The 71,881-nt window shown below is 46.9% G+C and overlaps 2 long non-coding RNA genes and 2 pseudogenes across 5 annotated transcripts; 2 read left to right on the top strand and 2 right to left on the bottom strand.

The window, feature by feature from the left end:
- Window positions 1-36,450: 36,450 nt before the first annotated feature.
- Window positions 36,451-38,096, bottom strand: LOC308625913 (putative ATP-dependent RNA helicase DDX28; annotated as a pseudogene). Its single transcript has one exon. The product of its transcript is annotated as a putative ATP-dependent RNA helicase DDX28 (transcript).
- Window positions 38,097-39,690: 1,594 nt separating this feature from the next.
- LOC308626201 lies at window positions 39,691-43,700 on the top strand. 2 transcript variants are annotated; one of them, XR_014017216.1, is made up of 3 exons: window positions 39,691-40,196; window positions 40,610-40,852; window positions 43,605-43,700. It is a non-coding gene; the product is annotated as an uncharacterized lncRNA (long non-coding RNA). The 2 variants fall into 2 exon arrangements; XR_014017217.1 differs by lacking the exon at window positions 43,605-43,700 and adding an exon at window positions 41,575-42,323.
- A 402-nt stretch (window positions 43,701-44,102) lies between these two features.
- LOC308626200 lies at window positions 44,103-50,365 on the top strand. The gene is made up of 2 exons (XR_014017215.1): window positions 44,103-45,299; window positions 49,417-50,365. It is a non-coding gene; the product is annotated as an uncharacterized lncRNA (long non-coding RNA).
- Window positions 50,366-53,790: 3,425 nt separating this feature from the next.
- Window positions 53,791-54,839, bottom strand: LOC308625974 (phosphoethanolamine/phosphocholine phosphatase-like; annotated as a pseudogene). Its single transcript has one exon. The product of its transcript is annotated as a phosphoethanolamine/phosphocholine phosphatase-like (transcript).
- Window positions 54,840-71,881: the final 17,042 nt, after the last annotated feature.

Below are 71,881 nucleotides of genomic sequence, written 5' to 3'. Positions count from 1 at the left end.
AACCAGGGATGGCCACCTTGTCCCAGGTGAGTTAAGTTTACCTGGCAGGTAGACCACAGAGCTCCTGAGAAGCAAGGGTTGGAATTTTTCTGCTGGGTGCCCCTTAGGTTCTGTGACTTGACTGATTGTGAGTCATGTTTCGGGAAAGACCTGATCACAGGAAAAGGGTGGGGAAGAGTGATTTGGGGAGCAGCTAACAACATGCATCACGGCTCATGGCTTGAATGAATTTTAAAGAAACAGGAAAACAAATGCTTCTTATGGAATCAGAGAATGTCCAGCCGGACAATCCCAGAAAATGAGGAACACCCATCCCATTTTCCAGATGAGAAAACAGAGGCCCAGCAAGGTGAAATCCCTCACCCAAGTTGCACCCGTCTCTCCTCCCCACTACATGGTTCATGAAAGCACGACTTTTCCTGTCGTGATCACTGCTGAACCCCAAAAAGGACCAGGCATCTAGCCGCTGCTCAAAAAATTTTGGTTGACTGTAGGAACAATGCTATTTTTTTCTTTCTCACTCTTATTCAGGATTGTGCCAAGAACTCCCCAGGCTGCAATGTAATTCGATAAATGTAAATATTAATTGAGTTTTGTTGTGATGAGGACTTAGGCTTTGGAGGTAACAGACTTGGTTCAGATCTTGGTTCTGCCACTCAATAGCTGTTTGGCTTTGGGAACATTACTAAACCTCTCTGAGCTTATTTCCTCCTTTGTAAAGTGGGGATAAATGTATCTGAGACAGCAGAGCACCTGCATGAGAGATGTGCACTAAATATTGGTCTTTCTCACTCTCCCACGCCATCTCTGTTCTTCCCAGAGAAGTTGTATAGAAGGATATAGTACTTTTTAAAATTAATCAATTAATTAATTAATTTTTGGCTGTGTTGGGTCTTCGTTACTGTGCACGGGCTTTCTCCAGTTGCGGCGAGCGGGGGCTACTCTTTGTTGTGGTGTGCGGGCTTCTCATTGCAGTGGCTTCTCTTGCTGCGCTTGTTGTGGAACACCGGCTCTAGGCACACGGGCTTCAGTAGTTGTGGCCTGCAGGTTCACTAGTTGTGGCGCATGGGCCTAGCCGCTCCGCGGCATGTGGGATCCTCCCGTACTGGGGCATGAACCTGTGTCCCCCGCATTGCAGGCGGACTCTCAACCACTGCGCCACCAGAGAAGCCCTACCTGTCCATTTTTAAAGAAAGACTGAAAAAGTCACTGTAATAGGTCAGGAGTCTGAGCTCAGGGTTAGTGAAAGGTACTCACAGGGAGGAAGGTGGATAAACATAGGTGCGTAAAATAGGAGGGTTGGCAAGTACAGCCAGGACGACCGGGTTCACCGTGCGCACTAATAAAGGCCAGAATCTCCTCATTTATCTCTGGTGGGAAGTTCTGATGGTTTCTCAGGATCAAACTCAAATCATATTCAAACTAGGGGGCTTCCCAGAAGGTGCTGAAGCACCGGCAGAACCCACCTGCGCTCCCACCTTGGCACTCCAGGATCAGAGTTGGGTTTGGAGATGGGGTTGCTGTAACCCCAAGGAGGTGAGCAGAGAGGAGGAGTTGATTACCGGTCTCCTCTGACTCTCTGGCCCAAATTGCCTGGCTTCACGGGGGGTCAGAGTTTTGCTTTGAGCAACTTATGGGGCACTTCCAGACTGGTGGGGTTGCCCAGTGGCCCGACAGTCTGACAGGCTGGCTGCGGTGTGACCGCCCTTTGTTTCTTCAGAATCTGTTCATCAGGAGGTGCATGGTTGCAGAAGCCCATTCACCGCTCCCCCCAAAGGGTGATGGCACCTTCCCTGGCTTTACCCTATGATCACCAGGTACTTGAGATGAATGCAAGGTTTTTGACTTCAAGGAAGAGCTCACATAACCCCTTCTGCCTCATAATGTGTGGGATTTACTATAATGGAAGGACATTATAAAGAACAGGTAGAAAACCCACCTGTTGGTCTCCATGTAGGAGTTTATTTTGCATGAACCTCTCCTACTCGAGTAGATAGCAGAGGTTTATTTTTGTTCCCGTGTGTGTAGTTGTGGCAGAGGACGTAGGTATGGTGGTTTGAAGCCCTCAAAGAAATATTCTCAGAATTCTCAAGACTTCTCTTGATTGGAACCGAAAGAGACCTGGAAAAGGAGGAAAAGCAAAGGAAGAGGGAGAACGAATGGCTGTTTCTCAGTAAATTCACCTTCCTGGTTGATTTTTCTGTCTTCTCATTTCTTTTAACTTCTATGTATGTCTAATGGAATGATGTAGAAAGGCTGATTTTTATGCTTTAAAAGATTTTACATCACAAAGAAACTAGAAGTGGCTAACAGAACTTATTCACATCAATGTTACATAGAGACTTTGATATTAAATTTGTATACTAAAATGGGTTAATCCAAATTTTCTCTTTCTTTTTCAGTGAATATTTGTAACATATTTTTGTAGATAATAATTTATCCTAGATATACAAAATTGTGAGAATGGTACCATTTTTCGCCACTTAAATGATTTCTTTTAAATGAATAGATCGTACACTTTAAAGGCCAATGTTGTCTTACATGTTGTTTTTTAATTCCTTGATTTCCAAAACTTGTGTTTATTTAATTGATTTCTATCTAATAATCTGTCTCTCCTTTATTGTTTCTTACTTTATATTTTATTGCTCTATAGTTAATTTACATTATTATATTAGTTTCAGAGGTACAACATAGTGATTCATAAATGTTTAGGTTCTTCTCCATTTATACTTATTATAAAAGAGTGGCTCTATTCCCCATGCTATACAGAACGTCACTGTAGATTATTGATTTTATACATAGTGGATTCTTTCTCAGAATCTCCTACCACTATTTTGCTCCTCCACCCTGTCTCTCCCTGCTGGTAACCACTAGTCTGTTCTTTAATCTGTGAGTCTGTTTCATTGTTGTTGTTGTATTCAATGTTTTAGATGCCACGTGTAAGTGGTAACCTACCAGGCTTGTTTTCTCTGCGGCTTATTTTACTAAGCATAATACCCTCCAAGTCCATCCATGTTCTTGCAAATAGCAACATTTCATTTTTTGCTGAAGTCATCATAAATATCATTTTTTATCCCCTAACCTATTGATGAACACTTAGTTTGACTCTATATCTTGGCTATGGCAAATAACACTGTTATGAACATTGGTGTGCAGTTATTTTTTTTTAAATAGTGTTTTTGTTTTCTTCTGATATACCCAAGAGGGAAATTGCTGGATATTATGGTAGTTCTATTTTTAGTTTTTTGTGGAACCTCCATTCTTCTTTCCACAGTAGCTGCACTACTTCACATTCACATCAAGAGTTTACAAGAGTTTCCCTTTCTCCACATCCTCACTAACCTTTGTTATTTGTGACCTTTTTGATGACAGCCATTCTGACAAGACTGAGGTGATATATCTCATAGTTTTGATTTGCATTTTATTGCTGATTAGCTATGTTTAGCATCTTTGTGCATTCTGGCTGTCTATCTGTATGTTTTCCTTGGAAAAATGTCTATTTAGGTCTTCTCATTTTTAAAAAAAATATTTTGGGTGCAGTTCTGATATTGAGTTGTATGTGCTGTTTCTGTAGTTTAGATATGAACCCTTGCTTGGTCATCTTTTTGGTGTTAACCTCTTATCATGTGCAAATATTGTCTCTCCTTCAGCAGGTTGTCTTTTCATTTTGTCTTTGGTTTCCTTTGCTGTGCAAAATCTTTTAAGTTTAGTGAAGTCCCATTTGTTTATTTTTGCTTTTGTTTCATTTGCCTTAGTAGACTGAACGCAAAACTGTTGCTATCATTTATGTTGAAGAATGTTCTGTATTTTCCTCTCGGGGTTTTATGGTCCTACATTTAGGTCTTTATTCAGTTTTGCATTAATTTTATATACGGTGTGCTAAAATACTCTAATTTTATTCTTTTCCATGTAGCTGACCAGTTTTCCTAGTACCACTTATTGAAGAGACAGTTCTTTCTCCATATTGCCTGCTTTGTCACAAATCAATTAAATATACGTGTGTGGGCTTATTTCTGGAATCTCTATTCTATTCCAGTGATCTTTGTGTCTGTTTTTGCTCCAGTCCGATGCTCTTTGATTACTGTCGCTTTGCAGTATAATCTGAAGTAAAGGTGCCTGATGCCTCCAGCTCTGTTCTTTCTCAAGATTGTTTGGCTATTTGGGGTCTTTGTGTTTCTATACAAATTTTAAAATTACTTTTTCAAGTTCTATGAAAATGCTTTGGTATTCTGATAGGGATTGCATTAAATCTGTAGATTGTCTTTGGCAGTATGGTTATTTTAACAGTATTAATTCTTCCAGTCCATGCACCTGCTATATTTTCTCATCTTTTTCTGTTGCCTTCAACTTCTTTCACCAATGGCTGATACATTTCTGAGTACATGTCTTTTACCTGCTTAGGTGTGTTTGTTCTTAGGTATCTTATTATTTTTAGTGTGATTGCCTATGGTATTGTTTTCTTAATTTTTTTCTTTCTGACAGCTTTGAGTTTTGTTTTTTTCTTCTTTTTCTAATTCCTTCAGGTGTAATGTTAGGTTGTTTATTTGATATTTTTCTTGTTTCCTAAGAATAAGCTTGTATCACTATAACTTCCCCCTGTGAACTGCGTTGGCTGTGTCCCATCGATTTTGGATCACTGTGTGTTCATTTTCATTTCTCTTGGGTATTTTTAGAATCCCTCTTTAATTTCTTCACTGTTCCTTTCTTCCCCTTTTATTCATCTGTGATGTGAGGACTATCTTTAATATGATGTTTGGATTTCTTTCAGTTGTGTGTGTGTGTGTGTGATTATTTCAGTTGCTGAGCTCTTAGTTTCACATGGACACTAACAACCCTGCATTGTTACTCTGCTCCCCCACAGTTACTGAATTTGACCTTATATTTTACATCTACTTGTTCTGTGTGTCCCTTAACTTCTTATTGTGAATACAGATGATTTTATTACTGTTTTCTTTCATCCTTCCTATTAGCTGTGTACGTGGTTGATTTACTGCCTTTGTTGAATATTTGCCTTATCCAATGAGGTTTTTCCATTAGTAAGTTTCCTTTTCTAATTTTTATGTTTCAGTCATGGCCTTTTCTTTTTCACTGAGAAAAGCCCCTTTAAGATTTCTCATAAAGCTGGTTTGGCGATGCTGTGCTCTTTTAGTTTTGCTTCTCTGTAAAACTTTAGATCTCACCATCAAATCTGAAGGAGAGCCTTGCTGGGTAGAGTATTTTTGGTTATAGGCTTTTCCCTTTCATGACTTTAAATATACCATGCCACTCCCTTCTAGCATGCAGAGGTTATCCTGAAAAGTCAGCTGATAACTTAATGCAAGTTCGCATGTTTGTAACTTGTTGCTTTTCCTTTGCTCCTTTTAATAGTGTCTTTTTATCTTTATTTTTTTGCCATTTTAATTACAATGAGTCTTGGTGTGGTCCTCTTTGGGTTGATCCTGTTTTGGCCTTACTGTTTTTACTGGACTTGGATGTCTGTTTTCTTTCCCAGGTTATGGAAGTTTTCAGCTCTTATGTCTTCAGGTATGCTCTACACTGCTTTCTCTTTCCTTTTTGCTTCTGGGACCAGTATAATGCAAATATTAGTACACTTGATGTTTCACATGTCTGTTCAACTTTCTTCATTTCATTTTAATCTATTGTTTTACAGTTCATCTTCAGTGATTGCCAGTACTCTGTCCTTCAGTTTTCTGATTCATTCCTCTGTGTCATTTAGTCTACAGTAGTTTCCTTTTAGTGTATTTTTCATTTCAGTTATTGTATTCCTCATCTCTGTTTTGTTGTTCTTTAGTGCTCTAACTCTTTTTAAAAAAATTGTACCTTCTTGCTCTGGTCGTCCATTCTTCTCCTGAGTTCTTTGATCATCTTTATAGTCATTACCTTGAACTATTTTTTGAGGAGATTGGCTACCTCCACTTCACTTAGATCTTCTTCTGAGTTCTTATCTTGTTCCTTCATTTGGATCGTGTTTCAGTGTCACCTCATTTTTCTTAACTTGCTGTTTTTATTGCTATGTATGTAGTAGGTTCGTTACATTTCCTGACCTTCTAGAAGTGGCCTTTTGTAGGAGAGGTCCTATGTGTCCCAGAAGCCCACTGTCCCCTGGTCACTAGAACTATATGTTCTAGGTGTACCCCCTATGTTGGCTACTTGGGCTCTTCTATTGTGGTGGGCTGACTACTGTGGGTGGTCTGGTAGGCTTGGCTGCCCCCAGACTGTTTGTTTGACAGACTCTGCCTTGTATGGAGGCTGTCTGTGCTGCTTGGTGAGGCTAAATCATAAGGCAGTTGGCTGCACGACTCTGTGGGACGCCAAATCTAGTGCTGGTTCACTTATGGGTAGAATTGCAGTCCAGGTGATATCAGGGCTAGTGCCCAGTCACTGGGGTGATGCTGGCTACTGGGAGGAAGACACAGGTCCTGAGTTCTGGCTGCAGGGCCCAGGAGTCTCAGAGTTGGTGTTGGATCACTGTTCCTGACACAGCTGTCTGCAGGGTCTGGGGTATCCCTAATCTTGTGCTGTCATTCTGATGGGCAGGGTCAAGACCCAAGTGAGTGCATGGCTGCTTGTGGCCTGCAAGTGAGTGTTCTGGTCACACAGGCTGCTGGGCTGTGGTATTCCTGGAGCTGGTGTGTGCCTGTTGGTGTATGAGGCTGATCCCACTGCTAGAGCAGATTTGCTGTTGGGTAGGTCCAAGCTCCATCCAGTCCCTGTGCAGTAATCACCTGCCGACGGTGAGACTGATTCCAAGGCCAGAGAAGGCTCACTTGTCAGAGGGGCCAAGGACTCTGGGGCTGGTGCCTCTCCACTTAGGTGTGGAGGCTGGTCCTGGGGCTTTTGGTTGCTGGGCCCATGTCCAGCGGCAGCTGTGCATTGAGAGGGTCTGAAAGCAGCCTGTTTGCTGGTGGATGGGGCTATGCCCCTGCTCAGTTAGTTGCTTGGCCTGCAGCATCCTAGTACTTGTGTCTATAGTCTGGTGGAAATGGGTAGGGCTAGACCCTGAGGCTAAAAAGACAGAGGGAGGACTCTGAAATTATGCTTGCTGGTACCAGTGGCCACGAGGTAGAAGGAGCTCCCTCAAGTGGCTGCTGCCAGTGTCTATGTCCCTGAGGCTGTGCTGTAGTTGCCTCTGGACTCTCTGGGAGACTCACCAAGATCAGGAGGTAGGTGTGACCCAGGATCCATTCAAGTGACTGCTTCCGTTCTGATTCTCGGGTCATGTGGGATTTTGTGAGCATTTTTTTTTTTTTTTTTTTTTTTTTGCAGTACGCGGGCCTCTCACTGCTGTGGCCTCTCCCGTTGCGGAGCACAGGCTCCGGTCGTGCAGGCTCAGCGGCCATGGCTCACGGGCCCAGCCGCCCCGCGGCATGTGGGATCCTCCCGGAACGGGGCACGAACCCGTGTCCCCTGCATCAGCAGGTGGACTCTCAACCACTGAGCCACCAGGGAAGCCCTGTGAGCATCTTTTAAGTGTGGAATCTCTATTTCCCACAACCCTCTGGCTCTCTGGAAAATAAGCACCACTGGTCTTCAAAGCCCAACTTTCTAGGAACCCTTCTTTCCAGCACAGGGTCCCTGGGCTTGGGAGCCTGATGTTGGGTTCATACCCCTTGCCACCTGGGTGCACCTCAGAAATTGTAATTATTCTCCCATCTGTGGGCCACCCACCTGGGGGGATGGGTCTTGACTCTGTTGAGATTTTGCCCTTCCTTCCTGTCTTGCCGAGGTGCCTTCCTTATATCTTTAGCTCTAAAACATCTTTTATGGTAGGTCCCGGCCTTTTTCATCAATTGCTGTTCTGTAAACAGTTGTGACTTTGGTGTGCCCATGAGAGGCATCAAGCTCTGGGTCTTTGAATGCTACCATCTTAGACAATCTCTCCACTTCATTCTTAAATCATATGATTTAATTTTTCTTAGTATCTTATTTGACTAGCGACAGTTTAAAATTTATTATCACTCATGTTTACTTCTCCTGTTTTAAAAAAAATTGAATAGTGCATTCATTCATTTTGAAATGAAGGTAGTGACCTGTGAATTTCCATACCTCAAAAATCAAGGATAGAACAAAAGCATTTTCTACGGGTTTTACCCTCAAACTCTGCACCCCACACCAGACTGGGGATTAACCTCTTGCACCCATGCTCACCTTCTTTTTTTGGACCGTTAACCATCGCTGCATCTGTATGTGTGTTGACAAAGTGAACTCTAGTCTTTCCAGTTTTTGTGTTTTGTTTTTTGGATTAGGGAAGAGTCCTACTATGAATGTACATTTACTGGTCTGCTGAAGTTCATATTAAACCTGTCAAGCACATTACCAGAATTGGAATTGCTTGTATATACACTTTGATAAATTTTAGAGACAATGGTAGAACAGAAGTAAATTGTATTTCAAATCCCACAATATTCTCACACCATGAAAACCCTTCCCTTTTTAATATATTTGTGTGTAGTTTATCTTTTTGCCCATACTGTATTTCCCAGAGATGGGTAAGTATTACGTTTCTTGCTAGCACATTTACGGTATTGTTCAAAGTCAGGTGTTTAGTGATTTAACATGATCATATTTCCATGAACTTGAAAGTACAAGATCTTCTCTCACACTGTCTTTTACTCCCTGCTTTTTTATATTGCCCTCCTAATTCTCAGTCCTGGTCTTTCTTTATGTTCTTCATCAACCTGGATAGGTTATACTATTTTTTCCCCTTATTCAAGACAAATAGAATAGAATAGAACACCCAGAAATAAACCCTGATATATGGCTAAATGGGTTTTGACAAGTTGCCAAGTCTTTTCAAAGTAGAAAGATAGTATTTTCAACAAATGATGCTGAGAAGTCTTGTTGTCAACATGCAAAAGAAGGAAGATGGACCCTTACCTAACATCATATGCAAAAATTAATGAAAACATATCAAAAAACTAAATATAAGACCTAATAAAATAAAAAGTCTTAGAAGAAGACACAGGAGAAGAGCTTCATGACATTGTATTTGGCAGTGATTTCCTCAATATGAAACGAAGGAACAACAAAGGTACAGCTAACAAAAAAATAAACAATTTGCAGTACATATTTAAAAAAATGTGTATCAAAGGAATGTAATCAGAATAAAATGGCAACCCACAAGATGGGAGAAAATATTTGAAAGTCATCTGACAAGAGATTTCTATTCAGAATATACAGAGAACTCCTACAACTCAACAAGAAGCAAACACCCTGATTCAAAAATGGATAAAAGACTTGAAGAGATGGTTCTTCAAAAAGATGTTCAAATGACTAAGCACTTGAATAGATGCTCCATATCATTAAATGCATGTTTATATATTTGTGTGCATGCATACACACACAAGCACACACACACATACACAAGCAGAAAACAGGTATTGGTGAGGATGTGAGGGAGTTGGAAGCATTGTGCTCTGTCAGTGGGAATGTAGAATGATACAGCTGCTTTGTAAAAGAGTATGGCAATTTTTCAGATATTGAAAAATAGAATTACTACATGATCCAGGAAATTTTTACTATGAGGTATACCCAAAGGAATTGAAATCAGGGTCTTAAAGTAATATTTGTACTCCAGTGTATACAGCAGTAATAATCACAGTAGCTAAAATATGAAAGCAACCTAAATGTTCATCCACTAGTTTCTGGATAAGCAAAGTGTGGTATACCCATATAATACAATATTATTCAGTGTTAAGAAGGAAAACATCTAGGAATATGCTACAACATGGATGAATCCTGAGGAAATTTAGCTACCAAATATGCCATTTTTGTGACTTTTAGTGAGTCATAACAATGCAACTACTTATTTCAATTATATGGGGTACTTAGTGTAGTCAAAACCATAGAAATTGGGGGGGTAATGATGCTTTTCAGGTGGTTATGGAACAAAAAGGAAAGTTATGTTTAAAGGATATAGAGTTACAGTTTTAAAACATAGAAAAGAATTAGAAAGATAAATGGCGATGTTGATCGCCCAATAATATGAATGTATTTAATATCACTGAACGGTGCACTTTATAATAATGAACATGTTATACTTTATGTTATTTGATGTTACTAACATACAAAATTGGGAAAGAATGTAATATCAGGAAAGGGAGTGGACCTGGGATAGAGCAGAGAGTAATCAGAAGGGTGAGACACTGCATATGTTGAAGAAGAAGAGCTGAGAGTCTTCATTGGACAGAAGAGACTTTATAAAAGAGAAAAAAAATTCCTCTGAGGGTGTATTAAATAGATATCTGTGGGTGTACTGCTATCTCCCATGGGTTATCTTTAAGAGTCTTTAATAAAGTCCATAAGGCTTGCTGAGGCTTTTTTAAAAACTGGATTCCCTAGGAGATAATTAGAGGGTGGTACTTAAGTCTATGTCTAAGTTGACAGATTTTGCAGGGAGGACGAACCTGAGGACAGTGGAGGTCCTGAGAGTGTAAGTACATGGAAATTGGAAAAAATAATAATAAAGGGAATTAGGAAAACTTTTGACTTCGAAGGTCATGTATTACTGAGTCAGACCTGAGGTTTCTAAGGAGTTATATACACAGTTGCTATTTGGATTGCTTGTTGATGAAGATCAGTGGAAAAACTACAGTCGTTTCCAAGTGTAGGTAAGATATAATGAGAGGATGGAGGTGGGAAGTAGGGAGGCCCAGAGAAAAGTGGGAAGGTCATACTGGGCCAAGATGGTGGTAATATCCAGCAGAACGGATGGTAGGGCAGACTGTGGATTCATCTTTTTTATTTCGGCTCCCCACCTCATCCTTAATAATTCTTTGGGAATATTTCATTGCTCTGTGATGCAGGTACAGAATTCGAGTGAGGAGACTACACCCTCAGCGTCCAGCTGTCTGAGTCCTCAGTGTGCTTCAAATGATGGAGAACTATTGCTTCTTTATGAGAAGAGTTAGTACCTCGTAGCTAAGCTTTAGCTGGAGCTTATGCAGGATTGATTCCAATTTATATATACTGTTGGCATGGAGGTTCCTCCTCCTCTTTTCTTGACCATTATGAAATGAATCTATATTTCTCAATATTTGTGTATATCAGATAAATACATTAAGTAAAGGAATCTTATATATTGCTCCCTGCATAGTTTGCTCTTTCTTGTTTCTCTTTTACCTTTACTAAATTAGCACAGTGAGAGACCGTGCAATGTTCTGATCAGGAGAGATTAGAACATCATATTTCTAGAGAGGTTGGTGGGACAGAGCAGGGGTCCCAGTGAGAATCAAAGCTTCTGTTTCTACTTGGAAGTGTACCTGTATAGAGTAGAGGGCTCCAGGAAATATCCTAGAATATTGCAATGTCCCTGCGGGAGATCATTAAGAGAGGCAGGATCTGGTCCCAGATCAGTGTACTATGACATGTTTGTCAGTCATCTGGTGTGAGATTCTCAGAGCCAATCCCATATGGTAAGGCTGAGTGCAGAGTATGAAGCACCTGGGAAAGCCTTTGATTGAATGTTAAAGATGAAGCTCTGATTTTGGGGAGAATTTTCTTACCTGACTGAATGTCACCCTTCTGTGGGGATGAGATTCTGTGCTTTTCTTCTCTTGATGACCACTGACTGAAAGTCATTAGAGGATCATGTCTAGACAGCATTCTTTATTTAATTTCTTAAAGAAGAAAACATAGAAAACATTTTTATCCACTTTCAAATTGAGGGTCAAGGGGAATGACATCAGTGAAAATGTCAGAGTAGGGAGCTCTAGCTTGTGTCCATCACCAGAAACACTGACATACGTGGCAAAACCTGTCAGAATGATCTTATCAACACATGTAAGTTTTCTTTTCTTTTCACCCTGTAGATTTATCTTTCACTGAAACTTAACTTACTACAAGATGTGGAGAATAAACAGGGAAGTAGAAACTGCATTTCCTGATGAGAGAATCACTAAGTCACATTAGTTGTTCTGAGCTATGTCTTACTCACCGTGACTGTAATTAAAACAAACAAACAAACAAAACACTTTTTTTTGGTAAGTCAGTTCTGACATTTCCTCGTTAAAGACAAGGTAACAGATACAGATTTAGATCTACCAGAATTGAGCAAAATGTTGATTGTACCTGTGCTGCATATATGAGCATGACCTGCTACAAATCTTCATTATACTTATTGCCACAACTGACAAATTCAGTTTGGCCACTCCTGATATGTTGCATGTAAGGAATGCATAGGACACTAACCCCAGCTGGTCATAGGTAAACTCTGCCACGTGGATTACTGCATGTTTTCCTGCTGGAAGACCACACATTCTCGAGTATCATGACTGCAGAGTATGTGGGCTCTTCTTTTTTCTGGATAAAGGTTAGATAATCACCTAATTTTATGAGAAATATATAAATTGTATTTGCATATTCTTCAGGTTTTTATTTATCCATTCTCTTTCAAGTCCTAAGTGCAAATATTAAAGTGATTTCCAAGAGGGTGGTAAATAAGACAGCTACATTTATGCTCCAAAATTAGCCATAAAGCATAATACAATTGTAAATGCATTAATGTGTGATTAATATGTAGATACTATGTAAATGCAATTTTAGTAATGCTTTGTGGAGAGCTTCAGAATCTAGGTATTTAAAAAAAAAGAAGAAGGAGTTTTTGAAACTCTCAGGGAATTATATAGAAGTCTTTGTGTCTATAATTATCAATCTGGAATAATGCATTTTCTCAGAAATAAACTAGGCATAAAATTGTAGGAAAAAACTTCATGAAATGAAAGAGCATGTGAGATGGGCATACAAGAAAAAGAATATTCTCAGAGAATAATGAACAGTGTGAAGTTAATGAACAGTGTGAAGTTCAGCAGAAGTGTAATACAGAAGTGTAATACAGAGTAAATCTTTGGAGAGCCTAATTATGAGTGCCTCATATTGCATCTTTGGAGAGACGGTAGTCATTTGAAATATGATGTTATAAGATGACGTTAACATACTTAAATACTTTCGTTTAGAAATGAGCACTTAGAACCAGAATAAATGAAAGAGCACAAAATTATGTTTTTGTTGATTTTTGAAGATCTCAGGTGAGTGCTGATAATTTAAATATATATGATGTCAGGCTTCCCTGGTGGTGCAGTTGTTGAGAGTCCGCCTGCCGATGCAGGGGTCACGGGTTCGTGCCCCGGTCTGGGAAGATCCCACATGCCACGAAGCGGCTAGGCCCGTGAGCCATGGCCGCTGAGCCTGCACGTCCGGAGCCTATGCTCCACAATGGGAGAGCCCACAACACTGATAGGCCCGCGTACTGCCAAAAAAAAAAAAAAAAAAAACATGGTGTCTTTCACTGCAAAATAAAGGAGCTGTGGAGGATTCCTGGAATGAATGTCAATATTATGACAATAGTATGAGTGTGTTTCATGTTTGGTAATTACAGTCATTGTTGCTTTTGCTGTGGTCATCCATTTACAATGTTTGGTGTCAGTTGATTTTTCTCTTGTAAAAATAAAATGCAGTCTGTGTGTGTGGAAAAAAACATACATGATGTCGTGATAAAGTTGTATGTAATTTGAGATCTGGCAAAAAGCATTTCTTTTCTGTAATGCTAGGATGCTACTTGGACATTTTTGCAAGAAAGAGATTTCAGGATGCAAATCTCGTGTCTCTAACGTGGGAAGCCAGTTCATGGTGGAACATTCTATTAAACTTGTGTGAATGCAGAAATATTTCTTTGGAAGAAAGAGGTCATGAATCCCTTTTTAACAGTTAGTGGTTTATAGTATACTGAATGAGCAAAATGGGTATTTCTGAACTTTAGAAAAAAATAATATAGTTTTTCTGCATTTATATTATGCAGCTGATGTAGAATATCAAAAATTCTTTATTTTGAAAAACAATGTAATCAATTTGACATAATTCATATATATTGAACCTGTGGTACACACACAATAAAACATACATTCAAAAATTCTTTTTCACTTAAGAAATATTTTCTAATGTAGTTGATTTACAATGTTGTGGTATTTTAAAATACATGTTTATTAGAGTATAATTGCTTTATAACACTGTATTAGTTTCTGCTTTACAACAAAGTGAATCACCTTAATGTATACATATATCCCCATATCCCCCCGTCTTGAGGCTCCCCCCCAGACTCCCTATCCCACCCCTGTGGGGGACATAAAGCACCGAGCTGATCTTCCTGTGCTATGCGGCAGCTTACCACTAGCTCTTTTCCATTTGGTAGTGTATATATGTCAGTGCTACTCTCTCACTACGTCCCTGTGTCCCCTTCAGCCCTGTGTCCTGAAGTCCATTCTCTACATCTGTGTCTTTATTCCTGCCCTGTCACTAGGTTCGTCAGTACCATTTTTCTGAATTCCATATATATGTGTTCACATACAGTATTTGTTTTTCTCTTTCTGACGTCCTTCACTCTGTATGACAGACTCTAGGTCCAACCACCTCACTAGAAATAGCTCAATTTTATTCCTTTTTATGGCTGAGTAATACTCCATTATATATATAGGCCATATCTTCTTTCTATATTCATCTGTCGATGGACATTTAGGTTGGTTCTATGTCCTGGCTATTGTAAATAGTGCTACAGTGAATATTGTGATACATGTATCTTTTTGAATTATGGTTTTCTCCGGGTATATGCTCAGTAGTGGGATTGCTGGGTCATATGGTAGTTCTATTTTTAGCTTTTAAGGAACCTCCATATTCTCCATAGTGGCTGTATTAGTTTACATTCCCACCAACAGTGCAGGAGGGTTCCCTTTTCTCCACACCCTCTGCAGCCTTTATACATTATTGTATTAATTTCTGCTGTGCAGCAAAGTGATTCAGTCATATATATATATGTATATATATATATATATATATATATATATATATATATTCTTTTCCATTATGGTTTATCACAGGATACGGAATATAGTTTCCTCTGCTGTACAGTAGGTCTTTGTGGCTTGTCCATCCTATGTAGAATAGTTTGCTTCTGCTATTCCAAAACTCCCAATCTTTCCATCACTCTCTCCTTGGCAACCACAACTCTGTTTTCTATATCTGTGTGTTTGTTTCTGTTTTGCTGACATGTTCACTTGTGTCCTGTTTTCGATTCCACATGTAGGTGATATTATATGGTATTTGTCTTTCTCTTTATGACTTACCTCAGTTAGTATCATTATCTCTATGTCCATCCATGTTGCTGCAAATGGCATTATTTCATTCTCTTTTATGTCTGAGTAATATCTATTGTATACGTATACCACACTTTCTTTATACATTCTTTTTTTTTTTTTTTTTTTTTTTTTTTTGCGGTACGCAGGCCTCTCACTGTTGTGGCCTCTCCCGTTGCGGAGCACAGGCTCTGGAAGCGCAGGCCCAGCGGCCACGGCCCACGGGCCCACGGACCCAGCCGCTCCGCGGCATGTGGGATCTTCCTGGACCCAGGCACGAACCCCCGTCCCCTGCATCGGCAGGCGGACCCTCAACCACTGCGCCACCAGGGAAGCCCCTATACATTCATTTTTTAATGAACATTTAGGTTGTTTCCATGTTTTGGCTATTATAAATAGTGCTTCTATGAACATAGGGTTTTATATATTTTTTGAATTATAATTTTGTCTAGATATATGTCCAGAAGTGGGATTGCTAGATCATATGGGAACTCTCTTTATAGTTTTTTTGCGGAACCTCCATACTGTTTTCCATAGTGGCTGCACCAACTTACATGGCCACCAACAGTGCTGAAGGGTTCCCTTTTCTCCATACCCCATCCAGCATTTGTTAATTGTAGATTTTTTTTAATGATGGCCATTCTGATCAGTGTGAAGTGATACCTCATTGTAATTTGGACTTGCATTTCTCTAATAATTAGTGATGATGAGCATCTTTTCATGTGCCTATTGGCTACCTGTATGTCTTCTTTAGAGAAATGTTTATTTAGGTCTTCTACCCATTTTTCCATTGAGTTATTTGTTCTATTGTTATTGAGTTGTAGGAGCTGTTTGTATAGTTTGTAAATTAAGCCGTTGTCAGTCTCATCATTTGCTAATATTTTCTCCCAGCCCATAGGTTGTATTTTCATTTTGATTATGGTTTCCTTTGCTGTGCAAAAGCTTATAAGTTTGATTAGTCCCTGTTTCTTTTTTGCTTTTACTGTAAGTCCGCTACGTATGAACAGGTTCTGTTCCAAGAGTGCGTTTGTAAGTCCAATTTGTTTGTAAGTCCAACAAAGTTAGCCGAGGTACCCAGGTTACACAGTCGGCTATATGGTATTGTACCATAATAGGTTTATAATACTTTTCACACAAACAGTATATAAGAAACAAACACAAAAACAAAGAAGACATTTTTAGTCTTACAGTACAGTAACTTGAAAAGTACAGTAATACAGTACAACAGCTGGGATCCTGGGGCTGGCATCGAGGGAACAGGTGAGAAGAGTTACTGATTGGAGGAGGGAGAGGAGGTGGGAGATGGTAGAGGTGAAGGAGTATCAGCAGTGGGAGACGGGGCAAGCTCCAATTTCACTCATACCTGACATTGATGACACAGGTTCTGGTTCCTTGCTGGATTTCATTCTATCTACCCTCTTGAAAAACTGATCCATTGATGTCTGGGTCGTAGCTCGTTTCTTCTCATCATAGATGATGACACGGTAGCACTGGTTTGCCTTCTGAATGGCTGCTGCCACCTTTGGGTACCATTGTAGGTTCGAGCCCTGTGCCTCAGAAACTAACAGTGCCTCCTCAAATTTAGAAGATGCCCTTGGCATTTTCTGTGTCGTGAATCTCTTCAGTTCTTCAGTTACTTCTTCTTCCTCCTGTCCCTCTTCATCCTTTCTCTGCGCCTCCAATTCCATCAGTAAGCTCCTCATGTTGCACAGCAAGGAGTTCAATGAAATCGTCCTCTTGCAGATCTAGCTCCAGCTTCTCGCTGAGGGTCACTACGTTGCTGAAGACCTCTTCAGACTTCTGATCTGCCTTCTCAAGTCCACAAACATCATGAACAAACTGTGGGCAAAGGTTCTTCCAAACCCCATTCATGGTGACCAACATACACTCACACCATGCAAAGTCAATGTTTTTTATGGCCTTGTAGATGTTATAGTCCTTCCAAAATTGTCCCTAGGTTCTTCCTGATTTCTCACTTACCTTTACTGCCTGACAAAAAGTGTGACATAAATAATATTTCTTGAAAGTCGCTATAACTTCCTGGTCCATAGGATGGATGAGCAATGCAGTATTCGGTGACAGATGCACTACTTTGACGTTGGGAAAAGTCATCCATGAAAGGGGCGTGGCCCAGAGCATTGTCAAGCAGCAAAAGAATGTTTTTCTGGGACGTCCTTCTCCGAGCAATATTTCTCTACATCTGGGATAAAGTGTTGGCAAAACCAGTCCTGGAACGTGGCCTGTGTAATCCAGGATTTGGGGTTACACTTCCACACAATAGCAAGAGAGTCATTGGCTATGTTTTTAAGGGTTCTTGGGTTCTCTGAATGATGAACTAAGAGAGCCTTCAGCTTCATATCACTGGAAGAATCTCCACCAAACAACAGTTAGCCTATCTGTTGCTGCTTTACAGCCCGGCATCAACTTTTCCTTCTTACTGATGTAACTTCGGTCTGGCATCCTCTTCCAGTACAGTTGTGTCTCATCCACATTAAACACCTGGTTGGGTAAATGCACACCATTATCAATAATTTCTCAAAGTGTTTCAGGAAGTTCCTGGACAGCTACCCTATCTGCACCTGCTGCCTCTCCACTTACTTTTATCTTGTTGAGGTTGGCTCTACTCTTGAACCGATGAAACCAGCCATGGCTGGCATTAAAAAATATGCCCTCTGATTCTTTCCCGTGTTTCTTCTTCAAGTCTTCATAAAGGCTTTTAGCTTTCTCTTGAATCACCATAAGCTGAGCAGGATTTAGTGCTGATGTTGATCCTGCACCTGCACACTGAGAAGTTTCTCCATCTCCTCCATTACTTTTCCGTGCTTCTTTGATATTTTGTCATGAGCATTGAATATTATATTGGCTGTGGGTTTGTCATAAATAGCTTTTATTATGTTGAGATGTTTCCTTTATACCCATTTTAGTAAGCGTTTTTATCATGAATGGATGTTGAAGTTTCTCAAATGCTTTTTCGGCATCTATTGAGAGATCATTTGTTTTGTGTTCTTCCTTTGTTGATGGAGTGTATCATGTTGATTGATTTGCATATGTTGAAACAACTTTGTGACACGGGGGTGAATCAAATTCGATCATGGTGTATGATCCTCTTATGTGCTGTCAGATTGGGTTTTCTAATATTCAGTTGAGAATTTTTGCATCCATATTTATCAGAGATATTGGCCTGCAATTTTCTTTTTTGCTAGTGTCTTTCTCTGTGTTGTTTTTTTTTTAAGTCTTTATTGAATTTGTTACAGTATTGCTTCTGTTTTATGTTTTGGTTTCTTATTTGTGAGGCATGTGGGATCTTAGCTCCACCACTAGGCATTGAACCCACACCCCCTGCACTGGAAGGCAAAATCTTAACTGCAGGACCACCAGAAAAGTCCCCATCTGTGTTTTTTTATTTTTCAGTAAATTTCTTTCTTTCTTTATTTTTGGATGCATTGGGTGTTTGTTGCTGTGAACGGGCTCTCTCTAGTTGTGGCAAGTATGGGTTACTCTTCGTTGTGGTGTGCGGGCTGTTCACTGCACTGGCTTCTTTTTTGCAGAGCATGGGCTCTAGGTGCGTGGGCTTCAGTAGTTGTGGCTATCAGGCTCAGTAGTTATGGCTCATGGGCTGTAGATCACAGGCTCAGTAGTTGTGGCACACAGGCTTAGTTGCTCCACGGCATGTGAGATCTTCCCGGACCAGGGCTTGAAACTATGTCCCCTGCATTGACAGATGGATTCTTAACCACTGTGCCACCAGGGAAGTCCCCCCCCCATCTGGTTTTGATATCAGGGTGATGGTGGCTTCATAGAATGTCATTGGATGTATTCCTTAATCTTCAATCTTTTCGAAGAGCTTGAGAAGAATCAGTGTAAGTTTTGCTTTGTATATTTGGTAGAATTTGCCTGTGAAACCATCTGATCCTGGATTTTTGTTGGTAGGGAGTTTTTGTAAATTACAGTTTCTATTTTGCTTGTAGTGATCAGTCTGTTCAAGTTATCTATTTCTTCTTGATTCAGTTTTGTTTGGCTGTAAAAAACAACATATATTTTTAAGTTATGTTAGCAGCTAAATACTTACCATGTATTAGACCACAAAAGAGCAAAGAAAAAAATATTAAAGTATTTTTTCAAATAGAAAAAGTATTGAAATATTTTCAAGAAATTGGGATACTAGTACTAGTTACAATAATGACAAATTGTTCTGAAATTAAACACTACTTTATCTAAGATGCATATCATATGCTTATCGTTTTACTGTTTTTAAATGCATGGAATGTTTTCACCTTTCTAAAGTAATTATTTTATTTTACCTGTATATTGGAAAAAAATTTTAGTTGCACATAATATAAAAAATTACAGTTTAATAGGAGACATTAATCCATTTACCTTTGCTGTAGTATTGAAAATACTTAGGTTTAGAGTTACCATGTTATTGAGTACCCTTATTTATTTATTTATTTATTTATTTATTTATTTATTTGCAGTACGCGGGCTTCTCACTGTTGTGGCCTCTCCCGTTGCGGAGCACAGGCTCCAGACGTGCAGGCTCAGCAGCCATGGCTCACGGGCCTAGCCGCTCCGCGGCATGTGGGATCTTCCCAGGCCGGAGCACGAACCCGCGTCCCCTGCATCGGCAGGCGGACTCTCAACCACTGCGCCACCAGGGAAGCCCTATTTATTTATTTTTAAAAAGACTTAATTTGGGGGAGGTATAAATTATTTATTTATTTATTTATTTTTAGCATCTTTATTGGACTATAATTGCTTTACAATGGTGTGTTAGTTTCTGCTGTATAACAAAGTGAATCAGCTATACATATAAATATATCCCGATTTCTCCTCCCTCTTGCATCTCCCTCCCACCCTCCGTTTCCCACCCCTCTGGTGGTCACAAAGCACTGAGCTGATCTCCCCTTGCTATGCAGCTGTTTCCTACTAGCTATCTATTTTACATTTGGTAGTATATATAAGTTAATGCCACTCTCTCACTTCGTCCCGGCTTACCCTTCCCCCTCCCCATGTCCTCAAGTCCATTCTCTACGTCTGCATCTGTATTCCTGTCCTGCCCGTAGTTTCTTCCCAACCATTTTTTTTCTTTTTTTAGATTCCATATATATGTGTTAGCATACAGTATTTGTTTTCGTCTTTCTGACTTACTTCACTCTGTATGACAGACTCTAGGTCCATCCACCTCACTATAAATAACTCAATTTCATTTATTTTTATGGCTGATAATATTCCATTTTATATTGAAGATGTGCAAAATCTTTTTTATCCATTCATCAGTTGATGGCACTTAGGTTGCTTACATGTCCTGGCTATTGCAAATAGAGTTGCAATGAACATTGTGGAACATGATTCTTTTTGAATTATGGTTTTCTCCAGGTATATGACCAGTAGTGGGATTGCTGTGTCATATGGTAGCTCTATTTTTAGTTTTTTAAGGAACCTCCATACTGTTCTCCATAGTGTCTGTGTATCAATTTACATTCCCACCAACGGTGCAAGAGGGTTCCCTTTTCTCCACACCTCTGCAGCATTTATTGTTTGTAGATTTTTTGAATGATGGCCCTTCTTACCTGTGTGGGATGATACCTCATTGTAATTTTGATTTGCAATTCTCTAATGATCAGTGATGTTGAGCATTCTTTCATGTGTTTCCTGGCAATCTGTATATCTTCTTTGGAGAAATATCTAATAGGTCTTCTGCCCATTTATGGATTGGCTTGTTTGTTTCTTTGATATTGAGCTGCAGGGGGTGCTTGTAAAGTTTGGAGATTAATCCTTTGTCAGTTGCTTCATTGGCAAATATTTTCTCCCATTCTGGGGGTTGTCTTTTCATCTTGTTTACGTTTTCCTTTGCTGTGCAAAAGCTTTTAAGTCTCATTAGGTCCCATGTTCTTATTTTTATTTTTATTTCCATTTCTCTAGGAGGTGGGTCAAAAAGGATCTTGCTGTGATTGATGTCATAGAGTGTTCTGCCTATGTTTTCCTCTAAGAATTTTATAGTGTCTGGCTTTACATTAAGTCTTTTATCCATTTTGAGTTTATTTTTGTGTGTGGTGTTAGGGAGTCTTTTAATTTAATTCTTGTACCTGTAGCTGTCCAGTTTTCCCAGCACCACTTATTAAAGAGGCCGTGATTTCTCCATTCTATATTCTTGCCTCCTTTATCAAAAATAAGGTGACCATATGTGTCTGGGTTTATCTCTGGGCTTTCTCTCCTGTTCCATTGATATATATTTCTGTTTTTGTGCCAGTACCATACTGTGTTGATTACTGTAGCTTTGTAGTATAGTCTGAAGTCAGGGATTCTGATTACTCCAGCTCTGTTTTTCTTCTCAAGATTGCTTTGGCTGTTCGGGGTCTTTTGTGTTTCCATACAAATTGGGAAATATTTTGTTGTAGTTTTCTGAAAAATGCCATTGGTATTTTGATAGGGATTGCATTGAATCTGTAGATTGCTTTGTGTAGTGTAGTCATTTCACAGTGTTGATTCTTCCAATCCAAGAACATGGTATATCTCTCCACCTGTTTGTGTCATCTTTGATTTATTTCATCAGTGTCTTATAGTTTTCTGAGTAAAAGTCTTTTGTCTCCTTAGGTAGGTTTATTCCTAGGTATTTTATTCCTTTTGTTGCATGGGTAAATGGGAGTGTTTCCTTAATTTCTCTTTCAGACTTTTCATCTTTAGTGTATGGGAATGAAAGGGATATCTGTACATTAATTTTGTATCCTGCCGCCTTACAAACTTCATTGATTAACTCTAGTAGGTTTCTTGTAGCACCTTTAGGATTCTCTATATATAGAATCATGTCATCTAGTGGCAAACAGTGACAGCTTAACTTCTTCTTTTCCAAGTTGGATTCCTTTTATTTCTTTTTCTTATCTGATTGTTGTAGGTAAAAATTCCAAAAGTGTGTTGAATAATAGTGGTGAGAGTGGGCAACATTGTCTTGTTCCTGATCTTAGTGGAAATGGTTTCACTTTTTCACCATTGAGAACAATGATGACTGTGGGTTTGTCATATATGGCCTTTACTATGTTGAGGAAAGTTCCCTCTATGCCTACTTTCTAGAGGTTTATCATAAATGGCTGTTTAATATTGTCGAAAGCATTTTCTGCATGTATTGAGATGATCATATGGTTTTTATCCTTCAGGTTTTTTAATATGGTGTATCACATTGATTTGCATGTATTGAAGAATCCTTGCATCACTGGGATATACCCAGCTTGATTATGGTGTATGATCCTTTTAATGTGCTGTTGGATTCTTTTTGCTAGTATTTTGCTGAGAATTTTTGCATGTATGTTCATCAGTAATATTGGCCTGTAGTTTTCATTATTTGTGACATCTTTGTCTGGTTTTGGTATCAGGGAGATGGTGGTCTCATAGAATAAGTTTGGGAGTGTTCCTCCCTCTGCTATATTTTGGAAGAGTTTGAGAAGGTTAGGTGTTAACTCTTCTCTAAATATTTGATAGAATTTGCCTTTGAAGCCATCTGGTCCTGGGCTTTTGTTTGTTGGAAGATTTTAATGACAGTCTCAATTTCAGTACTTGGGATTGGTTTCTTTATAGTTTCTATTTCTTCCTGGCTCAGTCTTGGAAGTTTGTGCTTTTCTAAGAATTTGTCCATTTCTTCCAGGTTGTCCATTTTACTGGCATATAGTTGCTTGCAGTAACCTCTCACAATCCTTTGTATTTCTGCAGTGTCAGTTGTTACTTCTCCTTTTTCATTTGTCATTTTATTGATTTGAGTCTTCTCCCTTTTATTCTTGATGACTCTGGCTAATGGTTTTATCACTTTTGTTTAACTTCTCAAAGAATCAGCTTTTAGTTTTTTTGATCTTTGCTGTTGTTTCCTTCATTTCTTTTTCATTTATTTCTGATCTGACCGTTATGATTTCTTTCCTCTGCTGACTTTGGGTTTTTTTTTTTTCTTTCTTTCTCTAATTGCTTTAGGTGTAAGTTTAGCTTGTTTATTTGAGATGTTTCTTGTTTCTTGAGGCAGGATTGTATTGCTATAAACTTCCCTCTTAGAACTGCTTTTGCTGCATCCCATAGGTTTGGGGTCATCATGTTTTCATTGCCATTTGTTTCTAGGTATTTTTTAATTTCCTCTTTGATTTCTTCAGTGATCTCTTGGTTATAAAGTAGTGTATTGTTTAGCGTCCATGTGGTTGTATTCTTTTACAGATTTTTTCCTGTAATTGATATCTATTCTGATAGCGTTGTCGGAAAAGATACATGATACAATTTCAATTTTCTTAAATTTACCAATGCTTGATTTGTGACCCAAGATATGATGTATCCTGAAGAATGTTCCTCAAACACTTGAGAAAGAGTGTATTCTGTTGTTTTTGGATGGAATGTCCTATAAATATCAATTAAGTCCATCTTGTTTAATGTATCATTTAAAGCTTGTGTGTCCTTATTTATTTTCATTTTGGATGATCTGTTCATTGGTGAAAGAGGGGTGTTAAAGTCCCCTACTACGATTGTGTTACCTTCGATTTCCCCTTTTATGGCTGTTAGCCTTTTCCTTATGTATGGAGGTGCTCCTATATTGGGTGCATAAATATGTACAATTGTTATGTCTTCTTAGGTTGATCCCTTGATGATTATGTAGTGTCCTTCTTTGTCTCCTGTAATAGTCTTTATTTTAAAGTCTCTTTTTTTCTGATATGAAAATTGCTACTCTAGCTTTCTTCTGATTTCCATTTGCATGGAATATTTTATTCCATCCCCTCACTTTCAGTCTGTATGTGTCCCTAGGTCTGAAGTGGGTCTCTTGTAGACCGCATATATACCGGTCGTGTTTTCAGATCCATTCAGCCAGTCTGTGTTTTTTGGTTGGAGCATTTAATCCATTTACATTTAAGGTAATTATTGATATGTATGTTCTTATTACCATTTTCTTAATTGTTTTGGGTTTGTTATTGTACGTCTTTTCCTTCTCTTGTGTTTCCTGCCTAGAGAAGTTCCTTTAGCATTTGTTGTAAAGCTGGTTTGGTGATGCTGCATTCTCTTAGATTTTGCTTGTCTGTAAAGGTTTTAATTTCTCTGTCGAATCTGAATGAGATCCTTGCTGGGTAGAGTAATCTTGGTTGTAGCTTCTCCCCTTTCTTCACTTTAAATATGTACTACCTGTCCCTTCTGGCTTGCAGAGTTTCTGCTGAAAGATCAGCTGTTAACCTTATGGGGATTCCCTTGTATGTTATTTGTTGTTTTTCCCTTGCTGCTTTTAATATTATTTCTTTGCATTTAATTTTTGATAGTTTGATTAATATATGTTTTGGCATGTTTCTCCTTGGGTGTATCTTGTATGGGACTCTCTGCACTTCCTGGACTTGATTAACGATTTCCTTTCACATATTAGGGAAGTTTTCAACTATAATCTCTTCAAATATTTTCTCTGTCTCTTTCTTTTTCTCTTCTACTTCTGTGACCCCTATATTCGAATGTTGGTGTGTTTAACATTGTCCCAGAGGTGTCTCAGATTGTCCTCAATTCTTTTCATTCTTTTTTCTTTATTCTGCTCTGTGGTAGTTATTTCCACTATTTTATCTTCCAGGTCATTTATCCATTCTTCTGCCTCAGTTATTCTGCTATTGTTTCCTTCTAGAAAAATTTTAATTCCATTTACTGTGTTGTTCATCATTGTTTGTTTGCTCTTTAGTTCTTCTAGGTCCTTATTAAACATGTCCTGTATATTCTCCATTCCAGTTCCAAGATTTGGGATCATATTTAGTATCATTACTCTGAATTCTCTTTCAGGTAGACTGCCTATTTCCTCTACATTTGTTTGGTCTGGTGGGTTTTTACCTTGTTCCTTCATCTGCTCTGTGTTTCTCTGTCTTCTCATTTTGCTTTGTGGACGGTGTTTGGGGTCTCCTTTAGGCAGGCTGAAGATTCGTAGTTCCCATTGTTTTTGGTGTCTGCCCCCAGTGGCTAAGGTTGGTTCAGTGGGTTGTGTATGCTTTCTGGTGGAGAGGACTGGTGCCTGTGTTCTGGTGGGTTTGTCTGGATCTTGTCTTTCTGTTGGGCAGATCCGCATCCGGTGTTGTGTTTTGGGGTGTCTGTGACCTATTATGATTTTAGGCAGCCTCTCTGATAATTGGTGGGCCTGCATTCCTGTCTTGCTAGTTGTTTGGCATTGGATGTCCAGCACGGGATCTTACTGGTCTTTGAGTGGAGCTGGGTCTTAGCATTGAGACGGATATCTCTGGGAGGCTTTCGCCATTTTGATATTACAAGGTGCCCAAGGTCTCTGGTAGACCAATATTCTGAACTCTGCTCTCCCAACTCAGAGGCACAGGCCTGACACCCGGCTGGAGCACCAAGACCCTCTCAGCCGCACAGCTGGGGGTGAGAGTAAGAGCTAACTTTGGTACATCTCAAAGAACACCAATGAGATTCACTCACCATTTTCTCTCCATCAGTGAAGAAAACAACATTCAGTGTTCAGTGAGTCAGCCACCTTGGTAGCCAGCCTCCAAGAAGGCCCTAATCATACCCTAATTATCTCCCAGTCATCATGTACCTGTGTGCCTTCTCACAGTTGAAAAGGGCTGATGTTTTAACTAATAAGACATTGCAGAAATGACAAAGTGCAGCTTCCAAAGGTATAAAAGATACTGGAGCTTCTGCTTTGGTTTCTGCTAGATCACTCTTCCTGGGGTAAGCCAGCTGCCATGTCATGAGGACACTCAAGCAGCCCTAAGGAGAGATTCATGTGGCAAGGAGCTGAGGCCTCTTACTTACAGTCACATGAGTGAGTCATCTCACAAGTCACAATACTTAATTTTATTTATTTATGGTTGTGTTGGGTCTTCGATGCTGCACAGGGTTTCTCTAGTTGTGTCGAGCAGGGGCTACTCATCATTGTGGTGCATGGGTTTCTCCTTGCTGTGGTTTCTCTTCTTGTGGAGTATGGGCTCTAGGTGCATGGACTTCAGTAGTTGTGTCACGCAGGCTCAGTAGTTGTTGCTTGCAGGCTCTAGAACGCAGGCCAAGTAGTCGTGGCACACGGGCTTAGTTGCTCTACAGCCTGTGGGATCTTCCCAGACCAGAGATTGAACCCCTGTCCCCTGCATTGGCAGGCAAATTCTTACCCACTGAGCTACCAGGGAAGTCCAGTGTGCTCTTTTTTAAACCTAGTCTGTTTTCATTATTTTCTATCTTAACTGTTCTATATTAAATAAAAAAAAATAATACTCCTTTCTACTCCTCCTCTTTGAGGATGATATATGAAGAAGTATGTCTTATTTATTAATCTGAAATTTTCACCTTACTTTTAAGAAGTAATCACAATGTCGATTATTTAATACCTTTCACTTCCACCTTGAAAAGCATGGATATTAAAGTGCTAATATAATTACCTACCCTACTCTATCATTTTTACTTTTTGTTATGTATAAAAAACAACTAAAAATATGCATGGTTTGTAAGGAAATGGCAAATTTCAGAAAATTCAGAATCTGCATACACTGTATACATAGCTTCTAGATACAGACACAGAAAATTGCCAGATACTCAGAGCCCCCCTTGTCCACTTCTAGTGATTTCCCTTAAGGTTTAATATTGTTCTGGTATCTAACAAAAAGATCCCTTTACCTGTATTTTGTATTTTATATAAATGTAATGGCACAGTAAAATCACTTTTGGATTGGGCTTTTTTATTTTATGTTGTTTATGAATACGCCTATATGGTTGCCTGTTGTCGTTGTCATGCACTGACACTGTTGCATAGGATTCCATAGTGTAAATATTTAACTATTAATTTTTTCCAAAATGTATTACAATATGAGTGATTTTCAGTTTGGGTCTATTGAGAATTGCACTGGTATATACATACTAGAACTTGAGCTTTGGTGGTATGTGTATAAATTATTGTTCAATATACATGTAGTAGTAAAATTTTTGACTCATAGCTTTCATCTGTTTATCTTTTTAGATATTTCTAAATATTTTCCAAACACTTGTATGATTTTTCATCCTCAGCAGCAGTGAATGAGATTCAAGGATTACACACATTCTTGTCAAACTTGATAATACCTGTCATTTTCATTTGAACTTTCTGGTTGGTGAGTGATAATTCCAGGTATGACTTTTTTGCATTTAATTGACTACTAAGAAGCCAAGCATCTTTTGATATGTTTACTCAACGTTCTGTACTCTCTTTCTTGAAATATCTTTTGGTATATTTTTCCCATCTTTGCTATTACATTATGTTCTTATTGAAGACTTTTTTTTTTAAACATCTGAAGACTTCTTATTTAGGAGTTTTAAATATATACTTGATATAAATTCTTCTCTCTTTCTGTCTCTCCTCTTTCTTTAGATGAGTGTCAGTTTTTAATGTTAATAACATCTAATTTGTTATTTTCCTCTATTTAGTCTTATTTCTATTTATTTATGTAATCTTCTTATCTGTTGGACAACACATTATATATTCTAAACCACAAATATGTTTTCGTTTCTTCAAGAAATCTAATTGTTAAGCTTTAAATTTAAGTTAACTTTCTGAACTAAATATGTTGTATCATAGTGAGCATTAATTTGTCTATGACAGCTGCAAGGTTACATTTATTCAGAAAATGTTGTATTCAGCTTTCTTTTCATTTGCTCCTACTTCTCATTGATTCACAGAGGTAAACATCACTTCATCCATGGATCTGACTTTTCTTGATTTCTCATGGTCATTCTCATTAATTCTTCTTGCCTCATGAAATCTTTAGGCATTGCATTATTCCACAAAAGCAAAAAGCTTCCTTGGGCCTTTTTCCTCAGAAGATTGATTATTCCCACATTTTAAATGGGAGATTGCAATAAGTTAGGAGAAAATGCCACAAGGGTCTCTCTCTCTTTTTTTTTTCTTTCACATCTTGTATCAGCCTCTGCTTGCACTCTGTGTTCAAAGATTTTTGTACAACACATTGATAGAAGTGCCAGGTGTTTCTCTCCTTGGGGCAAAAGACAGATTAATTACCTGACAAATAATATAAAGACAGTGTCTTTCTCTGTTCAAATGTTGGAAAGGATTGCTTGCATCCTAATTTAAAAGTTTCAGGTGAGTGAAGCTTAAGATTCCAAAGCTTTAATCCATATTTGCACCATGCACAGCATCCAACAGGAGTGCTTTACATAACCCCATGAGACTTTTGTGTGCAAGTGAAATAGATAAAAATATAAAACTATTGCTGTCTTTTTGGGTCATAAAAAAGATCTTTTGTCTCATTTAAAATATTTTTTTTTCTAAAATCCAAAAACGTGTCAGGCTAAAATATTGGAATTTCAAACATGGTAAAACCCCTTTTGAATGATGCGAAGTGAGACTTCTTTGCAGTGTTGATTTGCATTGCCCGCTTGTTTGGTTGGCCAAAAAGGGCGAATGCGTTTTTTCCTGAATATATTCAGGTGCTCACCAGGGCATGTAGCAGGTGTGGGTGAGTGTCACGTAGCGCACACCCAGCGCATAGAAGGTACGCAAGATGGAGAGGCTACTGTCCAGTGAGTGGCCGCCCTCCACACCAGTAAGGCAAGCCAACTTCCGGGTATTGTTGAGAGCTGGGGGCACGTAGGTCAGATGATCATTTTCAGAGGCAGGGGTAGCTTACTGAAGTCCCTAACACCCACTACCACCAGTCTGTTTACCTTTTTTTTTGGCCGTGCCACGCAGCATGAGGGCTCTTAATTCCCCCACCGGGGATCAAACCCGACCCCCCCTGCAGTGGAAGCGTGGAGTCTTAACCTCTAGACTACCAGGGAAGTCCCCCGTCTACCTTTAACTGAGGTCACAAGCTCCAGCTCAGAATAGGAGGCACACATGAGGCGGATGAGGTCAATTTGTTCCAGGGTGAGGCTCACAGCATCCCGTTCGTGGGTCTGGCATGGGACGTAGGCTGACCAGAACTGAGGGAATGACAGGGCTTAGTTTGGGCTTTGGAACTCCTTGGGCTTCTCATAGCCTCCTCAGCTGGCACAGCACTTACTGTGCCCAGAAGTCACATGTAATGCGTTGCTTTTTCTGTGGTACTTGGAAGCCCGTCAGGTGGGCTCACTGTGACCCCTGTAGCCCTCAGCATCCATGGCATGGCACTTTCTAGGTCACTATGGTAACTTCATTCCAATGTGACTAACCTGTGGTCTCTGTGGCCCCCAAACTGCCCCACATTCCCCAGCAGCCATGGTGGCACCTTGTGTGCCCCTTTGGTACCTGGCCACCCACGAGACCATCTTTCAGCCTGTCCAAGCTGGTCTAGCCATGGCTGAAATTGCGCAGATTAACATGCTATAGCCCATTGTGGTAAAACTGCCTCAGGACCAGGGGCATGTTGTTGTGGCTGGAGGGAGGTCAAGGCAAATGGGTGGGCTCCTTAGGTCTTGGGATCGGGCAGGACACATTGCCTGGCCTGGGCCAGCCTGGGGGTCCCCCACCTCACACTGTCACACAGACTATACTAGGGGCAGCTGAGGCCTGGGCTGAGGGTTTCCCACCAGGGAGGGGATGACAGAGAAGGGGAAGGGCATCCATAGATGATGGAGAGGACATCCAGGGGTGGTGTGAGGGAGCCTCCCCACTAGCGCTACATGCTCCGGACCTCCTCCCCTGCCCAGGGCCAGGCTAGGCCCCCACCGGCCCCCAGCAGCCCGCACACACTACAGCCACCCTTCCACAAGCGGGAAGTCCCGCATCAGGGCCCGCGTGCGCTCCCGCGGACTTGGGGTGCTGGAGGTGCCCAGCGTGGTCTGCACGAGGGTTACCGATCACAGCAGCAGACCCAGCAGGAGCAGCAGGCACAGCAGAGGCCGCTGGCTGCGTGCACGGGGACCTTCGAGGCCCCCGAGCCGCAAGCTGCGCAGGGCAAGGCAGGCAGGCAGAGGCGGGTCTGAGAGGGGCGGGCGATGGGGTTCTGCCCGTCGACACAGGCCACCCAGCGGCGCGGCCTCGCGAGGGGGGCGGGGTGTGGGAGGGGATACAGAGTCACAGGACCCTGCGAGCAGTGTGCGGAGAGCCGCGATCCGGGAAGCCCGGCAGCCCTGCCGGGCTTCGCACTGCTTCGCACTGCCCTCCCGCCCCCTGCTCAGAGGCAGCTCCCGCGGGCTAAGCTGGCCTCTGCTGAGAGCCCACTCGCCTCCCATCGCGGGTTCCCTCCGCCCCCGCCCCTCTTCCACACCCACTGCACCGAGGGGGCGCCCTAGGTTGCTCTCCCCCGCCCCTAACCTTCCTGTCCAAGCTGGGGTGCTTCTCTCAGAGGGCCACCTGCAGCCCGTGGCCTCCCGGGAGCACACCTCGTCCCCATCTGCCTGCAGCCGGCCCCGCCCACCCCGAGGGCTGCGTGCGAGGGTCTCTGTGGCCACAAGTGCTCTGGGCTCCCGGTTTCCCGGTACTGGGCCATGGGGGCTGGTGTGGGGGAAGAGATAGTTTCTGGAAATGGGGGGGGGCGGGTAACCATGTGAGCTCTGGATTCAGGAAGGGGCCCTCTGCCCCCACCCTTCTCTCTCCTCCTACTTGACTCCTCAACCTGCATGACCATTCTCTGGGGACTTGAACCAGCACCTGGGAACTATCAGGAACCTCCCCCACTTCTGTCAGCCAGCCTCAGGAGAGCGCCCTCAGGAGCTGCTACACCTCCCCAGGGCCTGAATAGAGGGACTTTTGGGATGTGAACTGAACAACCTTCTGGGGAGAGTCAACGACCCTTTTACTCAACAGAGCAGGAACTCAGTCAGTAGGCTATTTGTGTGGAAGGAAATGAAGTCGCTTCCATGGCAGAAGAGCCCCCACCGCAGCAACCTTCGTCCCAGAGCTGCTGGCTGACCTTCTGGCCAGGATCCCTCCTACCTCAGCGTGGAAGGCCCGGCCTCGTGGAGAAGTGTAGGTTCTGAAGAAAGACCTGGCACCTGGGCTCTGCTGCTACACTTGCCTTATCTCGTGGCCCTTGTGGCTCTAGCTTTCCCAGAAACCTCAAGGGCTAAGTGCCTGTGCTTGCTCAGAGACCGCACGCCATTCCCCATTTCCAGCCTCAGGCCCTCCCGCTAGCTGCCTCCTCTAGGGACCCCTTACCCCCAACACACACACACACACACACTGGGGATGTGCCTTCTCACAGCAGCTCAACCACTGAGATGATTTAGGGACTGTGCCCAAACTCCTGCATCCCCAGCCTCTCAAGTTTTTGCTCTGATCCCTGGCACCCCCTGGAGCTGTTCCACCTTTGGAATCTTTCCCAGGTGGCAGGAGTGCCTAGCACAGGGGTAGTGACCTAAGTCTGAGCACTGGCGACCCTAGAAATCTGTTACAGAAAAGCATTTTATTGAGCAGTAAGGGACGCCACTGGGGACGGAAAGGCCTGGCAATAAAGGAGCATGTGAACCTCGGGACAGGGTGCATGCTGCTTGACTCTCCATCCTGTTCTTGCTTCAGGGAGCAGGGCTTCCTGGGCCTCTCTATCCTGCCTCCTGAGACCCCAGGCAGGAGGCTCTTTGGGAAGCCACAGATTGCTGCTTTCAGTTTCAAAAAGCCCAGCTCCCCACTGGTTTGTAGTGGTGGCCGCTGACGATGGCTCAGGGCGGGAGCCCATGTGGTAGACTGCTAAGGCTTCTCTGCACCCTGTCTCTGCTCCTGCATCCTCCTCGGCTCGCAGAGTGCAGACTTCACTTTCTCCAGCTCACAAAGGGGCCCGTGAGGATTGAGCAGAGGAATGCCAGGTTTTCTTCCAGGCCAGCTTCCGCCCTGGGATGTTCAGGGCAGACTCTCATTTCAAACCTCACTTTCTGAGGCTCCTGGCTTATGGCCATTGAGTGTGCCGGGAGGCTCCTGGCTGAGGAAGGCTCAGACAGAACGACGCAGGTTCTAATCTGGGGTAGTGGGCAGTGGGGGGGGGCGGGAGGGGTCACTGCAGGAAGAGGCATTCGCTGTCTTAGGCAGTTAAACCATTGCCCTGTCTTCAGAATGGTTCAGCCAGCAAGATTCTGTGGAGTCCGCCTTCTGGCACCATGCTACAATCGCCGGATTTTGGGTCTGGAGCAACCGAGATCTTCGACTCTTCCGGAGCGTGCTTTCTCTCGGGAGCACATCTGGGGACTGGCTTCTCGGCTTCCGCCTTTGCTGGCATGGCCAAAGGAGCATCCCCGTAGGCCCGGTAGCCACCAACCAGGCAGTATGTCTCCCCATGCCGGCCCAACTGCGTTTCTCCACACCCTCGGTTGAGGACATGGTAGTGACCAGGTTTAGGGGGAGAAATGGGAGCCACAGCTGCTGCAAAGAAAATCAGAATTGATCAGTCACTTCTGCTGTACACAGTCTCCTGCCAGAATTTCCCTCTCTCATGTCTCTCCCAGTTTCTGGCTGAAGACCTTTAATCTACTTGACATCCAAAACACAGACTTGGCCCATCACCTCTATGAGTCCCTAGAGAAGGGACACTGGCTGCAAAAGCAATTTCTAGAGCCTACAGCTGCATCAGGTGAGGTAGTCTCTTCACCGTTGCCAGGGAAAACAGTAGAACCCGAAAGAAATTGCAATCATGATCCTCTCCATCTCTCCCTTCCACAACAGGGAAAACATTTCTTGCAGTGTGTCACTTCTGAGGCTTTAATGGAAACGTCTTTCAAGTTTTGGAAAAAGATAATCTAATATAAATTGGTTAAGGGCCCCTCCCACTTTGGCAACCCCTCTTGGGCCCCATTTATAATGCCTGTTACAACCACACTGAACTCTAGCCCTCTGATACTTTTATCTAGATTAGAACAAGGCCAAATACTGAGGCAGAAGTGATCAGGAGACTCAGAACCGGGTTCTGGGTACCAAGTGTAGGCTCACATCCACCCAGCCTCCTGGGACACCATCTGCTCAGCCCTCCAGTCTCACTAGCGCTTCATCACCCCCCTTGGTCCTTCCGGTCTTCCCATGAATAGGGCACCACCCTCTCCCCTAGTACTCAGCAGCTCAGTATGGGATGTGTCTGAGGGGACCGATATAGATGTGTACATGACAACACAGAGGTGCCTGGGTTTGAAGGTGCGGTTCAAGAGTGGCCCTCTTCCTCAAACTGCTCCGTTTACCATCTGCCAACAAAAACGCACTTGCCTTTTGCTAAGAGGCCAATCAGGAAAGGGTCTGAATGGAAGCATCCTGTAGCCCAAAGCGGAAGGCAACATTTATAAAGATCAGAAGCTTCCTGCACACTAGTTCAGGGATGACCTTTCACTTGTCCTCAGCAGTGAGCACTGTGGGACCCTGAAGGTGTCCCAGGTCACTGGTATTACTTACAGCTGGGAAAGCGCTGAGGTTTACGTAGTGGGCAAGCCCCACAGGAACATGTGGCAGCCAGGTGAGGTTGTGTGTACACCATGCCTCTTCTACAGATGCCCGGTCTCGGTGTACCTGCTGCACTGCCCAGCCAGGGAACAGAGCACAGGTTTGAGTAAATATAGACGATCCGGTCAGACATTCTCTCTCAAACAACCAAAGAGATTGGTATCTGGTGGAGAACTGGTAGGGAAGTTTCTCTGAGGGCAGCACGTTTCCATAGTTACGCTGCCATGGAAACTGAGAAGGCCTGTGAGGTCATCACTACCCAGTGAGGTCATAATAAGGAACCTGTGACTTGCGGTCAGGCTTCAGGAGGAGGGGCAGTTTTGTGGAGGAGAGCAGGGTGGAGGCAGAGGTACTCTGCCTGGTCCCTCACACCTGGGCCTCCCCGCCTATGCCCTAGTCTAGTAGACACCCCACGTGGGGCGTGCAGGTGGGCTGGTACAGCCCCAGGGGCCCCAGGAGGGCAAGAGAGACCCACATTCTGAAATTGGCTTGAGAGGCAAGATTAACGTTAAGAGACAGCTAGGTTGTATGGCACTGACCCTAAGAGGCAGAGAATTGTGTGGACTGGGGAATCAGGGAAGGCTCCTTGGCAGTGGGCCTGAAGGACAAGTGAGATTTGGACCCATGGGGAAGAGAGGGAAGACACTCCAGTTTGGAAGAATACAAGCAAAGACACACTCTTCTCGACCTTGTCCTGCACCAAATATAAATTCATAGAACCCTCACATTTTTACACCTGAGGGCTTAGAAAAACCAAGATGTTAAGGAGCCTACCCAGTGTTACACAGCTAGTGGAGAGGGGTTCTGCTCAATGGTTACGTTCATGTCGGGGCTCCGGATTTACAGCTGATAGGAATGTGAGGACAAGCTCATGCCGTTTCAAACATTTCCAAGTGATACTGAGAGAGATGTTAAAGGTGCAAAATGAGGGTGCTGAATGACCTCACAAAGTGGGAATGGTGGGCCCATTTTAATATGAAATTCAAAACAAATTCATGACAAAAGGACATAATACAAAATGACAACATAATCATTACACTCCCCTCTCCCCTAGAAGTAAAAATCATTATAATCCTCTCTCTCTCCACCATGAAAGGATGAGATAAAGGCTCAGCAGCAGCCCCCGTGAAAATCATGGTCAACACTGTGAAGAGGGGTTAGTAAGACAACTTGGTCCGACTCAGAGAAGGAAAGAGACAACTCTGCCCTTAGCCTGATCAGGCCCACAGGAAGGAACCACATTTGGGGCAGCTTTTGATAGTGTGGCAATGAGAGAGAACCTTCTTTAGGAGGGGACTCCCTGTTGCCGACCTTGAAAAAGCAAAGATGGGACCTTCGTTTACTGGGGCTGTTGCAGAGGGGATGTGCCCAGGAGGTAGAGACTGCTTGGACTACCCTTTTAGAGGTTGGGCCACCCTGGATGAGAACCACAGCACCTTCTATCCCTAAACTGCTTGAATCAGTGGGTGCCCGTTAGGACAGACGAAGTCAGGCCTCATTGGAGCAGACTGCCTTTTGGAGTGGTAGAAGGTAAATGTGAAGGGGAATGCTTGCTCTGGCGGAGGTTTGTCACGGCAGGTGGGCCAGCATGAGACCATTCAGAATCTCCAAGGCTCCAGAGATTACATGGCTGGGAGCATCCCTCTGATGTGGTGTGGGGACTCCTACCTTAACAGGACCTGGCTGGGCATCTGGGGGAGGCAGAATAAACGGTTTATTAACTTAAGAGAGCGAAAGAATCACCTGGGGGGTTCCACCAAACCACTTAAAAGGCCTTGTACCTGGATTCTTGAGCCAACCCTCAGAAAACTTATCTAGATCTGGAGTAGGGCTCAGGAAGCTGCACTTTTAATAAGCTTCCTGGGCAGTCCCACCACAGTGGTCCATGGATAGAGAGACCAAATTATTGTGTATTCTCTGTTGCTTTGGGGAGTCAAAGTGGGCAATATTAAAAACTGCAGCAGGCATATGTATAAACAGGGAATATTCAAGGCAAGCAGAGGTGTATAGTTAGTCTATGCATGAATCAGATTTGAGAAAAGCTAGCCTGGTGGTTAAAGAACACAACCCTGAGGACAGACAAACCAGATTCTTTCCTACTGACTTGTGTGATTTTGACCAAGTTCTTTTATCCTTCTGACTGTTTCTTCATATGGAAAAGAGCTATGACTGTACATTTAGCACAATATTCTCTTTCGGCAAAGGTTGCTCTGGGTCCATTTGTGTTCTCTGCAACTTAACCCTTTCCAGCGCGCAAGCATTTTTAAGTTGTTTGGTGAAGTATTACATTTGACTTTCAACAGTTCATTACTTTGGGCAAAGCTTATATAATGCTGCAGAGACTAGAACCTATGCAGAGATAGTGAGAGGATGTTATAAGCTTATTCTGCTGGTTTATAAAAAAGTTTAACCTTTTCTTCTCTTCCTCCACCTGCCACCAAGAGATGAGAAAGAAGGCAGAGCCTGGAAATGCACACCAAGCAATATTTCTGTGTCAGTTTGCCTTTTATTCCTCTGCCAGTACTTCCCAGAGAGATTTCACCAAAAGTGCCTAAGCTTGCCATGGCCATTGTTGTGAAGAAAATTTCTCTTGTCACATCCCCTTTTCCTTCTCCTGGAGGCTTAATGGATGTTTGGGGGCAGGAAACAAAATTTAAACTAAAACATCAATTGAAAGAGCCTTCGTCCTAAGTGTGGTAGTTTGGAGTGTGAATCTTCTCAGGGTCTACTGAATTCTGCCCCAGTGGAAACTGTTATTAAGGGGCACCCATAGAAACATCGCTTATTGTTAGAAACCATGACATAATACAGAGCCAAGATCGACATTATTCTTCACGTGAAAGACTACAGAGAGCCAAGCTCAGTAGTTCACCCTCAAGTGTTGGCCAGCAACTTACCTTTTGAAGCCAGACAGCAGCCCGGGTCTTCGGAAGGTGATTAGGCAGCCCAGAGCACCCTACTGACAAGTGTGCTCACCCATCCAGCACAGAGGGAAAGGTCCCTGTTATGGCATCATATATAGGCCTGCTGCAATAAGGTTTGCTGGTGCAAAGGCTCTCTCACTGAGGACCCCAGTCCTGGGAGGCTTCTCCTCTGGCGAGCTGCCAGTTCAATCTTCTGAGCCAGGCTCACGTCCCAGGGATGGGTCACAAAGCTGACGACGGTGCCTGGCACCTCGCTCCCCACCCGGCCCACCCTCCCTGCTCTGTGGATGTAGTCTTGCAGGGTGAGAGGGAAATCATAATTGATGACTAGCTCCACCTGGGTGCTGTCCAGGCCCCGAGAGGCGATGTCTGTGCAGAGAAGAATGTCTCGGGAGCCCTTCTGGAAGGACTGGAAGATGCCTGCTCTCATTGAGGCTGGCATTTGTCCCTGCAGTCTTAAGTGTTGGATTTTGTGGTCATCCAGAATATATACCCCAGCCAGTTCACAGTGCTGGAGCAATTACAGAACACCAGAACAGTTCCTGTGGGGCCAATCCTATATGCTCTGTCATGCTGCCTAAGGATCTGCACCAACCCAGTCACCTTCTCTGTTCCCTTCAGCCTCATGAATGTCTGTCTGACATGAGGCATGATGCAGTGGAGCTTGTCACTGGTAACGGGGGTTAGAGAGTCTAAGCTGGCAACTTTACTCAGCAGCTGGCCTACACCTTCGGGAAACGTGGCCTCCACCAGCACTAACTGAGCTTTGGGATTGAAGGGGTCTTTTAAGTCAGCTGGGCCTTCTGCTATATGGCTCCCCTCCAAGATGTAATCCACCAGTTCCAGGAAGATTTCATCCAACAGCGTGTCTGCATCATCCAACACCAAGAAGGAGAGGGGCTCCAGGCTGATCAGTTGAGTTTTCAGGGCCTTCCACAGAGCCCCCGGAGTGGCCACCAGAATATCTGCTGGAGGTTGTTTGGACAGTTGCAGCCGGATCCTCCTCATGCCATGGCCTCCCCCTAACTCCCGCACCTGGAGGTCCAAGGAGCTGCCCAAGGCCTGGGCCACGGCACGTACCAGTTCGGCTAATTCTCGAGAAAGCACAAGAACCAGGCCTCGAGGAGCAGGGATACGACAGGGGTCCAGCCTTGGCTGGCCCAACAGCCGTTGAAGGAGAGGTAGCATGTAGCTGAGAGTTTTGCCACTGCCGGTTTCTGCGGCGCAGAGAATGTGGCGGCCGCGAAGAAGTGGGGGAATGGTACTCGACTGCACGTTTGTGGGCCGAACAACTTCGGGAGCAGCCTCCTGTAGCGCGCTCAGAACGGGGAGCTCCAGACACACTTCAGTGCAGCTGCCCTTGGGCGAAAGGTTCCGCAGTGGTGGAGCCTCATGTTGCGCGCACTTGATGGAGAAATGGTCCGCGTGGGTGCGCCGATTCCTCCAGCCGCACGAAGAGAGTGGCGCGGGTTCCAAGAGCCCAGCGTGAGGTGAGCCGGCTGGTTCAACTCGGGTGGCCACGCTGACATCAGTGGCAGCCCAGGACGCGCCAGCGTCGGCCGCGGGGGGGCTACGCTGGCCGCTATGCCGCTCTTCCTGCTGCCGCTGTAGAGCCCGCGGGATGCGCACCACGGGCAGTGGCTCATTGGGACCGCGGACCGTCAGGTCCCAGCAAGGCGCCAGAAGCAACCTAGCCGCGAGCGACAACAGCCGCAGCCGCCGTGCCAGAGCCATACACCCCTTGTTGCGGGAGAGGCGCACGACAGTGACATCACAGGCACGCTAAGGCCTCGCGGACGGTGGCTGGCGTGGCTCAGTAAGGCCCGCGGACTCGGCGAACTGTGTGGAAGGAGCGGGATCTGTAGAGCTCAGCAGCGGCGAGGTCTGTAGGTCCGAACCGGGGATGGTGACTCCAGACCCCCGCCAACCGTGGGGAAGGGTGCGCGACGGAGGCAGGACCGGGGTCCGGCGATACGCGGCGATGGGGCCCTGGCATTACGAACCAGGAGGGCGGAGGGCTTCTGGCGATCCGATGTCCGATCCCTGCCGTGCTCTTTTGTCGCCCTCACAGCTCCTATCATGGCTTGGCCAGTTCGGGTCTCCCTCTGTGACTTATGATGAGGGTGTGGCGATGTTTTCCCAGATGTGGTCCCCGTGTAAGGTCTTTGAATACAAGTATTTATTGAGAGTCTGAGTGAATGGTCAGGCCTGGGGGCCGAGACCAGGAGTCCGGAGTCGTAGGTCCAGGCTCACCCTTCCCTTAGAGCTCCCCAGAGAGCTGAGGGCCCCGAGGGCAAGCTGATGGCTTTCAGCGTATCTTCTCTTCGGTCAAGAGAACTCATCTCTTGGTACTTTTCCCCTTTCTTTTCAGCTGAGGTTCATTCTCCCCTCCCTTGTCACCCTTTCCAAATTCTCATCCTGAACCCACTGCTTTCTTGGGTAGTTCATCTCCACCGGCTTTCCAGTCAGATACCTCAATTCCGTAAATAGCAGCGAGGAGGGTCCTGCTACAGGTATGTGTCTTGTCTCACAAAGCCACGGTCAGGCAGAATAGTTTACTTGAATTCAGTGTTCGGGTTGCCAGAAAGCCTTACGCTACTGGTACTTATTGAACGGAACCCGAAAATGGGTGTCCGATCATTTCTGTAATTTCCAGGGCCTGGGGTAGGAGATAAGGTAAACGTGGATTAACCACCTGGGAGGTTCTTAACATCTGGAGAAAGAGTTTTACTTTCATCAGATACCGTTATAGAGATAAATACTATTAAATTTCAAATAGCATTTTGATACCCGATAGACTTTCTGGAGAGTTGAATGCTAAGCCAGCAGAGGAGAGGGTTTTGAGTCCTCATGGGTGAACAGAGTCATTGGAAAGAGCAGTGGCTCTTGAGTGAGGGTGATTTTGCCATCACCTCTCCTCCAGGACGTTTGACAATGGCTGGAGACAATTTTCATTGTCACATCCAGGGTGTGGGGGTGGTGGTGCTGCAGGCATCTGGTGGGTAGAGGTCAGGATGCTACTACATATCGTACAAGGCATAGGACAGCCCTCCCCACCACCCCAAAAGAATTATCTGGCCCAAAATGTCAATAGTGTGCTATGGAGCAACCTTGGATAGAGGCTGAGGACCGAAGAGAGGCTGAGGTTCTCACATGTACTCTCCCATCAGGTTGTCAGTCACATTTGCCAGACCCCTGTGTGGCCCTGCCCCTTTCCTAGAATCTGTAGCAGGCACACTGATGCCATTGCTTGTCATGGCCTTGGGATGAGAAAACCTTGGGGGCTCCTCAAAGCCATAAACACAGGAAGGAAGGAGTGACTTAGGAGGGTGACGTGGGAGAAGAGAGCTTTAGGAAGAACAAAATTGTCCTCATGTGTTTGGGAAATGTGCCAGATGGAAAAGAGATGAGGTGTGCCATGGGGTGTACCATTGCAGAAGGCAGACTGGGACTGATGCGTGACAGGGAGTCAGATTCTGAACTTGATATAGACTGCTGTAGCAACTAGAAGTGCCTAGACCTGTCTAGACAGTGCTGGGTTTTCTGTCACTGCAAAGTTCATGTATAGGCTGATGACCAGTGACTGGTGATATGCAAGAGGGGATTTCATATAAAGGATGCTCTAAGATATTGTGATTCTACACCACTTTTACGATTCTTTCCCAGAACTCGGAGCTCCTCGTTCGTTAGCTGAAGTGCTCGTTGGATGTCTGCTCTGACATGTTTCATCCATTTACATGTGCCACTCAGTTTTCAGGTACAAAACGAAGAATCGCTTTTCACAAAGCCAGAAGGGATACACTGAAAGAATGATCAGAAAAGAATAATACATAGGTATGTATTTGCATTGACTTTCTCCAAATATTTGAGACAGGGTAGCTGGTTAGTGGCTGCTTTCTCGTGCTCGAGCCCTTACAACGTGATCTCCTCAGAATGTCATAGGGATAGGAGCCTGTCTGAGCCTGTGTGTCTCTGCCCGTGGCCCCTAGTTTCTTCTTGTCATTGCTTTAGGTACTGTGCAAGGCCCTTCTGTTTTCCTCCCACTGACAGCAGACACTGAGTAACCTCTAGTTGTGACTGAGATGCATATTTCACAGTATAGTACTTTAGAAATGAGAAAGGTTTACTTATTGTGGAAACAAATGTAGGCTCCTGGGAGTGTTAGTGTCACTTGGTAATGTTTTTCCCAGGGCTGCCATGGTAACTGACTTTGCCTGGTTATTCCCTACGTTTTCCATTCGACGCAGCAGGCCCACCGCTAGGCCTCTCACCTGAGAAGTCCAGAATCGGGAACACACAGGCTGTATCAGTTGCACTGCGGCCTTATTCACAATAGCCAAGATGGTGAAGCAACCAAAATGTCCATCAACAGGTGAATGGATAAAGAAGAAGAGGTCCATGTACACAATGGAATAGTCACCATGGAGAACAATGAATTACTGCTCTTTGAGGCACCACAGATGAGCCTAGAGATAATCATGGAACCTGAGGTAAGTTGGAAATCAAAAGACCTATATCCTATGATATTACTTATAGGCGTTATCTAATAACTGACCCACAGGAAAATATTTCCACAGAGAAAGACACTCACAGATGTAGGAAAAAACTATACTTATCTAAAAGGAAAGGTGGGAGGAATGGATAAATTAAGATCAGTGTTACATATACCAATACATATCATATACATGTGTCACAAAGACCGACCATATAGCAAGGGAGGTCTACGGAACACTGTGTAATATTTTGCATGGGAAGAGGATCTGTATATGAATAGACATATATAATGTACAAATGAGCCAGATTGTGTACAGCTAGGACAAACAATATTCTAATCATTACCCCGATTACAAAAATTAAGACAACCAACAAGAAGTAATGAGACATAAACGTATGGGGGTTTCTCCTGGCACATTCCATTCTAATTTACAACTTAGGAACACGACTTCCAGAAAGGCTCTCCTGCCCTACTACCCAGATTGGGGAATGGAGAAATGCTGCCTCCTTGTGACCGTTTCACACAACAGCAGCTTTAAACCCATTGCTAATGGTCACTAACTATTCACCAAACGTGCAGTTCTGTAATGGCACCTGTCCACCAAAAAATTCCTGGGGTCGAAAACCGAATAAGAAATTCAAAAGAGGGCAACCTTCCAAGAAGACAATTTCAAGAGGTATATTGTATGCACACTTTGTTCTCCTTTTTTTTAAACAGAAACAAAAACGGCTTGGAAAAATGATGAATTTTAGGTATTTGTAAAGACACGCAAACCCAAATTACAAAAACCTATCAGCTCACAGCAGTCAGAATGGCCATTAGCAAAAATGCTGCAAGCAATAAATGCTTAAGCGATTGTGGAGAAGTGCGTACCCTGCGTTCTAAGGGGGACGTGGTAAGAGCCACTAATGGAAACACAATGGAGGTGCTTTGAAAAGGGAAACATTGCGCTACCAGGCAATCAGTCATACCCACTGCTGGACCTGTCACCTGAGAAAATGAGAATCAAAACGTCACAGACTGGCATTTCTGCACTCCAGCAATACTTACCATAGCCAACACGTGGAAGCAACGAAAATGTCCATCAACAGAGGAGTGCACCAAGAAGCAGTGGTCCATGTACACAATGGAATATTACTCCAATAAAAAGTATAAATTAAATTTAAAAACAAACATAAGTAAGGAGACGTAAGCATTTTGGGGTTTATCCGGGCACATTCCTCTCTAATTTATAACCGAGGAACACCACTGGCAGGAAGGTCTGTTTCCCTAGTACCAGCGTGGGGAACGTAGAAAGGCTGCCACTCTCTGGCCGTTACCTGCAAAAGCAGCTTTAAAGCCTGTGCTAATGGTCACTTCATGTGAACAAGTACTGCATGGCTGTAAATGAGACCTGCCCACAAAATGCCTTGAGGGAGGTAATGGCCAATAAATTTCAAAATGTGACACATACTTTAAGAAAAGACTTTGAAGAGCTAAGCTGTAATCACAGTTTGAAAAATAAAATGGACATGCCTTAAAGCTTAATTTCAACGGATTATGAAACACACGCAAATTCAGCTACAAAGAGGTTTCAGCTGGTACACCTCAGAATAACCATCAGCAAGAAACCTATAAACAACAAATGCTGAAGTGTTTGTGGAGAAATGCATAACCTCAACTTTCAGTTGGACGTACCCTTGAAAGATCCACTAATGAGAACAGAATGGAGATGCCTTTAAAAGGTACACTTTGAGCTACAATATCATTCAGCAGGCCCATTCCTGGACCTATAACCAAAGAAGACAGAATTGGAAAGGCACAGGAAGGCAAATGTGCACTGCACAGTATTACAGTAGCCAAGATATGGAAGTAACCAAAAAGTCCAGCAACAGATGAGTGGACAAAGAAGAACTGGTACAAGTGCAGACAAAATATTAGCCAAGGAAAAAAAGGACACATTGCCCTGTGCAGCACCGTAGATGAGTCTAGAGGTAATCACACAACATGTAGTAAATCAGAAAGGGAAATACACATATCGTATGATATCACTTATAGGTGTTACCTATAAATTGATACCAGTGAAGATATCTCCACAGAGAAGGGCAATCACAGATTCATTAAACAAACTTACGTTTCACCAATGGAAATTTGTGTGGATTGGATACATTAGGATATTGGGGTTAACAGACGTATACAAACACAGGTGAAATATATAATCACCAAAGACCTACAGAATACCAAGAGAAGACTACTCAACATTCTTTCCTAACGTACATGGGAAACGATCCCAGGAAGAATACACATATGTTTATGTGTACAAGAACGACATCTTGCACACCTAGAACAAGCCAAATATTGAAATCAAAGTTGCTGTGATAAAAAATTATATTAAAAAAACGAACAAGAAGTTGTGAGACAAACTTAAGGAGCTTTCTCCTGGCACATTCCATTCTAAATTCCAATCTAGAACGCGACTTCCATTGAGGCTCTGCTCCCCTTGTAACCAGGTTTGGTAAGGGAGAACTGCTGCCACCTTGTGGCCGTTTCACACAACAGCAGCTTTAATCCCAGCGCTAATGGTCAGTTGATATTCAAAATCATTGCAGGCCTGTAAATGACACCTGCCCTGAAAACAAATCCTGGGGTCGTATATCGAACAAAAAATTCAAAAGACGTCCACATTTCAAAACGACAGTTTCAAGAGGCATAATTTATGCACATTTGGCTTCTGTTTCTTTTCCTGTCTTTTTTTGTTAAAAAACCAGGAATGGAAAAAGGCTGAACATCAGGAATTAATGAAGCCATGCAAGTCCAGTGTACAAAGACTTTCACCTCACAGCCTTCAGGATGATCATCAGCAAAAAAAAGTCTACAAAGAATAACTGCTGAAGGGGTTTTAGAGGACTCTGTACCCTTTAGCTGCTGGTGGGATGTAACCTGGTAACAGCCAGTAGTGAGAGCAGAATGGAGGTGCGTTTAAGGGTAAAAATGGAGCTACCATGTGATCTGGTAGGCCCACTCATGGGGTTATCACCTGATTAGACCAGAATCAAAAAGACACAGGCTGGCAATCCTGCACTGCAGCAACATGTACCATCCCAAGACCTGGAAGAAACCAAAATGTCCATCAACAGAAAAATGCACCAAGAAGAAGTCGTCCATGTACACAATGGAATATTAGCCATGAAAAAGCATGGAACAGTGCCGTTGGCACCACCATAGAAGGATCTACAGATAATCACCCAACTTGAAGTTAGAAAGAAACCGAAAGACAGACATCCTATGACATCACTTATAGGTGTTACCTAAAAATTGATACCCATGAAATAATTTCCAAGAGAAGAACAGACATAGATTCAGAAAACCAAATTATGTTTAACCCAATGGAAAGGTGTAAGGAATGTATGAATTAGGATATGGGGGTTAACAGACATGTACTAATACATATGAAATATATAATCACACAATACCTATGGAATACGAAGAGAGGTCTACTCAACACTATAATATACACGGGAAAGGATCCAAAGAGGAATAGACAGATACATTGATAGGATGAATCACAAACTGTACACCTAGGAGAATCTACATTTTTATCAAATTTGCTCTGATAATTAATAAAAATTAAATTTAAAAAGCAAACAACAATTTAGGATATATATGCTCTTGGGGCTTTGCGCTGGCACATTCCACTCTAATTTGCTGCTTACTAACACAATTTCCAGGAAAGCTCTGTTGCCCAAAAACCCAGAGTTGGAAATGTAGAAATGCTGCCGCCTTGTGGCCGTTTCCCACAAGAGCGGCTTTAAACCCACCGCTAATGGTCACTTAACATTCAGAAGGACTCAGGGCTGTAAAGGACACCTGCCCTAAACAACTGTGCGGAGGTAGGGAATGGCCAAAAAAATTCAAAACTGCAAATTTTTCAAGAAAATAATATGAAGAGGTTAATTTGGCTCGCTCTCTTTTAAAAAAAGGAAAATGGATAAAAGCTCAACCTCAGTAATTATTAGACTCATGCAAATCTACTCTACAAAAAGGTTTCAACTCACACCAGTCAACTGGCCATCAGCAAAAAGACTACAAACAATAAATATTGAAGGGGTTTTAGAGAACACTGTACCCTCTAGCTTCTGATGAGATGTAAAGTGGTAACAGCCGATAATGAGAACAGAAGGGAGCTGCAATTAAAATAAAAATTGAGGTACCATTCAATCCAGCAGTCACACCACTGGGCCTCTCACCTGAGACCTGAATCGAGAAGACCCGGGCTGCAAAATCTGCACTGCAGCCTTATTCACAATAGCCAAGACAGTGAAGCAACCAAAATGTCCATCAACAGATGAACAGATAAAGAAGAAGTGGTCTATTTATACAACAGAATATTAGCCATGGAAAACAATGAAACACTGCTATTTGAGGCACCATAGATGAGCTTGGAGATAATCACAGAACATGAGGTAAGTCAGAAAGCAAAAACCTATATCCTATGATATCACTTATAGGTGTTAACTAATAACTAACACAAATGAACATATTTCCACAGAGAAAGACACTCACAGACTTAGAAGTATGCTTATCTAAAAGGATAGGTGGGGTGAATGGAAAAATTAAGATTAGGGTTACCATACGTGTACAAATACCTATTAAATACATATATCAAAAGACCGACCATATAGCAAGTGAGGTCTATGGAACTGTGGAGACGTCCCAATCACCTGACTGCCCTCCGACCTGCCTTGAATTGGAGACTGAGACCAGGCACGCCTCTCTCCTTCTCCATTCACTCAGGGACAGACTGGGGGTCATGGGAACCTCAGAATCGAAACCAGATTCTAAGACACCCCTGGGGTGTCTCCTAGCCCTCTCCTAGCCCTTTACAGCCCTCAGTTTCTCCTAAGTTCTCTGTTGCCGACGGCTTATTTTCTCTATTCCACTGTGGCCAGGCCACAATATCCTCTAGACAATCAATCCAAATGGCCTCCTGAAGGGACTTTCAATTTTAACATCCTCCGTGATCTAGATAATTACTGCCGCAGGATGGGCAAATGATCCGAGGTCCCCTATGTTCAGGCCTTCTGGTATTTATGCTCCCGCCCCTCCCTCTACGTCAATTGTTCCACTTCCCAGATCTTTCTTGCCAGACAGACAGCTCCTACATCCAAGCCCCTAATTTCCTTTGATGATGACTCCTCTCCACTAGGCGACCCACCCGAATCTCTCTCGCCTCTCCCCCCTCCAGAGCTCCTCTCCAGCCTCCACCCAACCCTGAAGCGGTCCCTCCTCATCCCGCAGCCGCTGCTCCGGCCCATCCAACCGCTCCCCCGCCTCCCTCAACGGTTTCTCCTCCCTCGCCGCTTGCTTCGCCAATTAGTGCACATACACGCTCTCACGACTCCCAAGATCCAAATCTCCTCTGCCCTCTGAGGGAGGTAGAAGGAGCGGAAGGATTAGTTAGAGTTCATGTTCCCTTTTCCCTCCAAGTTCTCTCTCAAATAGAAATGCGATTAGGCTCCTTTTCGGCCGACTCTTCCCGCTACATCAAATAATTTCGCTACCTCTCTCAAGCTTACGATCTAACCTGGTATGATATCTCTGTGATCCTATCTTCTACTCTGACCCCTGATGAGAGGGAAAGAGAATTCAACCATGCAGATCAGGTTCACCTTACCGACAACTCCATGCCTGTCGGAGTGACTGCTGTACCTGGTACCAATCCAGGCTGGACTTATCAGGATGGCCAAGATGGCCGTCATAAACACGACCTCATGATCCAGTGCCTCCTGGCTGGCATGCAGGCTGCTGCTCATAAGGTAGTCAATTTTGAAAAACTAAAGAGATAATCCAAGAACCTAACGAAAATCCAGCTATCTTTCTCAATCGCCTTACAGCGGCCTTAACTTTCTACACCCAGCTGGATCCCGACACCCCGGCAGGGGCAGCGGTCCTAGCCACCCATTTTATCACCCAATCAGCCCCGGACATCTGAAAGAAATTAAAACGGGCAGAAGATGGCCCTCAAACCCCTATTCGAGATCTGGTAAAGATGGCCTTTAAAGTCTACAATGGCCGTGAGGATTTGGCAGGATCCAGCTGACAGGCTCGGATGCACCAGAAGGTGGCCCTCCAAACCCAACCTCTTGTAGCTGCCCTAAGGCCGGCCATCTCCCATGTATCACAGCATCCATGGGGTCCGCAAAAGGCAACCCCGCCGGGGGCCTGCTTCAAATGCAGAAAAGAAGGCCACTGGGCTTGCCAATGTCCCAATCCCCGACCTCCTTCTAAGCCCTGTCCCAGCTGCGTGTTAACGGGCCACTGGAAGAGTGACTGCCTTACGACTGGCCCTCCCTCAGCGTCTCCACGTGGGGGGCAGGCCGACCCAATGGCATTACCACTCGAACTGCTGGGATTGGCTGACGACTGACGGCACCCGGACTCGAAGACCCCCATCACCCTCACCGAGCCCAGGGTAACGCTACAGGTAGCGGATAAGTCCATTTCATTTCTGGTGGACACGGGGGCTACCTATTCGGTCCTACCTACTTATTCCAAGCCAGTTTCTCCTTCCCAGATCTCGGTCATGGGTATTGATGGCAAACCATCCTTCCCACTCCAGACCGGTCCACTCCCATGTCATATCGAAGGACTCCCTTTTACTCATTCCTTCTTAGTCATACCATCCTGCCCAGTTCCCTTGCTAGGCCGAGATGTCCTTTTCCACTTAGGGGCCTCCCTGCAGCTGGATAGACTTGACCCTAAGGTCCCCTCCTCCCAGCTCCTGCTTCTTCTCAGCCTGTCTCTAGAACCCTCCCCCTCCTATCCCCCTCTTCCAATCACACCAACCCCATCAATCCCCAAGTCTGGGATACTTCTAAGCCCATAATAGCAACACACCATTCCCCCGTCCTCATCCGCCTAAAGGACCCCTCCAAATTTCTATCAAGGCCCCAATTTCCCATCTCTGAGACTCACCTTAGGGGCCTACAACCTATTATCACCAGACTCCTAAGCCAGGGACTCCTTATCCCCACTGACTCTCCCTGAAACACCCCCATCCTGCCTGTCCGCAAGGCCTCTGAGGATTATCGCCTGGTCCAGGACCTCCGACTAATCAATGAGGCCATAATTCCTCTCCACCCAGTAGTACCAAACCCATACACCTTGCTCTCCCATATCCCCCCAGCCACAACCCACTTTACGGTTCTGGATCTCAAAGATGCCTTTTTCACTATCCCCCTACATCCCGACTCCTATTTCCTCTTCGCCTTTACCTGGACGGATCCAGATACTCATACTTCCAGTCAGCTCACCTGGACAGTTCTTCCCCAGGACTTCTGCGACAGTCCTCACCTCTTCGGTCAGGCGCTGGCACGGGACCTCACTTCCTGCTCCCTTACCCCCAGCACACTCCTTCAATATGTACATGACCTCCTCCTTTGTAGCCTATCTCTCAGCCTCTCAAGACAACATACTGCAGATCTCCTCAATTACCTTGGCTCTCGCGGTTATCGGGTCTCCCCAGCCAAGGCTCAGTTATCTGTATCTTCTGTAACCTACCTGGGGCTCCACCTTACTCCCACCACAAAAGGTCTAACAGCCGATCGCACCCGGATTATCCGTGAACTCCAGCCTCCGGAAACAGCGGAACAAATTCTCTCCTTTTTGGGCCTTATAGGATTTTTCCGACACTGGATCCCTAACTTTGCTCTCCTCGCTAAACCCTTATATCTAGCCGCTAAGGAAACCCCTCAAGGACCCCTCACCTCTCCTTCCGCCGTTCAACAGGCCTTTCTCACCCTCCGTAATGCTCTGATATCTTCTCCTCCCCTTTCTCTGCCCAACCCAAACAGACCTTTTCACCTTTTTGTGGATGAACGGGCCGGAATAGCCACTGGACTCCTTGACCAGCCTGTAGAGCCTTCCTACCGCCCCATGGCTTACCTCTCCAAACAGCTAGACCCAACCATTCGGGGATGGCAACCATGCCTTCGGGCCCTAGCAGCAGCAGCCGAACTGACCAAAAAACACTACAGATACTCAACCACACAGGAATAGGTAACATCTCCGACTGCTTTCTATGTGCCTCGCTTGGCCATCCACCCTTGGCTGCTGTCCCACTCGACCAGCCCTTCAATTCTACTTCCTACACATCCCCAAACCCACCTTTTTCCCCGTTAAAAGTCCCCATATTCCTTGATTCAAAAAAATCTCACTATCTGTTACGGCAGCCGCCCAAATCTACCTGATAATGGGTTTCTTTGCAACACATCCCTCACGGTAAACACATCAATTGAAGCACCACCAGGCATGTTTTTGTGGTGCAATGATTCCCTCACAAAAGAGATCAATTCTTCCTCCCCCTTCCCATGTATCCCCGTTACTCTCGTCCCACAACTCACACTGTATAGCCAAGCCGAATTTTCCTCGCTAATCACGCCGCCCCTTACCCGACAAAAAAGAGCTATCTTTCTTCCTCTGGTCGCAGGCATCTCTCTCGCCTCCTCCCTGGTCGCTGCAGGCCTCGGGGGGGCGGGGGGGGGAGCTCTAACATAAGTGTTTCAACATCCCGCGACTTAGAACATAAGCTCCAGCTAGCCATTGAAGGCTCCGCCGCCTCCATCTCCTCTCTCCAGTGCCAAATCACCTCCATAGCCCGAGTCGCTCTCCAGAATCGACGAGCCCTGGATCTCCTGACGGCCGACAAAGGAGGTACCTGCCTCTTCCTACAGGAGGAATGCTGCTGTAAACGCCCTCCATCGCTTAAGAGAAGAACTCCAACGCAACCACCAACAGTCCGCCTCCCCAACTCCCGATTGGTGGCGATCCACCCTCTATACCTGGCTAACACCAATCTGAGGCCCCTTAATTCTCATCTGTATCTTGCTCATGTTTGCCCCGTTTTCTTAGGTTCCTTCGCCGGCGCATGGAGGAAGTCTCTCGGGTGGCCACAAACCAAATGTTCCTCGGTCCTTACACCTTGCTTCCTACAGAAACCCCCACTGGTCTCCCCTAAGCCTCGGACCTCTGGTCACCCGACTCCCCTTTCGACGCCCGCATTCAGCATGAAGTAGCCAGAGATCGGAACGCCGCCCCATTACACCAAAGATGTCGGGATGTAAGGCCAACTGGCCCGAGGTAGGGGAACGCAATCAGATTCACAGGTTGCATCAGACCGAAACTCTCCGGACCACCCAGTTCCAGAAACTGACCTGGAGACATTGCGGACCTCCCAGTTCCAGGAACTGACCTGGGGGCTTTCCACCCGGCCCAGCCTTCCCGCCTTTCGAGGGACGGGACTAGAGGTCCCAAGACTGACGTAACCGGCACCAGATAGTGCCACGACACCCGAAGAGACCACCAGATAAGGAATTCCCTGCGCCCTCCCAGATGCACCACACCCATTTCCCTTCTTCCCCTATAAAATCTTGCCCAGCCCTCGCCCGGGGGCGACTTCTCTGGCCCCTTTCTCTCGGACCAGTGAACCTCGCCCGGGAGCGCCCCCTAATAAAGCTCACTTGAAGCTTTCCTCTGTTTCGCGATGCCGTTTGTTAAGATCCGACCTTACACTTACACATCAAGGATGGCTCCGAGCTGAATTTCTGCAAAACAAGACTATCCCATGCAAAGAACAACCCAGTAGAGCTTTGTATCCCATCAGCTACAGAAGAGAATGGCTGCAGGCTACTGAAAGCCAGCAGCATTTACAACTTAACTCCCATGGCCTCTGCAGTGGTACGTCTGAGTTTTCTGTTTCTGCCCCTGTACCAAACAGCTCTGGTGTAATTCCTCGTTCTTTCCTCCACCCACCCCCACCAACCCCTGTCCCCTTACCTGCGGTCCACAGCCCTCCGCTCTGCGCTCGGATGCCGCTGGGGTGCCAGGGACCCACGGGACGGGTCGTTCCCAGCCGCCGGGCGCTGGCTCCCTAGACTCCCTCCGCTCCGCGCTCGGATGCCGCTGGGGTGCCTGGGACCCACGGGACGGGTCATTCCCAGCCGCAGGGCGCTGGCTCCCTAGACCCCCGCCAGCTCGCGTGGTGCCGACGGCGAGGAGCCCGGAGGACGCCCCGCGCCAGGTGCGCTCTGGCCGGGACGCCCACTTCCAGGACACTCTCTTCCGGGCGAGGCGCAGACTGCCGCCGCGCTCAGGTAACCCGCAGCCAATGCCGAGCAAGACCCGCCCCGGCGGCACCGCGTCCACGCGGCGCAGCACGATCTCGGCGCTCCAGGCACGGGCGCCGGGGGTGGGGGTGGGGGGCGTGCGTCTCCTCTCCTGAGAGGCAGCTAGCGATGCCCCGGGGCGCGGGCCCCTGCGGCGCGGAGACCGCTCCAGGCTGGACTAACCGACAACCAACGCCGCCAGGAGGAGCGCTTGGTGGGACTCGGCAAACAACCCAATGTTTTAAATGGAAAAAGGACTTCAAAAGAGCCTTCTCCAGATAAGACATACAAATGGTGAGCAAGCACATGAAGAGATGTTAATCGTCATTAGTCGTGATGAAATGCAAGTTAACACAACGCCGACCCCTCCACATACTAGAACGCCTACAATCAAGAAAGCTAAAAATAACAAATGTTAGCAAAAATTTAAAGAAACTGATACACAATTTTCCATAGGGAAAATGAGTAAGTTCCGGAGGTGGATGCTGAGAATATTTGTACAACAACGTGAATGTAGTTAATGCCATAGAACTGTATGCTCAAAATGATTTAAATAGTAAATGTTATATTATATGGGGGCTTTTAACATAATTTAGCCCCTGCTTTATACCAGACCCCAGAGTCAAAGCTTCTCATCCATTTTCTCACTTTTACTTAACCTCCTACAATCTTCACACTCCCATTTAACAGACGAAGCTGAGCCTGAGAGGTTAAACTAAGTGACTTGCCCAAGGCTCACTCGGCCAAGTCTACACTGTTCAATGTTGCTGTATTTACTGAGCACCTACTAGAGCACCTACTGAGCAATACCTCCAGCACCTGCCAGAGACATTGTGGGAAGACCAGGATGAACGGGGACTGAAAGCAGATTACAAAACATGGGTAGATCCTGAGGCCCTGCTCTCAAACACTGAAGTTTCTTGGAGTGGAGGGGATGGCCTGTGTCACACTTGTGGAGCCTTTTATTCCACCCCACCACACCCCCACAGAGGAGGGAAGCAGCTGGCCTGATACTGAGTATTAGCTCAGCTGGGGAGGAGTCCTGGGGCTTTGAAGAAGGCATCTCCTGCCCCACTCCCCACATTGCCCCCTAGTGTCCAGTATGTGGGCACAAGCATCCCTGTGGTGGGGCAGGAGGCACGTCTCATGGCACCCCTCTCCTCCCGCCCTGCAGTAATGACACTGTACCCATACACCCGCCAGAAGGACAATGAACTCTCCTTCTCTGAGGGCACCATTATCTGCATCACCCGCCACTACTCCGATGGCTGGTGTGAGGGCATTGGCTCAGAGGGGTCTGGATTCTTCCCCGGGAACTATGTGCAGCCCAGCTGCTGACAACCTGGGATCTCTGGGATGCTGACCCAAGAACCGCCTTGAGTGAACCTCTTGAGTCCCACACCAAAGCCTGCTCCAGTCAAGAATGGACCAGTCCGGCACGCCTCCTGGGCTGTGAGCTGTGTCTCTTCCTTCCCGCCATTTCAGTGGGAAGGGGTCCTGGTAAAGACAGAGGAGGCACCCAGAGGCCTGCTGGAGACAGGAAAAAAATGGAAGCCAAGGAGTTTGGTGACCTTACCCACAGGGGACCCTTATGCCATGCAAGACAGGGTCTCCAGCTGCAAGTGCCAACTTTGAATAAAATTCTGATGACCTCCTGATGATTGCCCTGCAGGGCTAGCGGGCCGAGGGACTGAAAGGCAACCCACCTGTAAGTCTCCCACTAGTTGAGCCTCCTCTGCCTGCCCTAAGCATCAGTATCTCCCGTCTCCTCGGTGCTCACTGAGCCCTCCACACTAGACCCCTGTGACCCTCTGCGAAGGTGGGCGCACCCTGCTCTTTTGCCTGTTGCCTGCTTTCTTATGTATTCAGTCTTGGTTCCCCAGGCTGGGCACTCCTCCCAGAGTGGGGACCAGCTCCCTCACTTAGGTGGGCTCTCTGAGAGCAGAGCTCACCTCGCCCTCATCCCCCAGACGGCAGCGTGAGACATCTCGCTCACCTCTGCCCCTTCACATTCACAGCTCTGAAACCCCAGAAGAGGGCGGTGGGCCTTGGGTTTCCACTGGCTCTGCTTTACAGCATCATGGCTTTCTGTTCCATACGGGAGGAGGGGGGCTCAAAAGGCCCAGTCAGTGGGGTGACTTTGATTAAGTCCCTGGTTTCTTGCTGCATACATAGACGAGGCTGGGGTGCAAGGAGACATCTTCAGGCTCTGTGAGGTCCCTGGCTGGCCAGACCCGAGCCCCGGAACAGTGTGCTACCTCTTTCCACCAACAGGAGGTGTCCGTTCCCTCTAGCTTTTTATCCTGTGGGGATGCTAACAGGGTGGGGGGTCGGGGGGCAAGGAGTGTAGTGTAGAGTCACAGTAGGTAACGCAAGATCTAGGCCTGGGACCATCAGCAAGGAGCGCCACCTCTCTCCACGGGGAGTCCGGTGCGGGGGAGGTCGGGGGGGGGGGTACATTTCGGGGCCTAGGTCCTCTGGACAGAAGACTGGAGGAGGGAGGCCACGCAGCCCAAGGCAACAGTTAACCGCAACGCGGCGGGACATGTTCCTTCTCGACCCTGACAGGGAACCCCGTCCTCCCAGCTGAGAGGACAAGGTTTGTGGAAACACTGCCGCCTGCTCAGATATGCGCGCCACGCTGCTGCGGCCAGACTCCGGAATTCGCTTGCAGTGGAACTGGGGGAGGCAGCCGAGCTGGGTTAACTGCACAGATGGGGACAGCTCCCAACTCCCTCCTCCAGTCCCCAGATGGACCAACCTGGGATTCCGGGAAATCCTGAAGGGATATACCAAAACGAAAGGGAAAGGGAGTAATAAAACTAGCTTTCTCTTTCCCGACCCCCACCGCCCCACCCCCTCCCCGCCCGGGTGGCCCCTGCAGGCCACGTCCTCAGCACCTGATGCAGGTGTAGGCGCACTTCGGTGGAGGTTTCCCAGGGCACCACCCTGGCGCAGAAGGAGCTGGGCTCGGCCTTCTGCGCCTCCTGCATAAGGCGGTGCATGGGGTAGTGGCGGCGCGGGAAGGCCACGTCGCCGCCTGCCAGCAGCCCCATGGGGCAGAAGTCGTTGGCGCCGTTGCTCACGTAGAAAAGGTGCTTGAAGGGCAGGCCGTCGTGGGCCCGCTCGCGCAGATAGTCGCTGAGCACCTTGTGCTGGCCCATGTTGGCAGGGCAGCGAGCGCAGCTGTGCGCGTGGAAGGGCCGCAGCGCCAGCAGCCCCCAAGGGTCGGGCCCCGACGGGTTGCTGAAGATGCGGCAGAACAGGCCGTGGTGGCCGGCGGCGCGCAGCACACTCTCTACGCCAAAGGTGTTGGCATCTGAGATGAGAATAACCTCAAAGCAGGCGCCCTGCTTGGCCATAAACTGCAGCAGCTCGCCCGTGCCCGTGCCGGGCGACAGGGGGATGGCCTCGTAGATGGCGCGCAAGTCCCGCGGCCGCACGCCCTGCTCGCCCAGGTACTGGAAGACGCGCTGCATGTACTCGTTGTAGAAGCCCTCGCGCTAGGTGGCACGCAGGCTCTTAGGCAGCCGCTGGCCCGCCGCGGCACGCGCACGACGGAGTCATCGCTGTTTTCGTCCACGATAGTCTCGTCCAAGCCGAAGGTCAGGAGGAAGCGTGGCGCGCTGGGCGCAGCCATCCCGCTGTCCTCTACCAGCTTTGTCCTGAGCGACCAAATCCTTTTGTGGTCACCAAAAAGAGTCCCTCAGAGGAAAGGGGGACAGGACCTCTGAGCTTCTCCTGCAGGGTGGGGAGCGGCGGCTGCGGAGGTCTGTCCCGGCTGAGTCTGGAGTGTCAAGAGTGGGGAGAGGGCCTAGTTGAGGTATTTGGGTGCAGGATGGAGCAAGGGGCGCTCATGGGAGTTGGAGGGAATGCTGTGTCTTATCCATCCCCGGATTTCTGGGCTCCGGCTCTCAGGAGTCCTTCCAGTCCACAGGGTCCGTGAATGGTGTGCATCTGGGCCGTTCCCTCCACTTGCCCCCCATCCCTATGTTATGTATTTTTAACCACAATTTAAAAAATGAATGAAACACTGATAATACGTTACAACATGGATAAACATTGAAAACATTCTAAGTCAAAGAAGTCATACTGAAAAGGCCACTCATATCACAACCGTCTTGTGTGCTTTAAATCCATAGCATTTTTGAAAATGAGGGGATGGGACTTCCCTGGTGGTCCAGTGGTTAAGACTCTGAGCTCCCAATGTAAGGGGCACAGGTTCGATACTTGGTCAGGGAACTAAAATCCCGCGTGCACAGTATGGCCAAAAAATAAAATAAAATAAACGTCATTGGCCTGGTTTGGATCATAGCATCGTCCTTGAACCCATCAGAGCACCCATAGGATGGAACATGGGATTGGCTAAATGTGGATCATATGTCCATCTTCAAGGTGGGTGGAACGTAGCATCAGCCCTCTGGAACTGTTTGGACTGGAAACAGGTAAGAAGTTCCCAAAGGAAAGCTGAGGTTCTGGACTTTGGCATGAGAACAGATGCTGGATTGGGGAAAGCGGCAGATTCCACATCACTGACGGCCCACTGCACAGCTGTGGGATCTGAAGGCCAAGGAAGGAAGGGGCTGATTTAGGGTCAGGGGCTGCAGCCACCCATCCAGTGCTCTTGCTGTCCGTCCACAACAGCAAGAACCTCTTCCTCTTGCAAAAGGCACAGCCCTCCTTGATGTCTCTGGTGGTGGGAGCCCAGGAGTCACACCTGCCCCCTGGCCACATGACTCACCCATCCCCCAAGAACAATACTGCTCATTTATCCAGTCTCCTCCCTCCTTTACAAAGAGCAGAGACTAAATGCTATGGTGGTTAGGAAATTCTTGCTCAATGAAGCAGTGGGAGGCTCAAGGATTATGCCGTATCATGGAATCCATCATTGGCAGCTTTCAGAGACCACATGGGTGCACGTGGCTCTCCAAGACCATGCCGCCTCAGTGTGAAACTGTCCACTGGGTGGCCCAGTTGCTCCCGTATCTTTGACTCTTAATGAGTATGAATATCAAAAGTTTGTCACAGCTGGAAGCACAAAGGATTGCAAGGCCATGGTCTGCGGTATGGTTGTTGTGTCAGGAACACACTCAAATGTTAAGACGGTTATTACCTCGCTTGGCAGGCTATGAGCCTGTGAGGGGGAGGCCCTTTTCTCAACCACAAGGATGTTAGTAACTGAAACATCCCGAAGGGCTGTCTGTGCTGCCCAGGTAGCTGTTCAATTGCCCAGCAGCAAGGTCAGCTCAGTAATTGGCCACAGGGGTTTGACAGGGACCAGACTGGCCTGAGCTGGAGGACCACAGATGACTGCCTGGATGGTCAGAGGTCAAGGGCTGTCCTGAGACTTGATGTCTATTGATGCCCACTCAGATGGGACAAAGGATGCCTGCAGTCCCAGCAGGGCCCCACCAGCCCTCAGGAGGCAGCACCTGGGGGCTGGTAGGTCGCTGCACCAAGTTCTGTATAAATTCATAACATGACCATGGAGTGAGCTCAGTCAGGCCTGTGCTGGACCCGGGCTGCCCAGGCCAAGTGGGGCCAGCACTACTCTTTCCAGTTCAGATGGTAGGAGGAAACCCTGTGGGCTTCTGAGGCCCTAACAGCCGTTGACTGAGGTTGAGGTGGATTTGAAACAGTCAGTGACCAGAGCAGACGTTTCGTTCTTCTGCTCTCAGGTTCCAGGATGGGGGTAGATAACCAGCGGCCCAGGTGAACCCCACACTCGTGAGTGACCCCGGGCAAGTCCTGTCCATCCTACAGGACTCAGAGGTGTGGGCTTAGGGGGGCCGTGGGCCAGTTGTGCTTAACACCAACCCACTAACCCTAACGCCCAAATCTCTACTGTTCACTCCCTAACCCTAACCTCCTCATCTCTAATCCTAGACCCTAATGCTCCTAACCCCTAGCCCCTACTCGACCTTGACCTGTAAACTCCTAACCCTTACCCTGACCCTGACTCAGACCATCTAACCTGACCCTCTAACCCTGACCCTCTAGCCTGCATCCTTTAACTCTAATCCCTCAAAACCTGGGCTCAGCTGAATGGCTCCATCCAGAGGAGAAGCAGGTCCTGTCTTTGGGCCCCCACTGCCTCTGCCCTCTCCTCCCCCCAGGAACCAGAAAGCCCTGGGTTGTTGGACTCTCCTGACCAGAGGGGCAGCTGCTCCTGGTCTACCTGCGCCCACATCCCCTCCTCTGGGGCCCTTGGCCTCTGGACTGTCTGACCTTCAGTCCACCTTCAAGAGCCCGGAGACAAATCCAGGTGAGACGCCTACTTCATTGGCACAGGTGGGACCTGGTCCCCATCCTCACAGCCTGGCCAGAAAACTTTGTGTGCACTGTCTCATGAGGCTGCCTGTCCCCAGCCAGCTGGAGGGGTCGGGAGTCAGATGGGGAACCGAAGTGTCCTTGAGGTTGGAGTGTGGGCAGGACAGGGTAGGAGGGGCGAGAGGTGAGGTGTCATCATTCCCAAACCAGGCAGGGAGTGTGTGCTGTGTTTGCATTTCAGACAGGGAAGAGTGTCAGATGGAGGCTCTGAAGTAGCACACCTTGCAGGCCAACCTACTAGGGCAGGTCTTCCCTAAGCCAACAGGTGGCGCAAAACAACGCAACAAACTGTACATATATCCTTATAATGAATCTGGCAACTGGAAAGGAAACGTCACAGGTCATGGCAACTGAGACACGAGGAGCCCATCCCGCCCGCCCAGCCTTGCATAGTCTGGAGGTGGAGCCAGGGTAGGCTGGACAGGCAGCTCCTGGCTAGGGCCTGGGCCGGAGAGCCCCAGGAGGCATGGCAACCCGCAGACAATTTCCAGAGCCCACTGCAGCCGGGAGACGTTCCCTACAGAACAGCCTCGGGCCCTGTGTGTCCACCCTGTACACAGCACGACCCCGTCGACCCCTGGGCCTCATTCACAGCTGTCTGGCCACCCGTCCCCTCACTCCCTGAGTGCCTGAGCCCCCAGGGCCCCCTTGGCCGAGCCTTCTCTGCACACCTGGCTCTCCTGACTATCCCTGCCTCTCTGAGCACACCGTGTCCTTCCCCGGGGTCTGCGGGTCTGGCTAAGGGTTCCCCCTTGACCCCGGGTAGGCACCCCAGCCAACGCTGATGCTTGCCTTTCCTGCAAGATGGCCCCCTCAGTCTCACCAACTCCAAACTGTGTTGCGTTTACTTCTGGGAAAGAGGGAATGAAGAGGAAACCCCATTCCTGCCTCACACAAGGTGTGTGCTAACCTTGTGGACCCAAGGGACCACCACAAAGAGGCTGGAAGCCTGGCAGAGGCACAGCCCCTACCATCACCCCTGTTCCTCGGCCCGGCTTCTCTCTTCTACCATCAAACCCCTCAGCCGCCACCAGAGGAAAAATGTGGGCCTAAACCTGTCACTCTGGTTCCAAAACTGTTCTCTCTGTCTATAAAACGAAGTCAAAGCTAGCTGTCTGGCCACCCTTGCAGCCCCTCTGCGATGCGTCCTCCCCGCGAGCCAGGCACCCAACCATTCCCCTGCCCCCTGCCTCCACCCTCCTCTAGAGCGAGCTCCGTCCATCCCGCTCCTTCAGTTCAGCTCAGCTGCCACCTCCGCTGACTCACCAGCCAGAGGTAACCTCTCCCTCCGCAGACACACCTGGCCTGCAGCTTCTCTGTCCCGCGCCCGGCTGGGCTGAGCACAGCTGAGAGCATGCGCCTGCTTCACTGTGGACCCCAGGCCCCAGCACATGGCACAGGCTCAGGGATGTTTACTGGACAGATGGATGACCGTGAGGATGAGGAGACAGATCACTGACTCCTTTTGAGTCTCTACACTTCACCACAAAGTGCTGAGGCCACAGCAAAAGGGAGGGTGGGGGAAGGCGACACCAGAAAGCAACAACCCCGTGCCTTCCTCATCCCCCCACACACATATGTGCACGAACATGCCCAAGCATACTGGCATTCACACACATGTACACACACACACATGAAAAGATGGACTGCAGTCACACACAGGCACACAATCACACGTGCTGCGCATGCAAAAACACGTGCATACACACATGTGCCTGCCTGCACATAAACACACTCACATGCACTCGGATGTACACAGACCTGTGCACAGACAGCACACACATGCACATGCTTGCGCACACTCACGTAATACACACATACACACAGAAGCTCAGGAAATTTCACAAAGTTTGTTTGTGTTTCACCCTCCCCAAGAACAAGGAGACAGCAGATGGTCCCTGGGAAACAAAGATGGTCACGGCCCTGCACCTGCCACTGAGGCTCGTTGAAGGCTCAAGCACGCTCTGCCCTGCCCAGTCGTGGGGTACAGACCCAGCCTGCTCAGCTGCCTCAGCCGAGCCTTCCGCTGCCCCAGCCGCTCGCGGGAGAAGCAAGTCTGAGTGTCACTTGCAGGTCATGTCTGTGCTACTTCCGGACTGGGGGTCTTGTGTTATCTTGCATGGTATCTTGCTGTGGGCTGAGGCTTACATTTTGCTAACTACTCTTCCATAAGCACTTCACCATATTCCTGAATGCCTATGCCCTCCAGAGGCCCCAGTTCTAGAACCCTGGCGTTGGGAAACAGTCAGCCGTCTCTGTGCACAATCACAAAGCTGCAGTCTGACCCAAGTCCACTTCTTCTATGTCTTAATGCTGCTCCACCTGGGGCTGATTGCGGAGGTGCTGGGTCTACAGTCCATGAAGATCTGGGAGACATGATCCCCCTCTCGCAGGCCTGCACGGACTTGCCTTTGCCTGTTAGTCCAAGTCATGCTCTATACAACATCTCTGCTTTTCTCCTCTAAAAAAAATATTCGCAGAAGCAGCAGCATCTCTTTAGACCACAGTCAGGATGACCCTCCTGGAATGAGCCTCAATCCTACCTCAACTGGACTATCTCCTGCCCTCTGCCTGACAAGGACCAGGCCTTGGATGTGGTCAGTCTCCCCTCCAGTCTGACTGGGCCTTCCTGACCAGAGAACCCAGGAATACCCCGAGCCTGTGGACTCAAGCACGTGCTGTGGGAAAATGTGCTGATGCATAAAAAAAATGATAGGACTCTCCAAGACCATAAAAAATCACACACAACACAAACCATAAATAACCGCCAGGCTTGTTCTACACTGTGTGAAAACTGTCAATTTTTCACTACACTGGAACATACTCAGAGATGCTCTGGGCCTGGAAGAGCCCCAGGGCCCTGGTGCTGCCCAGACTGGAAAGGGCCTCACAAAGCACCTTCTGGATACTCACTGTGGTGGGATGGGGGATCCAAGGAGACTGCATAAGAAGTGGGTACGGGAGCCCAGCCAAGCTCCCAGGCTTTTGGGGCCTGGAGGGTCAGAAAGTTCCAGAGTATTCCCCTTGCTGAACTTGGATTCAGAGTCCCAGATGCTCTGTGGGCAGCAGGATCCTCCCATGAGGACACTGACATCTCCTCCAGGCCTCTACCACACAAAGGGTGACCAAACACAGAGCTGTGCCACAGGGACGCGGGAAGGCCAGGGAGCCTGAGGGAGAGGAGGCGGGAAGCGGCAGCACCCAGTTGCATGGTCTTCTCGTCCCCGTGGAGCCCCTGCCCTGGTGCACAGTTCACTCCCGGGCTCACCGTGAGTGACGCGCTGAGCAGGCCTTAGTCTTACCGACGGCCAGATCTCTAGGGCCCTCTGCGTCCTGTGTTTTGCTGCAAACAGTACACCCTTAGTAACTGCTCAAATCACGGATCGAGAGGGTCAATGAACGAATGAGCAAGGGAATGAGTGAGCGATGAAGGAACAGAAAAATGGGCAGATGGTGGATCCGCACTGCCGTGCTGACCCCGAGAACGAAATGTCACAGGTGTGCAAGACTCTCCCATGAAACACAGTCTCCACCGCCTCCTGACCCCAAGCCACTCCCTTCAGGACACCCTTGCTCCACACCCTAAACTGTACCCTAGCCCTAGCCCGTACCCTAACCCATACCCTAACCGGTACCCTAACCCATACCCTAACCCTAAACTGTAGCCATACTCTAACCCATACCCGAATCCTAAAACTAAGGCATACCAAATCCGAACCCATACCCTAACCCTAACCCGTACGCTAACACTAACCATAACCTAACCCATACCCTAACCCATACCCTAACCTTAACCTAACCCTAACCCTGAACCTGACACTGACCCTAACCACTAAGCCTAAACCTAACCCTAACCCAAAACTAACACTAACCCTAACCCTAACACTAACCTTAACCCTAACCCGTGACCCTAACCCTAACACTAAACCTAACCTTAACGCTACCCTAACACTCACCTTTACCATAAACCTTACCCATTCGCTAACCCTAAACCTAACCCTAAACACTAAACCCTAACCCTAACCCGACCCTGACCCTGACCCTAACCCATACCCCAACCCTAACCCGTGCCCTAAACTTAAACTGTACCCTAACCTGTATCCTAACCCTAATCCATACCCTAGGCCTAACCTGTACCCTAACACATACCATAAGCCTAGGCCGTAGCCATACCCTAACCTGTACCATAACCCGTATGCTAACCCTAAGGCTACCCTCTTACCCTAACCCTCACTGTAACCCTTAAACCCTAACCCCAAAACCCTAGTCTTGACCCTGACCCTGACCCTAACCCTAAACCCTAACCCTGAAAGCCTAAAACCCTAAAACCCTAAACCTAACCCTAAACCCTAAACCTTAATCCCTAACCCTACCCCTACCCCAACCCTAACCCTAACTAACCCTACCCATAACTAACACTAATGCTAACCCTAAACCTAACACCTAACCCTAACCCTAAACCTCTAACCCAAAACCTCTATCCATAACCCTAACCCTAACCCTAACCTAACAAAAGCACCGATGCTACTCCTATCTCAGGCCCTGACACTGTCCCTATATAAAGACTTGCTGCTGTCAATATCTATATCCTGACACAATCCTAAGCTTATATCCTGACCCATCTCTTACTGAAGTCCTGAAACTCTCCCTAAGTGAACCTTGACGCTGTCCCTAAGTGAGGCCCCAAGGCTGTCCGTAACAGACACCCCGATAATATCTTTAACTAACACCCTGATGCTGATCCTACAGAGGCACTTGTGGTGCTACTAAGCCTTTCCCGGACACTGTCCCTAGATAAGGCCCTGACGCTGCTTCTAAATAAGGCCCTGATGCTCTGAGTAACTAAAGCCCTCAAACTATCCCTTGCTCATTTACTGACATAATCCCTAGCCCTTAACCTGGCTCGATCCATAGCTAATGTCCTGACTCTGATCCTACCTGAAGCCCTAATGCTGTCCCTAACTAAGGCCCTGACTAGTCCTAACTCAGGCCCTGACACGATACCTAACTAAGGCTCTGATGCTACGCCTAACTAAGGCCCTGACACTCTCCGTAACTAAGGCCCTGAACCTACTCCTAACTCAGGACCTGAACATGTCTTTAACTAAGACCCTAACACTGATCCTACAAAGGCCCTGATGCTGCTCCAAAGTCATGACCTGACAGTGTCCCCAGCTAAGGGCCTGACGCTAGGCCTCACTCGGGCCCTGTCGCTCTCCCTAAGTCAGGCTCTCACGCTGTCCCTACCTGAAGCCCTGACATTGGTTCTAAAAATGGCCCTGGTACTCTCAGTAACTAACGTCGTGACACGATCCCTAGATGTTAACCTGACCCTGTCACTAGCTAATGTCCTCCCTCTGATGATAACTAAAGCCCTGATGCTGCGCCTAACTCAGGCCCTGAATTTAGTCCCAAGTCTGTGACACTGTCCTTAATTAAGGTCTAGATGCTTCTCCTAGGTCAGGGCTTGATACTGTTCCTAACTAAGGCCCTAACACTATTCCTAACTCAGGTTCTGACACTACGTAACAGAAGGCCCTGACGCTAGTCCTAAGGCCCTGACACTACTCCTAACTCAGGCTCTGACACTAGTCCTAACTAAGGCCCTGACACTGTCCCTAACTAACGCCCTGACACTACACCTAACTCAGGCCCTGACACTGGCCCTAACTAAAGCACTGACACTACTCCTAACACAGGCCCTCACACGATTCCTTTGAAGGCTCTGATGCTAGTCCTAAGGCCCTGACACTGACCCTAACTAAGGCCCTGCTGCCGTCAATATCTAAAGTCCTGACACTATCCTGAGAATATATTCTAACAAATGTCTTAATAACGTCCTAGAACTCTCCTGATGTAAGCCTTGACGCTGTCCCTAAGTGAGGCCCTGAGGCTGTCCCTAACACAGGCCCTGAGAATGTCTTTAACAAAGACCCTGATGCTCATCCTACAGAGGCAATTGTGCTGCTCCTAAGCCTGGCCTGACACTTTCCCTAGATAAGGCCCTGACGCTGGTCCCAAAGGCCCTGATGCTCTGAATAACTAAGGCCTTCAAACTATCCCTCGCTCATTTCCTAACATTTTCCGTAGCCCATAACCTGCCTCGATCTGTAGATAATGTCCTGCCTCTTATCCTAACTGAAGCCCTAATGCTGTCCCTAACTAAGTCACTGACTACTCCTAACTCAGGCCCTGACACTGGCCCTAACTAAAGCCTTCAAACTACTCCTAACTCAGGTCAGAAACTGTCCCTAACAAAGACCCTGACACTACACATAACACAGGCCCTGACATGATGCCTAACAAAGGCTCTCATGCTAGTCTTAACTAAGGCCCTGACACTCTCCCTACCTAAGGCCCTGAACCTACTACTAACTCAGGCCCTGATCATGTCTTTAACAAAGACCCTAATGCTCATCCCACAAAGGCCCTAATGCTGCTCCTAAGTCATGCCCTGAGAATGTCCCTAGCTAAGGGCCTGATGCTAGGCCTCACTCAGGCCGTCGCTCTCCTTACGTCAGGCTCTGACGTTGTCCCTACCTGAAGCCCTGACACTGGTTCTAAACAAGGCCCCTGGTACTCTCAGTAACTATGGTATTGACACTATCCCCAGGTCATTTCCTGACACTAAACCTAGATATTAACCTAACTCTATCTTTAGCTAAAGTCGAGCCTCTTATGCCGACTAAAGCCCTGATGCTGTGCCTAAATCAGGCCATGAATTTAGCCCCAAGGCCATGACACTGTCCCTAACTAAGGCCTAGATGCTGGTCCAACGTCAGGGCCTGATACTGTCCCTAACAAAGGCCCTAACACTATTCCTAACTCAGGCTCTGACACTGTACCTAACAGAAGGCTCTGATGCTACTCCTAACCAAGGCCCTGACACTGTCCCAAACTAAGGCCTAGATGCTGGTCCAAAGTCAGGACCTGATACTGTCCCTATCTAAGGACCTAGCACTATGGCTAACTCAGTCCCTGACACTACCTAACAGAAGGCCCTGACCCCAGTCCTAATTAAGACCCTGACACTGTCCCTAACAAAGGCTCTGATGCTAGTCCTAACCAAGGCAATGACACTGTCCCTAAGTAAGGCCTGAGATTACTAATAACTCAGGCCATGACACGATACCTAAAAAAGTCTCTGATGCTGTTCCTAACTAAGGCACTGACACTGTCCCTAAGGCCCTGACACTACTCCTAACTCAGGCCCTCAAACGATTCCTAATAAAGGCTCTGATGCTAGTCCTAACTAAGGCCCTGACACTGTTCCTAACAAAGGCACTGATGCCACTTCTAACTCAGGCCCTAACACTGTCCCCAATGAAGGTCCTTGTGCGACTCCTAATTCAGGCCCTAACACGACACCTAACAAAGGCTCTGATGCTAATCGTACCTAAGGCTCTGACACTGTCCTTAACTAAGGCCTGGACACTACCACTAACTCAGGCCCTGATACTGTCTCTACCTAAGGCCCTGACACTACACCTACCTCAGGCCATGACAGTGTTCCTAACTAAGGCCCTGACACTACTCCTAACTCTGCCCTGACATTATAATTAACAAAGGCTCTGATGCTAGTTCTAACCAAGGCTCTGTCACTGTCCGAAACAAAGGCACTGACACTACTCCTAACTCAGGCCCTGACATGGTACCTAACGAAGGCTCTGATGCTAATCCTAACTAAGGCCCTGACACTGACTCTAACTAAGCCCTTGACCCTACTCCTAACTAAGGCCCTGATGCTACACATAACTCAGGCCCTGACACTGTCCTTAACGAAGACCTTGACACTACTAATAACTCAGGCCCTGACACTTTCCCTAACTGAGGCCCTGACACTACTACTAACTCAGGCCCTGACACGATACCCAACGAAGGCACTGATGGTAACCCTAACTAAGGCCTTGACACTATTCCTAACTAAGGCCCTGATGCTACACTTAACTCAGGCCCTGACACTGTCCCTAAATAAGGCCCTGATACTACACCTAAAACAGGCCCTGACACTGTTCCTAACAGAGGCACTGATGCTAGTCCTAAATCAGGCCCTGACACTGTCCCTAATAAAGGCCCTGTTGCTGTCAATATCTAAAGTCCTGACACTATCCTAAGCTTATATCCTGACCAATCTCTTACTAAGTTCCTGAAACTGTCCCTAAGTGAGGCCTTGATGCTGTCCCTAAGAGAGGCCCTGAGGCTGTCCCTAACAGAGGTCTTGATAATGTCTTTAACAAAGACCCTGATGCTGATCTTACAGAAGTACTGGTGCTACTCCTAAGCCTTGTGTGGACACTGTCCCTAGATAAGGCCCTGACGCAGGTCCTAAATAAGGTCCTGATGATCTGAATAACTAAGGCCTTCAAACTATCACTCGCTCATTTCCTGACGTCATGCCTAGCCTGTAACCTGACTCAGTCCGTAGCTAATGTCCTGCCTCTTATCCTACCTGAAGTCCTAATGCTATCCCTAACTAAGGCCCTGACTACTGCTAAATCAGGCCCTGACACTGGCCCTAACTAAAACCTTCACACTACTCCTATCTCAGGTCCTGACACTGTCCCTAACTAAGGCCCTGACACTACTGATAACTCAGGCCCTGAGACGATACCTAACAAAGGCTCTGATGCTAGTCTTAACTAAGGCCCTGACACTCTCCCTACCTAAGGCCCTGAACGTACTCCTAACTCAGGCCCTGATCATGTCTTTAACTAAGACCCTACTGCTCATCCTACAAAGGCCCCAATGCTGCTCCTAAGTCATGCCCTGAGAGTGCCCCTAGCTAAGGGCCTGATGCTAGGCCTCACTCAGGCCCTGTCACTCTCCCTAAGACAGGCTCCCAGGCGATCCCTACCTGAACCCCTGACACTGGTTCTAAACAAGGACCTGATACTCTCAGTAACTGTGGTATTCACACTATCCCCAGGTCATTTCCTGACACTATACCTATACCTTAACGTAACCCTGTCTTTAGCTAAAGTCGATCCTCTTATGCCAACTAAAGGCCTGATGCTGTGCGTAACTCAGGCCCTGACTTAGTCCCAAGGCCTTGACACTGTCCCTAACTAAGGCCTAGATGCTGGTCCAACGTCAGGGCCTGATACTGTCCCTAACAAAGGCCCTAACACTAATCCTAACTCAGGCCCTGACAGTGTACCTAACAGAAGGTCCTGACGTTAATCCTAACTAAGACCCTGACACTGTCCCTAACAAAGGCTCAGATGCTAGTCCTAACCAAGGCCCTCACACTGTCCCTAACTAAGACCCTGACAGTACTCCTAACTTAGGCCCTGACCCGATACCTAACAAGGCTTACTTATTAAGTAAGTAATAATTAGCCTACCTGAAGCCCTAACTCTGTCCCTAACTAAGGACCTGAATAGTCCTAGCTAAGGCCCTGACACTGTCCTCACCAAGGACTTCACCGTACTCCTAACTCAGCCCCTGACACTGTACCTAACTAAGGCCCTGACAGTACTCCTAACGTAGGCCCTGACACGATACCTAAGAAAGGTTCTGATGCTATTCCTAACTAAGGTGCTGAAACAGGACCTAACTAAAGCCCTTGGCTTAGGAGTAGTGTCAAGGCTTTAGTTAGGGACAGTGTTGGGCCTTAGTTCGGACTAGCATCACAGCCTTTGTTAGGTATCATGTCAAGGCCTGAGTTAGGAGTAGTGTCAGGGCCTTAGTTGCGGACAGTGTCAGGTCCTTAGTTAGGACTAGCAACAGAACCTTTGTTAGTAATCGTGTGAGGGCCTGAGTTAGGAGCAATGTCAAGGCCTTAGATAGGGACAGTGTGTGTCAGGGCCTTGGTTAGGACTATCATCAGAGTCTTTGTTAGGTATCATGTCAGGGCCTGAGTTAAGAGTAGTATAAGAGCCTTAGTTAGGAACAATGTCATGGCCTGAGTTAGGAGTAGTATCAAGGCGTTATTTAGGGAAACCGTCAGGGCCTGAGTTAGCAGTAGTGTCAAGGACTTTGTTAACGGATTGTGTCAGGGCCTCAGTTAGGAATAGTGTCAGGGCCCTAGGTAGGGACAGTATGAGGCCCTGACTTAGGATGAGCATCTAGGCCTTAGTTAGTGACAGTGTCACGGCCTTGGGACTAAAGTCAGGGCCTCAGTTAGGCACAGCATCAGGGCTTTAGTTGGCATAAGAAGCTCAACTTTAGCTAAAGAAATGGTTAGGTTAAGGTCTAGGTATAGTATCAGGAAATAACCTAGGGATAGTGTCAAACTTTAGTTACTGAGAGTATCAGGGCCTTGTTCAGAACGAGTGTCAGGGCTTCAGGTAGGGACAGTGTCAGAGCCTGACAGAGAGACAGTCAGAGCATGACTGAGGCCTAGCGTCAGGCCCTTAGCTAGGGACACTGTCAGGCCATGACTCAGGAGCAGCATCAGGGCCTCTGTAGAATCAGCATTACGGTCTTAAGACATGATCAGAGCCTGAGTTAGGGAGAGCGTCAGGGCCTCAGTTATGGGTAACTTCAGGGCCTATGTTAGCGACAACCTCACGGCTTTATTTGGGGACAGCGTCAGGGCTGACTTAGGAATAGTGTCAGGACATTGGTTAGACATGGGTCAGTATATTAGCTCAGTATAGTGTCAGGCCTTTAGTTATTACTATCAGCAGGGCCTACATTAGGGACAGCTTCCGGGCCTTACTTACAGACAGTGTCAGGGCCTTAACAGGACTATTCAGGGCCTTAGTTAGGGACAGCATTAGGGCTTTACGTAGGATGAGAGGCAGGATATTAACTATGGACTGAGTCAGGTTAAGGGCTTGGGATAAGGTCAGGAAAGCACCGAGGGACAGTTTGAAGGCCTTAGTTACTGAGAGCACCTGGGCCTTCTTTAGGACCAGCGTCACAGCCTTCGGTAGGGACAGTGTCAGGGCAAGGCCTAGGAGGAGCATAAAGGCCTCTGTAGGATCAGCATCAGGGTCTTGGTTAAAGACATTCTCAAGGCCTCACTTAGGGACAGGCTCAGGGTCTCACTTAGGGACAGCGTCAAGGCTCACGTAGGGACAGTTTCAGGAACTTAGTAAGAGATAGGACAGGATATATGCTCAGGATAGTGTCAGGACTTTTTTTATTTTATTTTATTTTTATTTTATTTTATTTTGCGCACGGGCCTCTCACTGCTGCGGCCTCTCCCGTTGCGGAGCACAGGTTCCGGACGCGCAGGCCCAGCAGCCATGGCTCACGGGCCCAGCCGCTCCGCGGCATGTGGGATCTTCCCGGACCGGGGCACAAACCCGTGTCCCCTGCATCGGCAGGCGGACTCTCAACCACTGCGCCACCAGGGAAGCCCAGGACTTTTGATATTGACAGCAGCAGGGCCTTTATTAGGGACAGTGTCAGGGCCTGATTTAGGACTAGCATCACTGCCTCTGTTAGGAACAGTGTCATGGCCTATTGTAGGTGTAATATCAGGGCCTTATTTAGGGACAGTGTCAGGGCCAGAGTTAAGTGTAGCTTCAGGGCCTTAGTTAGGAATAGTGTCAAGGCCTTAGTCAGGGTCACTGACACAGCCTTACTTAGGGTTAGCATCAGAGCCTTCGTTGGGTGTAATGTCAGGGCCTCCGTTATGAGCAGTGTAAGGGCCTTAGTCAGGGACAGTCTCAGGGCCTTGGTTAGGAATAGCATCAGAGCGTTTGTTACGTATAATGACAGGACCAGAGTTAGAAGGATAGTCAGGCCCTTAGATAGGGACACTGTCAGGGCCTTAGTTAGGGACAGTATCACGGCCTGAGTTAGTAGTGGTGTAAAGGCCTTAGTTAAGGACAGTGTCAGGGCAAGGCCTAGGAGGAGCATAAGGGCCTCTGTAGGATAAGCATCAGGGGCTGGGGTTGGGCCTGGGGCTAGGGCTGAGGGTAAGGCTAGGGCTTGGTCTGGGGCTAGGGCTGGGGACGGGGCCGGGGCCGGGGCTGGGGCTGGGGCTGGGGCTAGGGCTGGGGCTGGGGCTGGGGCTAGAGCTAGGGCTGTGGCTGTGGCTATGGCTATGGCTGGGGCTGGAGCTGGGGCTGAGGCTAAGGCGAGGGCTGGGTCTGGGTCTGGGGCTAGGGCTGGGGCTGGGGCTGGGGCTGGGGCTGGTGCTGGGACTGGGGCTAGGGTTGGGCCTAGGGTTGGGGCTGGGGCTGGGGCTGGGGCTAGGTTTAGGGCTAGGCCCTTAGTTAGGAATAGGGTCAAGGCCTTACTTAAGGACAGTGTCAGGGCAAGGTCTAGGAGGAGCATAAAGGCCTCTATAGGATCAGCATCAGGGGCTGGGGCTGCGGCTAGGGCTGGAGCTGGGGCCTTAGTTAGAAAAATCAAGGCCTTAGTTCCCACATTGTCAGGGGAAGGCCTAGGAGGATCATAAGGGCCTCTATAGGATCAGCATCAGGGGCTAGGGCTGGAGCTGCGGCTGGGGCTGGGGTTGGGGCTAGGGCTGGGACTGCGGCTGCGGCTGGGGCTAAGGCTGGGGCTGGGGCTTGGGCTAGGGCTGGAGCTGGGGCTAGGGGTCGGGCTAGGGCTGGGGCCTTAGTTAGGAATAATGTCAAGGCCTTAGTTAGTGTCACTGTCAGGGCCTTAGTTAGGTTTAGCATCAGAGCATTCGTTAGCTATAATGACAGGCCCTGAGTTAGTAGTAGTGTCAAGGCCTGAGTTAAGGACAGTGTCAGGGCAAGGCCTAGGAGGAGCATAAGGGCCTCTGTAGGATCAGCATCAGGGGCTGGGTTTGGGCCTGGGGCTGGGGCTAGGACTGGGGCTGGGGCTGGGGCTGGGGCTAGGGCTGGGCCTGGGGCTAGGGCTGGGGTTGGGGCTGGGGCTAGGGCTAGGGCTAGGGCTCGGCCATTAGTTAGGAATAGTGTCAAGGCCTTAGTTAAGGTCACTGTCAGGGACATAGTTAGGGTTAGCATCAGAGCCTTCGTTAGGTATAATGTGGCCCTGAGTTAGAAGGAGTGTCAGGGCCTTAGTGAGGGACAGTGTCCGGTCCTCGCTTAGGATGAGCGTCAGAGCCTTTTTTATGTATAACGGCAGGGCCAGAGTTAGGAGGAGACTCAAGCCCTTAGTTAGGGACACCATAAGGGCCATAGTTAGGGACAGTATCACGGCCTGAGTTAGTAGTAGTGTCAAGGCCTTACTTCAGGACAGTGTCAGGGCAAGGCCTAGGTGGAGCATAAGGGCCTCTGTAGGATCAGCATCAGGGGCTGGGGCTGGGGCTGGGGCTGGGGCTGGGGATGGGGCTAGGGCTGGGGCTGGGACTGGGGCTAGGGTTGGGGCTAGGGCTGGGGCTGGAGCTGGGGCTAGATTTAGGGCTAGGCCCTCAGTTAGGAATAGTGTCAAGGCCTTACTTAAGGACAGTGTCAGGGCAAGGCCTAGGAGGAGCATAAGGGCCTCTATAGGATCAGCATCAGGGGCTGGAGATGGGGCTGAGCCTGGACCTGGGGCCGAGCCTGGACCTGGGGCCTTATTTAGAAATAGTGTCAAGGCCTTAATTACGGACATTGTCAGGGCAAGGCCTAGGAGGATCATAAGGGCCTTTATAGGATCAGCATCAGGGGCTGGGGCTGGGGCTGGGGCTGGGGCTGGGGCCTTAGTTAGGAATAGTGTCAAGGCCTTATTTAGTGTCACTGTCAGGGCCTTAGTTAGTATTAGCATCAGAGCCTTCGTTAGGTAAAATGTCAGTGCCTGAGCTAGAAGTATTGTCAGTGGCTTAGTGAGGGACAGTGTCAAGGCCTTGGTTAGGACGAGCGTCAGAGCCATTTTTACGTATAATGGCAGGGCCAGAGTTAGTAGGAGAGTCAGGCCCTTAGTTAGGGATACTGTCCTGGCCTTAGATAGGGACAGTACCACGGCCTGAGTTAGTACTATTCTCAAGGCCTTAGTTAAGGACAGTGTCAGGGCAAGGCCTAGGAGGAGCATAAAGGCCTCAGAGGCAGGGACTGGGGCTGGGACTGGGGCTAGGACTGGGGCTGGGGCTGCGGCTAGGCCTGAGACTAGGGCTAGGGATAGGGCTAGGCCCTTAGTTAGGAATAGTGTCAAGGTCTTAGTTAAGGACAGTGTCAGGGCAAGGCCTCAGAGGAGCATAAGGGCCTCTGTAGGATCAGCATCAGGGGCTATGGCTGGGCTGTGGCTGGGGCTTTGGCGAGGGCTGGGGCTTTGGCTAGGGCTGGGGCTGGGGCTGGGGCTAGGGCTAGGGCCTTAATTAGAAATAGTGTCAAGGCCATAGTTAGGGTCACTATCAGGGCCTTAGTTAGGGTTAGCATCAGAGCCTTCGTTAGGTAAAATGTCAGGGCCTGAGCTAGAAGTAGTATCATGGGCTTAGTGAGGGACAGTGTCAGGGCCTTGGATAGGACGATCATCAGAGCCTGTTTTATGTAAAATGGCAGGGCCAGAGTTAGGAGGACAGTCAGGCCCTTACTTAGGGACACTGTCAGGGCCTTAGTTAGGAACAGTATCACGGCCTCAGTTAGTAGTAGTCTCAAGGCTTTAGTTAAGGACAGTGTCAGGGCAAGTCCTAGGAGGAGCATAAGGGCCTCTGTAGGATCAGCATCAGGGGCAAGGGCTGGGGC

This window comes from Mesoplodon bidens, assembly GCF_964165515.1.
Source record: "Mesoplodon bidens genome assembly, chromosome: 12".
In the NCBI taxonomy this organism is placed as follows: Eukaryota; Metazoa; Chordata; class Mammalia; order Artiodactyla; family Ziphiidae; genus Mesoplodon; species Mesoplodon bidens.
Note: the sequence above shows the minus strand (reverse complement) of the source record. Positions and strands in the feature narration are given on the sequence as shown.